Raw genomic sequence first — 63,064 nt, 5'->3', positions numbered from 1 at the left:
AGAGTAGTTACAAGAGCATGTGTCATGCGATATCCCGCACTAGCAGAAACTGCATGGGGGTATACAGACGACAATTCGCACCTCCAGATGTACAAGACTGATTTAATAAATCTGTTAACAACTTTTCAATTAGACGAACGGTGATAATAGCTTGGTCAACATTTTACTGTTCGTATCAACAAGACATGGCAATGCGAGTATTATTTGAGATACTTTTAGCAATCGTGCAACAATATCGTGCACAACAAATGCTTTCAAATCAGACACTAAAATAATAATACCCACTTTAGGTAAATGGTAGAGACGCTGATCCATATGTACATTAATATAAACGAAACTAAAACCAGATGCAATTTGTGGCGAGGTAAAGTATTTCAAGTGTGAAACATTGGGTAATCATTTTTTACAGATTTGTCATGTAAAAATATTTGGTTTGTGCTCTAGGATTCAGGTGGTTGATTGGCGGGCCAAGCCACGAACATCCTGGATTCCCCACAATACAAGCCACAGTCGCCCTGTCTGCACAACCACAAGACATTCCACGGGGAGTTATCACACTGGGGCCCACTTGCACAAAACACTCTTCAAGTGGTGTAGCCGTTCCGTGACAGATATGGGGTCAATTGTGCACATTGCGATAAAAGCATGAAATTTGGCACAGTTGTAGGTAATGACATTCCTAATATTTTCAGATATTGGGCCTCTCAAAACAATCCAATAAGGCCGCCATGGTGGAATGAAATTCCAGTATATCTCACGTGAACAATACATTACCCACAAACACAAAGTGGTGTACCAATCAAATGTAGCACAACACAGCCACACCTTGCTCTTCACCCTCTCTCATACTTATAACTACATCCCAGAAGCTCTTGGCAGGACTTAGAAGCTTGTGGTAGTGTAGTCCACAAAGGGTCATAGCCATGTGCTACTGATATTACCCATCCTCTCTCAGTTGGTGTGGGAAGGTCTGTTTCGGTCTCCAGATCAGTTGATCTACCTTTCTTAGTGAAAAGGTCTGTTCGTGCCCCATCAACTCTTATACAAATACTGGCCCAATCATACATTAAGACCACAAAACGCTGAATGACTGGCATCGTGTTCTTCACATCCTGTTCGGTTTGTACATCATGAATGACATTGAAAGCCTCTGTTGCTTCATTATACACATTCCATGTTTCCCACTTTTTGCTTTTCCCTCCAGAAAGGAGGGTCACAGCCATTAATTACAAGGAAAGCTCGAAGTGAACAGGCTTTCTTTGATCCATGGAATCCGGCTAGGACATGAACAGCCAAGTATCTGAATTGTATGCCTGTTCAAAAAGCTATCCAGAGGTGAGACACATCTATTCTGTCAAACAATGCAATGTTCAGGACAATGACATCAGTATCAACTGTCCGGATCAAAACCCTATCATGACCTTGTCTGGCAGCATTAGACATGTGCAAATGACAGTTTCTTCATCTGAACATGAACGCAGATCATTGACAACATCTGGTCTTTTGTTGCATAAAACCTGTTTGTGGCAAGTGCTTATAATTTCTTTATCCCCACATTCTAATGAAATAACTTCTTCATACATGTGTGATTCAAGAAATTGTTACAGACGAGGTAAGTGACCTTGTGATTGAAACCAAAATGGCGGCAGACAATTGTCCCTCTACCCGGCATGCCAGAAAGGACTGATGATCGAGAGGCACTGGGAGTGTTTGTCACAGACTATTTAGACCATTGTTCGGTGTATGGATGGTATGAACTCAAGGAAGGTTGTAAGTTTGATGGGGAATGGCAGACAGCAAAAGCTCAATGGGAAAATGTATCGCTGTGCATGGCCACGCTTAGCGCCACGCTGCCTGTGAGGATGAAAAAGTTAATTAAACACACATTGAAGGTGTAAGAGGATAAACAACAGCAACCTGTGAAAGTTATTAACGCTGTCCTGAAGTACCATGCACTGTAGCAGTGTCAGTGTAGTAGCCGGGAAAACAAAGACCGAGAATGTATCAAAGCCAAGGAGAAAGCGTAAGCTCCTGGGAGTTGAGTGGGTGAGAACGGGCTGCTTACTGTGAATATGGTGAGTTCGAAGACCAGGCGACAAAGGATCGTTTCCTAGCTGGACTGACAGATGAAACACTACAGACAAAGCTTGACACTGATGGTCACAGGGATAAAGAGGGAAACATTGTGGGTATCAAGGAGGTTGTAGAAATGGGAACAAAATATGAATCATCCATGGTCATTACCAAACCTATGAGACTGACAAGAAGAGATCAAGGACAAGTAAACTGGACTAAGGGGCGAACAACAAATGAGGGTTCAGATTATATGAGAGGAAATACAAACAACAGTTACAATGGCAGAAGTAGAGGCATTCACTCCAGCAAACCAGCCAATGAAACAGCAAGGCGGGTGTATATATTGTGGGGCTTTTCCTGTTCGTTTGAGGGGCAAGTGCAAAAGTTGTTCAACTAAAATACACCAGTGGAAAGTGTGAAAAGGAAGGAAACATTGCACGGAAGTGTTTGTCTGACCAAAGAAATGTGCATGCTATGGACAGTGAACAGGATGTTTACACAAGTGAGACAGAAGTGGGTCACAAGCTATTCACAGTGGATGATCACACCATAAGTTCGATGTCAGGCAAGAAGGTAAAGAAGTTCTTTGCGGAATTAAAACTCTCTGCAGTGAGAGACAAGTTTTAGTGGATCAAGGTGCAATTAGACTCGGCATCAACGACAATCACATTTGAGTTTAGCACAGTGTCAGAATTGTGTCCGCCAGGATATACCATAAGCAAGTTAATTCAGATGTCCAATACCGTGACAGTTTTAACCAATTTCAACAAATGTGATCTCTGTGCCAATCTGTTGTGAAAACTTGAATAAACTTTGATGATCCTTGAATTAATCCTAAGTATGATCAAACAAGCACAACAAATTCTGGATAAACAATACCCCTCAGCTACCAAAAAAATGAATCCACTGAATAATCCTGAGACATGCCTCGACAGAGTATCTGAATAATCATCATACTTTTCTTGATAGTGCCAATGTTCCTTCTAAAGAGCAGATGAGAGGATGACAATTCTCAAAGACGGGTAGCAATACCGATTGTTACATGTACAATCAATCTTCTCCAGCCCATATTTACACATACCCATATTTTATACTTCAACAGTTAATTCTAATGTTGAAATTTAAATGTTAGAATGGTATACATTTCCTGATATAATGACTAATTACTTTTAAAAATGAAGTTATACGATGTCATGTTTTTGTTTAAACGATAATTAATTTTGTCTATATTTATACCTGTGGCAGTTTTGACTTTAGTGGTAGCCGTTATGACTTCATTGTGGCCGTTTTGACTTTTTTCTGGGTCCGTTTTGACCTGCTCCCAGGTAAATCACTCGATTGTCTGGTCCAGGCTTGATTACTTACAGACCGCCGTCATATACCTGGAATATTGCCGAATGTGGCGTTAAACGAACAAACAAACTAACCTTCGTATCAATTTCTATTATCATCAATCATCAAACATGAATGGTTTTTTTCACATAAAGCTCATTTCTGTAATGTTCATATTTCATCCGAAAATACGTTTATGCGGACATGTTTGCCATTTATAAATCTATCAGTTTAAGGCTGGAGCCTATTTACGACTTTATTTTATAAAAGTCACAGCTGTCTCTCGGAAACAGCTGCATCACACAATCGTCCGTTCATTTTACAACCGCTTCCATGGGATCGGTACTGTGCACGGCTGTCAGAAGGTACGATGTTAAAGTATGTCCTAATTACTACCAGAAAACCATGAGCTTAATCAGCACGATGGTACCACCATATACCGCGAAGAGAAGTCTTACATAAGTCTCCCTGGTGGTGTTGGCTCAACAGCTGTTCCACCAGCGGTCCACGTTGAGTGTTACTAGTTGAGTGCCGTCCATTCAAACATTCAGTCAACCCCAAACACACTGAGGGTGAATATCGTTGCATACACATGGGTGTGTTGTAGATCCATTAGAAATGAGACTTGAACGTTTGATTATGGGAAAGGAGACACAATGTCAGTCAGTAGTACCAAAGCGGTGCCCATATATCCTGGCTTTTCAAAAACCTAATCCACAACAAATTGCTTATGTCTTCATATTGCTGTTATCTCTTCTAAAATTTTAATTAGGCGCAATTAATTTGATTACGAAATAATAACTGGACAAAAAAAAATGTCCTTGGTTCTGAGAGGCAAAAGTATCATTCGTTACCACTCGCATTTTCCGAAACATACATGAAGGATTTGGCTTGTTCTGGAATGGGTCACAAATGGCAAAAGTATATGAATTATAAATGTATATCACGAAGAATATATTACTAAAGATAATCTGGGACAAGAAGTATACCTCTGCAGGAAATCCTGATTTTTTTTAATCATATTATTCATGACAAATGTGTCTTCCAATGCGTGTTCTTCCTCAGCTATTATATTCTCTTTAAAAAAGTTGGCGATACTCTGCAATAACTTACATTTCCAAAATTATTAGAGATTTTAGTTTCTTGTAGTAGATGTATGGTGATAACAAAGGAATTGAGAACACATAGAAACCGGCAGTGAAGTATGACAGTAGATGTTATTACTGCCAACGATCTTGAAGGACGATAAGGGTAAGATGGGAAAATTTCAAACATGACTGGTTGTTTATCAGCAGTGCAAAATACCGCCACAAATTGTCAACCATTCATTCACTCGACTAGGAATACTGCGTTTGAGTCTCCCAATGGCGATTTGAGGGAATCTGTCCCACTACACTTGCATCGTCTGGTTAATTTCAGCTAACGTGGCCGGAGGTCTTTGATGTTGATGCAAACAACTTACTTTCATGTCCCAGACGTGTTCAATGTGTGAAAGGTGTGGGCTCATTTCTGGCCATTGGATTCTATAATATTGTGCTGCTGGAGGTGACAGCATGACGATTCGTGCATGGTGAGCACAGGCCTTGTTGTCCTGAAAGACAAAATGTCGACCCACTAGCCTTGTCCCGATAATACTGACCCTTCCTTGTACAATCTGGAGTGGTGTTTGCTCAGTCATAGTGATGCCACCCCACACGATAACCAATCCACCGCCAACTCTGTCATGAGGTCTCAGGTTGACAATGGCGTGACGTTAATTTTGAAGTCCTTGAAGTCGCTAATTAAGGAAGTGCAAAGTGAATGAGGACTCATCTGAAAACATGACAGGTGACCAGCGACGATGCCCCACATTCAACCTTAGCAATGACAATTGTAAGGGGCGGCACAACACAGTATAACACGTGGGCGTTGAGCAAGGATATTCGTCATCGTCTGACCTGTTAATTCCTACTCCAATAGCCTGGTGAAAGCTTGCAGCAATCTGACTTGCCGTTTGAGCTCGGTTTCATAGAGCCTGGTTTCGGATCAATCCTGTCAATCTTGTCGTTGACCTGGGACGCCCTAGACAGGGTCAATCGTCAACATTTTGGGTTTGTTCATACCTGTACTATAGTATGCTAGTCATAGACTGTGAAACATTGAACGTATTGGCCACTGCATGCCGACTTCTACCTGATTCCAGCATGCCAATAGCCAATAAATGCTCTGCATGTTTCAGATGCCGCATCGCTACATCATACACAAACAACGAATGAAATCAAGTAATGATAAGCAGAATCAATGATTGACAGAAATAATGGTCCACAGAGATTAATCGACCGACCTTGAAAGTGTCAATGTCAGGAATGACACTACTGCGTTAGGTACATGTAAACTATAGGATGTGTTTTGGTGTTAAGTTTTACAGATATACGAGGGGCGTTCAATAAGTTTTGCAAATTCAATATAAGACCAAGTCGCAGAATATCTTTTGCACTTTTAGTTTTCAATATAATCTCCATTCACCTCAATACACTCATTCCATTTGTCCTTGAAGCTTTTAAAAACACTTTTATAGAAATCCGCAGATTGGCCCTCTAACCACGCCTCCGTGGCGGCCTTTATGTCCTCGTCATCCTGGAAGCATCTTCCACGTAGGGCAGATTTCATTTGCCGGAACAGGAAAATAGTCTGGGCTGTAGGGTGGGTTATTTAACTGTTCGAACGAAGACTTATTTCCTGTTCCGGCAAATGAAATCTGCCCTACGTGGAAGACACTTCCAGGATAAGGAGGACATAAAGGCTGCCACAGGGGCGTGGTTAGAGGGCCAATAATATATATATATACACACACAAAAAAGAGTCCAGATATTTGTGCTTGTCAAAACTCCTTTGTGCTCACAAGATCCCTGCCACTTAACGTTTCCCCAAAACGTACTTACATTTTTAATAAGCTCAGGTTTTACACCGACAGATGTTTTTACCCATCTCATAAAACATTATCAGCTGATCACCACAAGCACATAACACCGAAAATACCAGTCAGCAAATCCGAACTGAAGTACGCAATTCAATACAATTATTATACTATGTTGTTATTAAAACGTGTTAATTGTATATCTGGACTTGTGTTTGTAATATATTTTATTAATTTTATTCAAAATTTCATTTAATATTGTTTTTATTAAGTTATGTGAAATCGTGTGTGAAGAGATACAGCAACCACGGTCAGATTACCGCTTTTGACGCATTGAAACGAACTTTAGTTGCTAGAGAATGGATACATATATTAAAAATGCCATACTTTGACTCGTTAAAAGCCATATTTGTGGCAATTCTTTGAAGTTGTATCACTGGTGGAGTACATTAAATATTTTCTGGTGTTTGAACTTTGAATTGTTTTGAAGGAAAGTTGAACAACTTCAGTAATCTTGTTATATTATAAAATAATTTTGACTGTTCCAAAATCATGAAAGGTTCAATCTTTAGATGCTTTAAGTCTTGTTTTTTTTTATCATTGCGTATTGAGATACTTTTCGTATCGTGACCAGAATATCGAGATGCGTATCATATCGTGACCTTCCTGTATCGTTGCAGCCCTACTGGAAGCTTTAACCTAGTCATAGGCAACGCACAATAGCAGTATGTCCCAAATGTCCCAGCCATGTCTCACATGACACAAATACTGCTTCATTACACCTGAGGAGCCATTGAGCGGTGAAAGATCCTGTGTTCAATTCCAGTTATAAGTTATGGTACAAACAGAAGTTATTTTTCAGACTTGGTTTTTGTTAGGGTTATGCCAAAAAAGTAAAAGGCTGTGAATAACAAAACTGAAAAACATAGATGGAGGACAAAAATGGCTGGTGACAAAATATGCTTTGTCAGTTGACAAAAATGAGAAATCATTCTGCTAGAAGTCCTGCAATTGTTTATTGCACATTCAACATACTGATATACAATTATGTAAAAAATTAATAAAACTCCCAAAAATTGCTATCACCCACCACTATCTTCAATTTCATTGATGTCATTCTCAAAAAGAAGGAAATCAACCAAAATATGTGGCAGTTGTGTTTTCTTTATAGATGAGCGAATACTCCTGCCTTGAACACAGTATCCAATTCTGCGGCGAACACGTGTCCGACACAAGCACATGAGACTTGGCACAGTCTCCCGACTAGACTGCAGCCACTGCTGGAATGTCTCTTGGTCTAGTTCACTGGCCAACTTAGGCATGACACTCCCAGCACTCAGCAGTCTGTCCTTGTGGATGTTATACCCAGCTACCGTCAACATGCCCAAATACTTCTTGCCATGATTCTGAAAGTGTTTGCACTTTGCAATCAAATGTGGAAAACTGGATTTCTGAAAACACAAATGGTCAATAATTGTTTAAAAGATGTATGAAACATGGACTCACCTAGGCCTATTATCTTCCTTATATATGCAGATCACAGATCATAAGTACATAAATACATAAATCTTGAATTTAAGGTGTCTCCAAATTAATGCGGCCCCCTCCCTATTTGAATGATACATATCCTTACCGTAATCCAACTCTACCATAATTCAATCAAACAGAAAATAGCACCGCTTATTAGCGCTGAGTAGAGCACTTCCGTAAAAACAATAAACATTGTTTTCCTAATAAGACACAGTTTATATGTTTACTCTGTTGACTGGAATTAAGGAAGTTTAAAGGCAGTAAAATAATTGAACCAACAGTTCACTAATCGGTATGCGGAGAATGTGTCCACAAACTTAAAGGCAGATGACAAGACAAAGGCTGTGATCTGAGAATAAGTGTGATGAAGCCATCGGTGTGTGTTGGGTCGTGTCGGTCTTTGACGCAGTGTTGCACCGATGGCGTCTGTCTGGACTGCTGGAGTACCCAATGATGCCTCGTTTGACACAAGTGGGTCGAGTGGGTATAACTCTTGAAACCAGCAGTGATAACTCACCAAATGCCTGTTGTGTAATTTCTATTCTTTGAATTACATTGTTATATACTTGTTAGAACTTCTGCTCAATAAACCGTGTTTGTGTATATATTCAAGTTGGTATTTCCGCTATCCAAAGTGTGCAATGAGGCCGTCTTATTGTTGATAGACATTTTGGAGACATAAATACGAAGTTTAATTAATGGGAGCAAAGACCAATCACATTTTTCGCATTTAATTCAAGCTTGTGTTAATTTCAAGGTTACTTTATACCAACTGACCTTCTTAAATCACCATAATTCTACATTTTCCCATCGCTAAAGTAGTAAATTATAACAGACTACTAGAGATCATTTTCCTTGGTACAGGTCACACAGTCATCTAAGGCACTGCCATTTGTTGTGAAGAGTTGCATCTCTTAGGCAAGCCAGAAATATTCTTCCCACAACAGTCTGTCAGGATGTGATATAATTGAAACACTGTTCAAAGATGTGTTAAAACCAAACACATTAATATCCTGGGAGGATATGGTGTTAGTATCTACACCGAAACGTCATATTCATTGTAATTAAGAAGTTGTATATCCATAGAACTATCAGATATCTCCATATCATACCAACTTCTAAAAGCCACTTAAAGAAGTATTCTGGTGAGGTTGTCCTCCAATCCTCCACAAGGACAATTTAACAAAAATTCTACCATAAATTTGGAAAATACTCGATTTTGACTGGTCAATCAGAGATTATCAACATACAATAAACCCCCTCTAATTGAAACAGCTGATTTGACGGCCACATCACCCCATCACCACTGACTGGACTGATGCTGATTTATAGTGCTAGCCCACTGAGATACCATGCCATAGTTTAACATGAATACCCCACTCAGACACAGTATACTGACTCCAAGCCGACCAGTCCTTGTTTTAGCCCCTTAATGCCGAGTGCCAGACAGGGTAACAACAAGTACCATCTTTTAACGTCTTTTGGTATGACGTGGCTCGGTATCAAACCCCGGACCTTCCGCTCTTTGGGTGGACGCTCTACCACTAGACCACGGAGGCGGTCTTGCGTAGAATGAGCGATATGACGTCATTAATATTGACGTACACTGTAGAATGAAATATTTGCAAGGCTTGCTTAGTTTTCTTTAGGGGTGCCCACCTCATGTTGGCTTAGGAAGTTGCAGTGCTACATGCTTTCAGTGCCTGTCATAAGTTCCAGTGAAATTGTATGATGTAGACAAACGGCTTGAGCATATACAGCGCTATATTTTGGTTACAGGCTGTGGTTGGTGATTCCATAATTCTGATTGACAACCCAGTCAAAACACTGGACTCAACCTTCACTCAATATATTTGCTGACACCAAAGAGTTTGCGTTTTATTTAATCATAGTAAAATGGAGATAAACATACTATGTTTTCAATGTAGAGCTAGGTTACCTGTAGGTTTAACCAAGTTAAATTTAACATTTGAAAGGCTGGGCTTTTGGTTCCAAATTCAATTCAGCATAGTTAAATGTACAAGTATCCTAGCTCTACATTGAACGCACAGTATGTTTATCTTCTAAGTATCTGTGTGAATGAGTAAGTGAGTTGTTTTCATGAAAATTTGAACAGTTTTACAGTTATATCACCATAAATGTTGAGGAAAACCTCCAGTGATGTTGGGTCTTTGATACATACAACTTGGGTGAAACGCCAAAACACAGGTTGCTGACAAACCCAGATACATGATCAGGGTGAAATGGTGACTAGTGGCACCTCAAACGCCTGGGCCGCTAAGGAGACAGCCTACCTGTGAGCCCAGGTTGACATCAGCTCCCTCCACAACCAGGTACCTAGCCATCTCAAAGTGACATTGCAGCAGAGCTTCATATAGAGGAGTTTCTCCTGTCTGAAAATGAGTGTTAATATCAAAATAAATGACAGTTTACCATGCAAGTAGTGCCTACCAGACATCATTGTTTTCATTTTGAATCTATAAGAACATGACACATTGTTCTAGTCTGTATTATACTACAATAATAGAGTATACAAACCAGGTCTTGGCCAATCTGTACTACAGTATTCAATCCTGGCCTTGGCCTGTCGCATATTACTGCATAGAGAAACAGTATGATTGACTTAGCCTGTTCTGGTATGAAACAAACCTTGGCTTTATAGTTGATGGCAGCACCATGTTCAACTAGCAGTTTAGCTATTCCCATGTGGTTTAGTTTTGCAGCCCATCTCAGTGGGGTCCATCCATCCTGTAGACATGAAAGAGGAAAATATCATGAAACATGTGCCAAGAATAGCAACTCCAAAGGAGGGGGTGGGGTACCGGGTAACACTGATCAAATTATTGATGTACTGAGCTTGTTCATTGCCAAATCAAAATATACTCCTCACAAAATATCGGCAAAATATAACAGTTAATGAGCAGAGAAAATTGTGGTTCCTAACCCTCTTGAGTATTTCGGCAAATTTTGGGAGTAAACATTTCACTTTGCAAGTTGCAGCTTTGATTTATCCACAAATTAATGGATGTTGTGTCATTGTTGACATCGGTATCACACCCAACTGTCAATACTTTTGAGAGACACATTACAAAGAGAAAAATGCTGACAAATTTGAGTGCACTGATATGTTCATCCTTACAAACTTGATTGAATGACTGGTGTATCCTGACATACTTGATTGAATGACTGGTGTATCCTGACATACTTGATTGAATGACTGGTGTATCCTGACATACTTGATTGAATGACTGGTTTATCCTGACATACTTGATTGAATGACTGGTTTATCCTGACATACTTGATTGAATGACTGGTTCATCCTGACAAACTTGATTGAATGACTGGTTTATCCTGACAAACCTGATTGAATGACTTGTTTATCCTGACAAACCTGATTGAATGACTGGTTTATCCTGACATACTTGACTGAATGACTGGTGTATCCTGACAAACTTGATTGAATGACTGGTGTATCCTGACATACTTGATTGAATGACTGGTGTATCCTGACAAACTTGATTGAATGACTGGTTTATCCTGACATACTTGATTGAATGACTGGTTCATCCTGACAAACTTGATCGAATGACTGGTGTATCCTGACATACTTGATTGAATGACTGGTGTATCCTGACATACTTGATTGAATGACTTGTTTATCCTGACAAACCTGATGGCTTGACTTGTTCATCCTGACAAACCTGATAGAAAGACTTGTTCATCCTGACAAACTTGATTGAATGACTTGTTTATCCTGACAAACCTGATGGCTTGACTTGTTCATCCTGACAAACCTGATAGAAAGCCTTGTTCATCCTGACATACTTGATTGAATGAGTTGTTTATCCTGACAAACCTGATGGCTTGACTTGTTCATCCTGACAAACCTGATGGAAAGACTTGTTCATCCTGACAAACTTGATTGAATGACTTGTTTAACCTGACAAACCTGATGGAAAGACTGTTCATCCTGACAAACCTGATTGCTTGACTTGTTCATCCTGACAAACTTGATTGAATGACTTGTTCATCCTGACAAACCAGATTGAATGTTTTGTTCATCCTGACAAACCTGATTGAATGTTTTGTTTATCCTGACAAACTTGATTGAATGACTTGTTCATCCTCACAAACTTGATAGGATGACTTGTTCATCCTGACAAACCCGATTGAATGACTTGTTCATCCTGACAAACCTGATTGCTTGACTTGTTCATCCTGACAAACTTGTTGGAATGACTTGTTCATCCTGACAAACATGAGTGAATTGACTTGATTATCCTGACAATCTTGATTGAATGACGTGTTCATCCTCCCTAACATGTTAGATAATAATGAGAGTTAACTCAACACCTTATGATGCACACCACTGTAGTTAGGAAATGGCAGACATGCTTGGTTGTGACATCGAATACTGCCAGAAACATGTCCATTACTGGAAGGTGAAGGTCCTCATCATGTCAGCTTATTACAAACAGATAACCTGCCCCCAGCAGTCACACGTTCAAGACTGTCATGTGAGCTTCCAAACACAGCTCACAGCTAATATGTTGTCCACACTAACTGCTGTACAGATTATTCCAATGTGTATGTAATCACTAAATGAATAACTAAACATATCCTACTTTTTCTTACATATTTGAAAGAAAGTAGCCTCATTAGGAATCCCCTTTTAATGCTTCAGAGAGAAGGCGACAAAATATAAGATAAATATGCTATAACTTGTAGTACACCAGGTTGAAGGAAACATGCTCTGATTGTATATAGTGTATAGTGCGCATCCCTCCAGCGTGTGGCCACTGGGACTCACCTTGCTCTGTATGTTGGCCTTGGCTCCTGCTGCTAGCAGCTGCCTGACGACATCTTCGTGTTCCCGCCACACAGCCAGGTGGAGGCTGGTCTCCCCGTCCTGAAGCCACAACTGTCACTAGCAATACATGTCTCAATACTTGTAGAAAGCAGTACAGGGTCTCCAGTAGCGAATTATTTTCAAAACTGCCATATCGCTGTCTTTTTCTACTTCATTTATGATCACTTTTTTTAACAACTTATGATTTCAAAGATCTTTAATAACAGTTTCAGTCTGGATCAGTAAATTCTTTTGCTGTTATTCAATCAATAATTGACAAGCATATACTACTCAAAACATATTACAGAACACCCGCAATTGGAGGGCTGTGTGTGTTGCAATAGCCCCCACCATGACAGATTAACTAGTCATATGACAAAATCAGTTGTTCTTTAACTTCTTTTAAGTAGAGTATATACTGTATTCCTTACCAATGTGCGAGCATCTATTCTAGCTCCAGCCTTCAACAGATGAGTGACTATATCTGTTAAGCCTGCTCTTGCTGCTATATGAAGTGCTGTGCGGCCATCCTGGCAAATACTATTACATGTAAACAACAAGACACTGCATGACAGAAACAGTTCTCTCCCCTGTGCCATCTTCAAAAATGAACTGGGGTGATGAAGTTATTAACAAAAACATAATATAGTCATCAATATCAACTTGACAGAACTTTTCAAAAAGACATTAATCCCTTGATCTGTCTGGGTATCATGTCATGCAATCAACCTTGTCAAACCAATCCAATTTTGTCTCTTATTATAAGTGAGGAGGACATAACCCCAGTTCACACAGGGGCCAACACCAACGCTCAAATGCTGAAGACATTCATATGACAAGAGAAATCAACCATTTCTTTCAGGACTAATGACAAAAGAATTCTTCTGATAATGTTCCAATGCAATAGTTCTCAATAGTAATCTGACTGATAATTACTTCGAAATGGAGCAATGAATTTGTTTACCTCATTTGTGGCCTGTACCTCTGCCTTTGCTTTGATGAGAGCTTGGACAATGGAGACACAACCAACTGACACAGCTTCCAGCAGCAGTGTACTACCATACTGAAACAGATGGGGTACTTGTCATTCTCAGTTTCACATATTAACTGTGACCCTGTTGGTTTTAATTGCAGACAGCAATGTTCAATACAACTTCATCATGTCAGTAATTATGGTGTGTGATCAAACAAGCTGTTGATAGTGTGAGAAACTATTCCTTCCATGGGGATACACAATTACCTAGGTCACACACTGCCAACTATCGGATCCTCATTTGAACATGGCTCTTATGAGAAGTACTGGGGAAATTTGAATCTATTCTGCGCTCGGATCTATGTAGACTTATCAGTTTCAAAAGAGAATAAAATTTTGCAATGGGGTCTACAATATCACTGCTATGTCAAAGACGGTTGTAAAGTTAGAAGAGTGTGATGTATCATGAAAAAGTCAGAATATCCTGAACTATGATATACAGCCATTATTGGAAGACCATTAGAATTCAGCCCCACAACTTCTTATGAGGATGACCTCTGCCGTAGGTCACGTTTCACTAAGACAAGCATCCAGTAACTTTCAGTGAGAATATATCAGACTTGAAGTCATGACCAAGAAGCGAACCAACTGAGCTATGTCCACACTGTTAAACAAAGTGCAAATTTACCTAGTCATCATATCTGGTCTTGTCTAAAGGGTTACAGAAATGAACCAGGGGCAAAGTGGTGAGAGACACTTACGAAGGCTACGTGTAGCCATGGTATCATGTGACATGTATGTCAATGAACATTTTCGAATGATGCCATTTGGCAGTTCCCGTTCTGTAATCTACAAAATCTCAAGTGGTAAGGAATGAAATGAGTAAAACTGCTCTGGGTGTAAGACATTGAGTTCACGAGTATACATGAATGAGAGGGTATTCAATAATTGCTAGGGTGTTTCTGTGCCAGGTTGTGTGCGGTGAAAGGGGGTTTAACTTTGCGTCCAAGATTTTGTGACAGAAAAGCGTGGGAGGAAACACTGTAATGATAACATAGATCATAGTATGGCTGAGAAACTTGTTCTGACGTAACAAGGGTGAGTGGATGTTTTAATAACATCTTAGAGTGTGAAATGTAGGAAGACAAGATTCTTGTCATCAAGGCTCTGTGGACTATGAAACTGAGCAGCACATCACTCATCAGCTGATATTGTGAACATGAACACAATTGTATTGTCGGATGATACGATTTCGGACATCATACATTTCTGGATGGCAATTTTTGCGCTATAACAATAGGTTTTACTGTGCAAATATTTGGCAAATATATGATGGCTTGTTTGAACATAAAGTTGTCTTTCACAGGTGAGTGAGATGTTTTACTCTTGTTCATGTGATTAGCAAGAAAACTACATGTTTCTTAAGCATCTGAAAAACCATAATACAAGGGATATATGGACAATATGTATGTACTCTTTTCCACCAGAGTTCATTTGTTGTTTTAACCAATCACATCAAATTACTTTGATCTCTGTACTGACCGAAGTACCAATCTGTTGTAAACATGTATAATCTTTTATTTTAATGAGGAAACTTTGTTGTTGTTGCTTTAAGTGTCTGAAAAGTCATCTTCCACCTTAGCCTTTGACTGACCTGTCTTTGGGAGGGACCTTCCATTGCTTTTATTTCAAACTAATTCATTTTTGAGTAGTAAAACTCAGTGTCACCTTAATATTTATAAAAAATGGAGGCTTGTGTCACAAGAAGAAGAGACTTCGTGGCCAGGAGACTGTACAAGTAAGGCGTCATCACACCATCCAAGCTCATAAATATCTATGCAATGTTAATCCTTGTGATATGTACAATATATATAATACAATTAATGTGATATAATAACTGCATTTGTTGTCTCTATTTTTTTAAAGCCGTTTTGACTTAGTTGTTGAGGCCGTTATGGCTTGTTGGTGTGTTCGTTTTTACTATGGTATGAGGCTATTTTGACCTGCTCCAAAACGGTTCCAAAAACTAAGGAGCGTTAATGGGTAAATGATTGGCAAGATATGCCCAACCCCAAGGATCGTGCAGGTGTGTTTGATAGGAAAGGGGTACCTCACACCAGTGATCACAAAGTTACAGGGAATGATCGGAAAGGGGAAACAAGGACTAGGCCTAATGGTAGAGTTGTGGGGAACCTACCCAAACAACGATCAAATCGACTCGGAAGATATGTGAAGCGAGAGCCTCAATTAGCGCCATTTAGCACTATATAGGCCTGAGATGCGCCAGTTAATATGCAGGGCCAAATGTCATTGTTGCCAGGAAACGTTGTCTCCCAACAGAATATTCACGCACTGCCAACATTGTAACAGTATATCGAAAACAGAACACACGACGCAGACTCATGTAACGCGTGACCGGTAAATCAATTTAAATGAAAATAAAAGGCACCCAAAATCTCTGGTTGACATCAACACCCCCTTTAACCAGTCGCTGCACTGTCTGCAAGTCTCTACATCCTACAGCCTTCTTAAGACGCGATATCATAGCTCGATCATCGAGGCATGACATTGTGTTTGTTGTGTATATAATGTGCACATACTATGTGACACACGACTACAAACACTTAATATACACAATAACATAGTATATATTGCAACAACTTAGATGAGTTTGAAAATGAACCTGAAAACTCATTAACCAGGTTGGGGGTGGGGTCACTTTCCCAACCGAATATTTTCCCCTCAAGCAGAAAGCATATACAAACTTTCACAAGGAAAGGTAGTTTTCTACCCTCCTCTTCCACTGGCCAACATCGTATTTGCTGAGAAACCGAATTCAGAATCGATAAAAATGTAGATACATATGTTTAGATTTAATTATATCCTTATCTTTTGTCATTGATGACATGGGGCAATTGCAATTTGAAACCTTTGCAACAGAGACCATAAAATAAATTTTATGTTCTCTGATAGCAGCTACTCCGGAACTGTAAACTAATAATTGTCATTGTTTACTCTTGTAAGTTTTAGGATGCTTGTAAAGTCTTTCAAAATTCACTTTAAGCAAGCTCATATTGTATTATGTATATCAATCTTACAGTTTATAATTATCCATTTGTATGAATATTTAATATTTTGTACCAGTTCCACACCTTTCACTGATTCCAAAACCAAGACCTATAGCTGATCGACTGGGAAAATGGGCATACCTACGGACATAAATCAAGCGTAAAAGCCTTTTGCCTCACAATTTTTTGTCCCTTTCCTTTTGATTACTTAAGAAAAATGTATATGTTTGCTTGATGTCATTTAAAAAAGAAAACATGTAAACCTTGCATGCGTGTTTTACGAGTAAACGTATGTAATACGTGGCTACGAAAATACTATGCACTGCCAAACCGGTTTCGGTTTGATGATGTCCAAGTCTCGAGTTTTCTCATAACGTCTCGAACCCATCGCAACAACATGTCGGACACAGAAATGTGCGAGGCGGATACAATGCAAACAGAAGAGGAAGAAGGTGTCTATTTGACAGAAGAAGAGTTGAGTTTGGTTTTAGTCAACCCCTCTTTGAGTTAGCCAAGCTGAGAGGCCTAAGAATGTTCATTATGTTGCCATAAATACACGTTCACACACGTGTGAAAAAACGAAAGTGGAATTTTGAAGATGTTCTGGAATAGTCTAAGTAAACACTTATCATTAATTGAGTATGCAAACATAAAAGTATTGCTTCATTGAAAATCTGCTCCGACCATTTTAAAACTGTCTTAATTGTTGCCTATTTTATGCATGATTAGATGAATTCATACCAAGTAAAAGACCAACTGGATTTCCATGTGATACCCCCTATTTTGTGTGATTCTATGACTGAACTTTCTGATAACAGCAAAGCAGGAGCCGCTGACCGGACTGTCAGTGAATTGGTGTTCACAATGTTGTGAACTGGCTGATCATATGTGGTAGCCTGGTCATACCAGTGATGAGGGTATCTCTGATGGATGGATGTCGTTGCTCATGCTATTGGCACTTGGTTTGTCATGTCAACTGAGGTTAACAGGCGTCTGTTGTGTGGTGCTGTACAATGCTGTCTGCTGCATGAAACAAAATACACTGATTCATTCTTAGTTTATTTATGCTGAAACATGTTATCAACAAGTGGCGGGGCATTACATATCTGAGAGCAGTACCTTTACAATTCAGTACCACAACTTCTCGTGAGGACGATCTCTGTCGTAGGTCACATGTCTCAAAGACAAGCAACCAGTTTTTGTGAGAATCCGTAGGACGTGAACTCGCGACTTTCGGATTGTTAGCCCGACAGCTAACCGACAGAGCTACGTCCACACTGTGAAACTAAGTGCAAATTTACCTAGTCATGCCTATGACGTTACGGAACTGAACGAAAAGGGTCGAATAGGTCACGGACACGTACAAAGGTTTACGGGTAGACATGGTGTCTCGTAACTTTAGTCTTCGGACACTTATGAATGATCCTGATGACATTTGGCTCACTTATCCCATTCCATAATCTACAAGATACTGAATGGTGAGGAATGAGCCGATATGGCGCAAACTAAAAATGGCTCCAGATGTCAGACGTCGGACTCACAAGTACGCATGAGTGATACGGTATTTAATAATTCGTCAGGTGATTTTTGTGACAGAAAGGTGTGGTAGTGAACTCTGTGAGGATGATGTGGATAATAGTAAGGAACGAGGGAGGCATGAGCATGGCTACTGATGACACAACTGTGGGTTCGCTTTTGAAACAGTACTGTAAAAATGTAGCCGGTGAATGTTCCAGGACAGTTTCTGGTAATATTCTAGTTAATATTCAACACAAAACCATTTCATCCTTTTTACTCGACGTTTTTGTGTGAAGAATATTAGGAGCCGCTATCGTATCTATAATGCCAAAAAACAGGTACCTAACCCTAATGATAGTAAAGGGGGGATTTTATAGTAAAGGGGATCCAAGGGCTAAGGATAGAGTTTGGGATAACCTACCCTAACACTGGCGACATTTGGATGTGTTCAGCGCCAATATGACATCCCTAATAAACTGCATTCTTGTGCATAATAATGAAAATTAATGAACCGAAAAAATAATATATGAATATTAGTTCACATTCATAACAATTTTAGCAACTTGAATTACGAGAAAAATGACATACAAAATATATATAAAATATATATAAAATATAAGTGCTTTCATAATCTAGCGCTTGCTCTAAAATGTGCCGCCGCCGGCTATATTTAGTTAACAAATATTCAAAACTCTCAACACCGCTGGGCGTATTCAATGACATTGCGTGTTGAAATGATAGATCACTGGGAGGAGCTTATGCACACTCAATGACCCCTGACGTCACAGGGCATTGTTTCGCTGGTGTGACTGGCAACAAAATACTACAAATTACGTCATAAGGTATTGTCATGTGTTTGAAACGTTTTGTGGTACTGTACTCTAAAGGTAGGCCAATATCTGGGGACATCTTTTGAATATAGCACCACAACTTTTTGTGACCAAACTTTTGTACAGTACTCGTGACCTTTGGATTATTACCCCGACAGCTAACCGACTGAGCTATGTCCACACTTTGAGTAAATTTATCTGGTCATGCCCAAATGAATGGAAATGGTCAAAAAGGTGACAGACACTTACAAAGGCATCACCAACGAGTGATACCCATGCTATTTCGCACACTAGTCCCATTCCGTAATCTACAAGATACCGAGTGGTAAGGAACGGACCGATAAGGTGCTGTAGAAATTACACCACAAATTTTATTTGACTTCTATAAGTCCGCAGTGCAAACAACAGTCCCAACTGACAATAACATGCACACTGAGACACAATCGGCTCAGCCCTCTGTAATACGCCATCTCTCTCTCTCCACCTTTCCCCAAAACTAACTGCCCAACCACACACACAAGCACATCACAATATCATAGAAGCTATATACATGCACAACATAGTAGACCCGTGAAGATTCCGGGGTAGAATAGGTCTCCAGCAACCCATGCTTGCTGTAAAAGGCGACTATGCTTGTCGTAAAAGGCGACTAACAGGATCGTGTGGTCAGGCTCGTTGACTTGGTTGATGCATGTCATTGATCCCAATTGCGCGGATCGATGCTCATGATATTAATCACTGGATTGTCTGGTCCAGACTCAATTATTTACAGACCGCCGTCATATAGCTGGAATATTGCTGAGTGCGGCGTTAAACAACAAACAAACCAACCAACCAACCAACCACAACATAGTATGTAACAAATGCAAGGATACCAACCACACTTGAGCATCAAAAGAAACCGTAAGTGATATTGTATGTCATGCGAAGGGAGATAACTCTGTAATGGCATAACAAAATATCGTCAGAAATATAACTTTACAGCACGAACTGAAAACGGTTCCAGGCGTCGGATGTACTAGTACAGTGAACTACGGTTATAACGAACTCAAAGGGACTACTAATTTTAGTTCGTTATAACCGTAATTGGTTATAAGCATATATACAGCATAACTACAGCATATAGTGGGGACTAAAAAGTTAGTTCGTTATATCCGTTAGTTCGTTATAAGCGTGTTCGTTATAACCGTAGTTTACTGTATGTATAAATGACATTTTTGTGTGAAGAATATCATAAATGCAGCTGAAAATTTAAAAGCAATACCATACAAGTGCATTTATTTGCATGCGTTCACGCTTCGGCTCCCATCCTTTAAAATGCAGCAGAAGGCGATAAAACCCCTTTAGACCCCCTGTGCAGCTCTTACCCATTGTTTTCATTACAAAACTGGAACCTACAAACCTAACTGATTGAAAACTCTCAACATCTCTGGGGTTATTCAATGACAATGCTTGTAGAGATGATAGCTCATGTTAACCATGACTTGCAGCAGTAGAAACTAACAGGTTTGATACACTAGTCCTTATAATGATATCATATAGCAAAACCCTTAAAAGGCAAATGTCTACTAGTCCTCATGATACCTTAACTACTGGGCAGTTTGGCAAGGACTTCAGGACAAGTGCCAATTTCTAACACTGACTTGACCTGTTTCCAGTGATTTTTATTTTTTTACTGATTTTTTAACCCTTCCAAATCAATTTTCTATGTCAGCAATGTTCAAGTACATGTAAACAAAACTGTTATACAAAACTGAAAATGTAACAGCTTTTATGCTATTAAGTAGTCGTATTTATTAGATTTAAAGTAAAATATAGTTGAAATGTTGCATTAAGTGTGTTATTCGTGTTAATGTGCACTGTTCCTCAAAATTCTCAGAACATTGGAGCCAAATTATTTCTGGGGGGACTCACAACATTTCAGAATGACATGGCCTCTAGGGCTGGCGAACAGTTTATTTAGTTTTGTATTACCTGACATGTCTGCATGTCTGAGGACAGATTGGTTGTGGTGCAGATTGAAAAAAACACACATGCGTATACATAAAACAAGGAAAAGCAGCTCTATTAAAATATATGGTAGTAAACACGTCCATACTTGGTTTAATGATTTATAAATGAATTGAGAGTTCTCACAACCATGACTATACTAAGATCACCATACTTAATGTGTAATTTGTCAACAGAATAGTGGCAGAAGCAGAAAAGAAGAAAGCCGAGGGTAATACCTTCTACAAACAGCAGAAATATACAGAAGCTCTGTCCCACTACACAGAAGCAATCAGTGAGTATTGTTCTGTCAATATCACTTTCCACGGCTAGCTATGCTTTGTGGGGTGTTGATTAATCCATGGCAACCCTGTAGTCACAACTGATGAATCCAAGGACGATGTTGTTGAAATAATTCTGAAACCAAATTTTGCTGCTTAAATTTTAATCTTAATGGTTGGAAATACACACTGGACATGTCAAGTTGGAATATTAGAATTACTTGATCATATTTAATAGAGCTAGAGCTCTAGTTTATCGCTGTCACCTTGTGTATCCAATTTGATCATGATTGTTGGTTTATTGTTGCTTCCACTTTGCAAGTTGTATGGTTTAGTGTGTTTAGTGGCAGACACAAGTTTGGCCAAGAAGTCATTTGTTAACACAAGATGAACACAATAAACAAGGCTAACAGTTGCTGTGTGTGAACAATTGGTAGCACTGACACAGTTGTGAATAGTTGGTAAAACTGACTGAAATCACACAGTTGTGAACAGTTGGTAGCACTGACTGATGTCACAATGTCATAGTTGCTGTGTGTGAACAGACAGTTGGTAGCACTGACCGAAGTCACATAGTTGTGAACAGTTGGTAGCACTGACCGAAGTCACATAGTTGTGAACAGTTGGTAGCACTGACCGAAGTCACATAGTTGTGAACAGTTGGTAGCACTGACCGAAGTCACATAGTTGTGAACAGTTGGTAGCACTGACCGAAGTTACATAGTTGTGAACAGTTGGTAGCACTGACCGAAGTCACATAGTTGTGAACAGTTGGTAGCACTGACCGAAGACACATAGTTGTGAACAGTTGGTAGCACTGACCGAAGTCACATAGTTGTGAACAGTTGGTTGCACTGACCGAAGTCACATAGTTGTGAACAGTTGGTAGCACTGACCGAAGTCACATAGTTGTGAACAGTTGGTAGCACTGACCGAAGTCACATAGTTGTGAACAGTTGGTAGCACTGACTGAGGTCACACAGTTGCTGTGTGTAAACAGTTGGTAGCACTGACTGAAGTCACATAGTAACTGTTGCTGTGTGTGAACAGTTGGTAGCACTGACTGAGGTCACACAGTTGCTGTGTGTAAACAGTTGGTAGCACTGACTGAAGTCACATAGTAACTGTTGCTGTGTGTGAACAGTTGGTTGCACTGACTGAAGTCACATAGTTGCTGTGTGTGAACAGTTGGTAGCACTGACTGAAGTCACATAGTTGTGAACAGTTGGTAGCACTGACTGAGGTCACACAGTTGCTGTGTGTAAACAGTTGGTAGCACTGACTGAAGTCACATAGGAACTGTTGCTGTGTGTGAACAGTTGGTAGCACTGACTGAGGTCACACAGTTGCTGTGTGTGAACAGTTGGTAGCACTGGCTGAAGTCACACAGTTGTGAACAGTTGGTAGCACTGGCTCTGGTCACACAGTTGTGAACAGTTGGTAGCACTGACTCTGGTCACACAGTTGTGAACAGTTGGTAGCACTGACTGAAGTCACATAGTTGCTGTGTGTGAACAGTTGGTAGCACTGACTGAAGTCACATAGTTGCTGTGTGAGAACAGTTGGTAGCACTGACTCACAGACACTGTTGCTGTGTGTGAACAGTTGGTTGCACTGACTGAAGTCACATAGTTGCTGTGTGTGAACAGTTGGTAGCACTGACTGTTGCCATGTATGTCAGTATGCTAAGTGAAGTGCTGTGATGGTCACCATGGTCCCACACACACAACCTGTTTTGTTGAGATTGCAGGTAAATCTCCTGTAACCCATACTTGTTGTAAAAGGTGACTAAGTGAGCATCAGGTTGTCAGTTGGAGAACACTCGGCAATTGGACAATCCACTGGGAAGATGAACCTATTGTCAACCATGTGTGAAGTGTAAGTTAGACTAGGTGTACATGATGTGTTTCACAGTGTGTAGTCCACACACAATTTAGAGTGGACAATTTTCCAATATTTGTTGCTCCTTGCCTTCCTGATTCAATACATGTGTTTTCTTAATTCATCACCAAGTGTGGGTGCATATGCTTATTAAGAGATTAGAAAAAACTGGTAGAGGTTTCATCCCATGATTTTGTGAGAAGCCTTTTGCACACATTGACATGAATTGTTTTCTCCCAGATCTTTGTCCCTCATGTTCAGCCTACTATGGGAACCGCGCTGCTACGTACATCATGCTGAACAAGTACAAGGAGGCGCTGGAAGACTCACGGAAGGCTATACAAATTGAACCGAATTTTGTCAAGGTGAAGATTGGTATTTGATGATAGCTCAGATGAATGCTTCCTGTTTGCCCCAGAATAATGGCAATACTCACTATTTGTTTTACATACTGTGTACAGATGCAGATGTCAAGTTATCGCAATCAATTTCAAAGTGTACATGTCAACTTTACATGCTATATTGCCCGGAAACGTTTTGATTAAGTACCATTAAAACACTGAAGGTCAAGGTTCATCCTAATCAAGGTTATAACATTATCAAATCTGTTATGACCAATTGGTATGAAGTGAAACAATGAAACATTGTAAAGGTTTTCCTGTAGCTTTTTATAAAGTCGTTTTTGTTGTTGTGATCTTAAGGTCAAGGTATCAGACCTTTACTATATGAGAAGCACTTACTAAATTTAAGTAGATTTAATGTTCATTCAGTGTTTGGCATGTTCGGTACTGCTTAAGTTTTTTGCAATATTTAAATTTTGACCTTTTTATCCCTGAGCTCTTAAAATGCATTTTTGCCTGTGTAAACTTTGTCTCCTCAGAAATTGCAAAATTGAGTGAGGTAGCTCAACTTGCTTGCATGCTTGTTTCCCTTTATGATCATGGTGATTTCAAAATATTTTATTCAATTGGTTAGATTTTAGCGTTTGTGTATAAAATATATAACTTTTGTTCCGTGGGTGTCTTTGTTTTTAAACTGCTGACTACATGTCAGGTGAGCTACAGTGCAGTGGCACTGTTTTTATTTTCTGAGCATGCTGAGGGCTGAGTTCAGCATTTTGCCATTGATAGATTATGCAGATTAACTCATGGGACAAGGCTTCTTCTGTTTCTGCAGGGATGGAAACACTTTCCATTAATACTAGTGTCCCAATATTGCCTGTCAGTAGTAGAAATCAGCAAAAATCAGCATAAAACCGGACTCTCTCTCTCTCTCTCTCTCTCTCTCTCTCTCTCTCTCTCTCTCTCTCTCTCTCTCTCTCTCTCTCTCTCTCTCTCTCTCTCTCTCTCTCTCTCTCTCTCTCTCTCTCTCTCTCTCTCTCTCTCTCTCTCTCACACACACACACTGGAATATTTTCCCGCTGAGCCAGAAACATTACTCGTTTACATGTAAGTGCAGGGGCGGTCGGGTAGCCTAGTGGTTAAAGCGTTCGCTTGTCACGCCGAAGACCCGGGTTCGATTCCCGACATGGCTACATTGTGTGAAGCCCATTTCTGGTGTCCCCCGCCGTGATATTGCTGGAATATTGCTAAAAGCGGCATAAAACCATACTCACTCACTCAATTAAGTGCAATAACCTTGTACGCGATGTTAAATCCCATGTCACCTCACCACCCAGAAGTAGAAATGTTAGAATGTGAACAGTACACAGGCTTAGATCCTACTGCACGATAAGTGAAACTATCGGAGGACTAACTGTTTTCTCCCAATATCTGGTTCTTTTAACAAGCCTCTAGCCTAATTTGTGCTTCAACTATATGCCTTCTACCCTTTTTGGAATTAAATTGTAGAAATAGAATGACTTTTTTAGGTTCATTGCCAATGATATATGTTCCTAACTATGGGTGAATTGCTTGTGTGTGCTGCAGGCACATCTCCGTGAGGCCAAGTGCCACCTGGCCATGGGAGAGGCTGCTGCCGCTGTACGCAGCTATCAGGAGGTGCTGCAGAGAGAGGAAGGAAACACGGTCGCTAAAAATGAGGTTTGTACTCACTTAGCTCTCCTCAATCCCATAGATCATACCTGATTAACCAATTAATTAAACTTTACTCAAGATTGGCTGTCATGTTGTGTTAACTATCTGTGAAATTGGTCAATGTGCTGCTGTTTTCAGTGAAACAGTGAAATATCAGATGTTTTGTGTATGGGTAACAAAATAAGCCAAGTACACAAAATGTGTCAAGGGTGACCTCCCTTTGGCTTTGTTCTGCAGCTGGAACATGACATGCTTGATGAAGTGTCTAGTGAGAAACTTGATTGTTTCAGTTGCAGTCAGCACAGGGAGTGCAGGAGTATGAGGATAGAGCAGATAAAAGCTTTGAGAAAGGAGATTTTAGGACGGTATGTGATAATATTCTTGTTTGGTTTCACATTTGCCTGAGTTAAATTGTCTCTCATAACACAAGGAGACATTGAGTTTTTCATTTGCATGCTTTGCTGAAGACAATCTTTGACAGGTACGATACTGATTTGGCAAAAACAAACATGAAACAGTACCAAACATACTGCTTGAGACTGTCATACAATTTTGAAGTTCTACATTAATTGCTTCCAAGCACTAACGAGTATGACATAATGAATTTCATGATAGGTTAGATATGTTACTGAAGAGAACACAAGGTGTCATTGCGTTAAAACCTCTACTCCATGGTATGTTGAAGCACTATTAAACCATTGTGTTGCAGGCTGTGTTCTGTATGGACAGATGTATAGATACATGTCCTGCATGCTGCAAGTTTAAGATCAGGAAGGCTGAAGCCCTGGCATTGTTAGGACGTTACCAGGAGTCACAAGAACTAGCCAAGTAAGTTGACAGGAAATACATGCAGGATTCACAGACACAAGCTTTTGGTTACTAAGTACCAAGGATTCTTTTTGAAATTGGATGCACCTGTCAAAACACAGATCCACATGGTCCAGCTTGATAGCCAGTTTGGTCTTTAATTTTCTAAACATTGACTTCAACAAATAATTATGGATTTTGGACAGATTCATTTCATAGACAAGTCTCATGTTGACAGGGTATACTTGCGAACAGAAGAGGTAGAAATGTTAATTTTACCTTATCCTCACTCATACTAATTTCCTTTTCACTTTCTTCTTCCCGAAACATAGTGGAAATTCTTGTGCAGTGTACCAAGTGAACAGGAAATATCTCACACAAATGCCCTCCTCTCACACTCAAGCGCACCGTAGACACTTGACCAACCAGTCTGACTCATCACTCCCTTATTTTAGCCCCAGCTTGCTGGTGGGGAATTTTCTTTTACTCTTGTAATTCATGCCATCCTTAATCAATTTGCCATTTCCAATTAAACATTTGGCTTGGATTACCTTTTTTAAACATTCCTTAATGATATTCAATGGTTATTTTTTAAATTTAGCATAGAATTTCCCTCTTTTTTGGCTCTTAAATTTTCCTCTTGTTTTCAATATGAAAACGTGTACCACGTGTCTGCATATCTCCAATCATGATCCACACCCAATTGGTTCAACCGGTATGCCATACAACTGTACCTCAGACGATAAATGCGACTTCTGCTCCCCCTTGGCTCAAGAAGAATTTGCTGAACACATTTACGTACATTCATGCAGGCTCACTTTCAAGCAGCCTCAGATTGAGACCCTCACCCTATCTGCTCAAGCTGCGTTCCTCAGCACTGCATTGGGGAGAAGAGATGTAGTTACTGCACTCCTTTGGGAGAAACAATATCTCTTTGTGGTGCAGAGGTGGAAGATGTACTGTAAGAGGAAGGAATCGTCACGATCTGCCTCTACCTCTACCCTAGGTAGCAAAAGTGACAACATCCTTTTGAAGGGCTCTACGAAGTCGAAGAAGAAGTCTCCTGCAGTTTCCTCTGCCCCCCCAGTTCCTGCAGAAGAAGAGTTCAGACTCGGAAGAAAGATCCATTTCTACACAGCCCACCACTTCCATGCAACGGACCACCTCCATGCAGCCCCAGACAGTGGGTCTATCACTATCTACACATGTTGGCAAGCTCCTTCATGTAGCCACCAGGGAATGACTAAGGACCAGGCAGCCTACCCCATCAACATCATTCTCTGAGTTGATTTCACAGATCTCACGCCGTTTGTCTTCAGCTCCAAACCCTAGCACCTTCATGCAATCATAGACCTTCATACAGGTTCCGGCCTTCATGCAGCCAAAGGCCTTCACATAGGTCCAGACCTTCATGCAACCCCAAACCTTCATACAGGTTCCGGCCTTCATGCAGCCACAGGCCTTCACATAGGCCCAGACCTTCATGCAACCCCAAACCTTCATACAGGTTCCGGCCTTCATGCAGCCACAGGCCTTCACATAGGCCCAGACCTTCATGCAACCCCAAACCTTCATACAGGTTCCGGCCTTCATGCAGCCACAGGCCTTCACATAGGCCCAGACCTTCATGCAACCCCAAACCTTCATACAGGTTCCGGCCTTCATGCAGCCACAGGCCTTCACATAGGCCCAGACCTTCATGCAACCCCAAACCTTCATACAGGTTCCGGCCTTCATGCAGCCACAGGCCTTCACATAGGCCCAGACCTTCATGCAACCCCAAATCTTCATGCAGGTTCCAGCCTTCACATAGCCACAGACCTGTACAGAGGTTCAGGTCTTCAAGCAGCCACAGACCTTCGTGTAGCCTCAAGCCATCATGCAGCACCCTATCTGCATGCAGCCTCCAGTGTTCATGCAACTTCATGGGTTCACTCACCCTCCAACGTTCACACAGCCTGCATTCTGATAACATTCCTACTAGCTATACAGCATATCAGACGATACATGAAAAACTTCATGCAGACTACCCTTTCAACGTCAACTTCTAAAGAAAATTCTTAGTCCTCACTGTTCCTCTACAGCTCTGAACCCTAACGGCTCCCATCTATTTCAAAATGAGGATGTGTTCAAGCTTGTATTTCAAGGAGGTAATCCATGCCATTGGAAGGAATATACCTCCACCTGTGAAGAAGACCAGGGCTACCAACTTCTAGTTTCAACTCAGACTTCTTCTCTTAGTTGGAGCACTGACTTCTTACTGAAGGGTGCTACAAAATCTAAGAAAAGCAAGTCTTTACCGTCAGACCCTGGCTAAAATTTTCAAGCAGTAGTTAAGAAGATTTTTGCGTCCTCTTAAAGCCGTCTCCCTGCACGACGATGCATAGATAAACGAAGGCTCACACCTCTGCAAAGATGACGTTATCATCCACGAGTGAATCCACGAAACCTCCCTCCTCTAGGAAAGAAAACACCTGCACGCAACCCTCCACATTGCAGCATCAGCAGGTTACCAAACCTTCGACAATGTCACAGGTTCTCCCATTTTCAAATCCACAGCACAGGCCTTTCAACCACACACTCTCTGACCTTCCTGCAGACACAATCCTCCATGCAGACATGGACCTTCGCACAGACACAGTGCTTCACGCACTCGGACCTTCGCACAGACACAGTGCTTCAAGCACTCAGACCTTCGCACAGACACAGTGCTTCAAGCACTCGGACCTTCGCACAGACACAGTGCTTCATGCAGACTCGGACCTTCGCACAGACTCAGTGCTTCAAGCACTCGGACCTTCGCACAGACACAGTGCTTCACGCAGACTCGGACCTTCGCACAGCATTCTCCTTTCGCGCCACATTCTACCTTCATGCAAATTTCAACATTTGCGCAACCTGTTCCTTTTTCCAAGAGTGCTGTACACTGATCTAGTTGCTAGACCGGTGACGGGATTGTCACCAGTCTCAAGATCAATACCCTCGTCTTAACAGGGAAGATCATCACAACATTAACAATCCATTAGACATTCAACAGAGTCGTCATTTACTACCTGATACCAGGTTACAGAATCATGGTTCACAACTATTATTATTATCACCTACGGATCCAAACCCTGTTATTGTGATGCAGTCTCATCACTGCTTCAATCTATCTGTACCAAGAGACCTGGAATCGATTTGTAAAGTCCCATTCAGTCCCCCCATGTTGATATTGCTGGAATATTGCTAAAAGGGGCTTAAACGTTACCTCACTCACTCCCAATTGCATGGATTGATGCTCATGCTGCCAATCACTGGATTGTCTGGTCCAGACTCAACTATTTTACAGACCACCGTCATATAGCTGGAATATTCCTGAGTGTGGTGTTAAACACTCACTCACTCACTCACTCACTCACTCACTCACTCACTCACTCACTCACTGCTTTCCTCCTGCATCAAGCTGACATGATGTTATATAATTGGAAACTGTTGAAAGTAGCATTCGACCCAACTCCCCCACCCCCCCACCCACCCACTGAAGTAATGTGGATTAGCTGGACAAGAGGATCTGCATGCATGGGGAAGAGAATATTTGTGTACATGGTGAAATCAGACAGTAACATAGCAGTATTTATTGAACAAACGTTTAACCTGCCCTTTGCCTTGATAAAAGACTAATCACCTGTAGAAATCTCATCATCTCAGACAGGAATGGAACTATATCACACTCTTTAATGTTCAGAAAGTTAGAGGGGTTCTTGAGTATTAACATTATAGTATTTGGAACAAGGGCCCCTCAAATTTTTAATTTGTGACAGGGTTGTGACAAGGACCCCTTGACTTTCTTGCTTAATTTCAAAAACTGCTTGCACCATGCTTATTGTGGTAGTCTTCATGTGTGTGATACCTGGTCATTTTGTCACCACAGTGATCATACAGGTTTCTCTAGTCTGTATGTTTGTTTCCACAGTGACATCCTACAGCGAGGGGGTATGAACGCTGACGCCCTGTATGTGAGGGGGATGTGTCTCTACTACCAGGACAACATAGAGAAGGCCTTCCAGCACTTCCAACATGTACTTAGACTAGCGCCCGATCACCAGAAGGCCAAAGATATTTATAAGGTGAGAAATAATGCATTCTTTGGGGAAGAGGTTTACAGTGCCTCATGCCTGTCATGACGGAATTCCCCTGAGAGGGTACAGAAGCCCAAGTCATTCAAAGTATTTAATGTCTACCAGTGTTTAATTGTAGAATACTTGTTTGTTTTAATCTTTGGCCAAACCTTCTCCATAATCTCAAGTGGCTAAAGGGATGGTGTCAATCCTGCTGGGGTCCATGGAGGTAGCTAAGGTACTGTAAGTCCCCATGGTCCCAAGTATGGTGGCCTCACTTTAGTTGCTGGTGATATATATATAGCCCAATTACATTAAGTAATACGTTACCACTGTTATACCGAGGCTGTTGTCTCCCACAACTGCTGCTATAGCGAAATCTACCACAGAGATCTCAATTACCTCATGCAGCACGTGCGTAGCCACCTAGCTGCCATGTGACACCCTTCACTCTTGTCTCCTTCGTCTGCTTAGCAAGACGTGTTTTCTTCTGCTGAAGCGTTCCTTGAAGATTTGGTGATATTTATTATAGTTTATTCTCTAATAAACTGTGCTTTTATGGGGCGTTGCGGTAGCTACGCTTGGTTATAATTTTCCCGCCAAACGGAAAATTTTTCCCGCCCTTTTTTCTATATACTTGCGGGGTTCGCGTATGCACGTTGTGTTTTACGTTTCCCCTGTTCTTGTATGTTTTGGGGGTTAACATAACTTATTTCTTTAATAAAAGTTATATGTGTATGTTATATGTTCACATTGCTCGTTTATTTTCTTGTGAAAATGTTCGTTTGTGAATCATTGTGGTGCGTGCGTTGTAACCATGTTTTGTTCTTTGTTTATAGCAAACAATCAATGTCTGACATGGATATGTCCCCAGTATCCACCCCCTCTACCCCTGCTCCTCGGAGTTATGGGGTGTGCAGAAAGTTTTTGTCGTCCCGGGATCCCCACGATCGTTGCCCGCGGTGCAGGGTTCCTTGCGGGGACACCCGGTGCATCCTGTGCGAAGGTCTGGGGCCTGCGGATTTTGAGCGGTACCGGCTGTACGTACAGTCCGTCTCCACCCCTGTGGTGGCCGGTTCGTCCGGTCGGGGTCCCCGTGCGGGTACCACCTCCTCGGCTGCGGCGGATCCCCTTGCGGCCCTCGGGCTGTCTGGGGATTCCGTCGCCGCATTGTTGTCGAAATTTGTGGATTCCAAGCTGGCGGCCTTATCGCAAGATAGGCCGCTGGCTGTTCCGTCCCCGGCCTCTTCGGTGGCCGCGGGGTCGGACGCGGGGTCCACCGGTAAAGCGGCGGATCTCTTGGCGGCCCGTGTGCTGTCCGGGGATTCCGTCGCTGCATTACTTGCATAACTTGTGGACTCCAAGCTGGCGGCCTTATCTCAGGATAGGCCGCTGGCTGTTCCGTCCCCGGCCACTTCGGTGGCCGCGGGGTCGGACGCGGGGTCCACCGGTACGGCGGCGGCTCCCGTGGTCATCGGTCCTTCCCCCGAACCGTTGCTCCCGCTATCGGTTTAGGACCGCGTGGCCATGGTTTATGACCTCTTTGAGGACATGCCCCGGCCGGTACCGCGGGGAATCCACGATTGTGGGTTCCTCCGAGGTATACGATGAGTCTTCCGACACGGCTTTCCCCGCATCAACCTTGCTGCGCGGTTTCAAGCCTTCCTTGGAGAACGCCTTCGCGGCGGCCTCCGGTCGGGGTCTCCCGTTGCCTCCGATGTCGTGGAGAAAGGGTTTATTCCCGGTACATGACCTTGCCTTTCCCGAGGCTGGTCCTACCGCGGAGGCCCATGTTGAGCGGTTGGGTGTCCGTGCCCCACCGGCTGCTACGGTAACGCAAGCTACCTTGCACCAGCTGGACGCCCTCGCTCGGCACTCCATGTCTCACGGAGACACTTACTTGGCTGCAGCGGCCCGTCTGGTCGAAGGTTCTCCCACGGACCGTGACCAGCGCATTTACAACTGCCTGCTCAGTTTAAATGCTTCCCTGGAGTACGTTGCCGAGGACTCTCGGCACACACTTGCTCTTGTTGGGTCCCTGCATAGGCGCCTGGGTGCCGCTCCTAACCGGAGCGCGCCCCAGGCTGCTGCGGCCTGTAGGTCTAAGGGGTCGGGTTCTTCTTCCTCTGGGAAGTAGCCCCGCCCTGAGGGCTCCGGTATGGGCAATCAGCTGCCCTTTCGCGGGAAGACGGGGAACTGGGGGAAGCCCAAGTCGTCGACGGACGGCAAGGGCCCCTCCAGGTGACTCTCATTGGAGGGGTTCGTATGCCGACAGCGCCAACTTCGGTTGGCCCTTAGGCGAACCCGAGTCACTTGGCCCTGGACAGTTGCGCCTGTCGCAACCTGTCAGGGCCCCCTCTCCTTCCCCAGTGGGAGCCAGACTCCAGACTTACTGGGAGAATTGGGAACAAGTGTTCGACGACCCGTGGGTGGTCAACACGATTCGGTACGGCTATCGGCTTGATCTCAAAGCGAATCCGCCGCTCACCGTTGCCCCGTTGGCAGGTTTCGATTCGGAAACCGATCTTCCCATCCTCGCCGATGCCATCGGCAGGTTGGTGGAGAAGGGGCAGTACGGGAGTTAGCTCTACCAGAAATAACACCGGGGTTTTACTCCAGGATATTTCTCGTTCCCAAGTAGGACAGTGCCGAACTCAGAATGATTCACACGTCCGCTCCCTGGCTGTTCACCCGGTTAACCACCCCCATAGTGGGGTTCCTCCACAGGAGGGGTGTCCGGTACTTCGCGTACCTGGACGACTCGCTAGTAGCAAATCGAATGACGGACACCCTGTCACGCCATCTCGATTTCGCACGTCGGCTCTTGGAGCAATTTGGGTGGATTATCAATCTCCCCAAGAGCGAGTTAACCCCTTCTCAGAACTTGCTGTTCATCGGAGGTCGGTTCAACACGGTGTCCCATCGCCTCTTTGTCCCCCCAGACCGGTGGCACAAAATTCAGGCGATGATTGCCAAAGTCTTAGCGGTGCAACAGACTGTTCACTTTTGGGAACAGCTGTTAGGGCTACTTGTATCAGCCCAGGACTGCACCGCACGGGGTCGTCTCCAACTCCGCCCGCTGCAACGGTTTTTAATCCAGTTGTTAGCAACGGAGGTGAACAGTGCGACCGTCGCCCTCCCGGATCGGCTCCGACCGCATCTGGAGTGGTGGTCGGTCCCTTACATTGTCTTATCAGGAGTCTCTATGCGGCCCTACCGGGCCACGTTGACCCTGTATACAGACGCCTCTCTAGTGGGCTGGGGCGCCCATCTAAAGGGGGAGGTGAGCTCGGGGCTGTGGTGCTTAGACGAACTAGGTCTTCACATCACTTGTCTCGAGTTCAAGGCAGTGATCAACGCAGTCAATCACTGGAAGCATCGTCTCGTCGACGCCCGGCTCATGCTGGCGACCGACAACACGACGGTAGTGTCCTATGTGAACAAACTGGGGGGAACCCACAGTCACTCGCTACTCGATCTCACGTTCGAGTTTTACGCTCTGGTGGACAGTGTCCCGTGCCAGATACGCGCCCGTCACATCCCAGGTGTGCGGAACGTACTGGCCGATGCTCTATCGAGGCCTCAGGATCCGAGCCCCACAGAGTGGATGCTGAACCCAGTAGTGTTTCAGTGGCTGTGCGAACGTTTGGGTCGTCCGATGGTCGACCTGTTCGCAACGCGGTTCAACAATCAACTCCCGTTGTTTGTATCACCAGTCCCGGTCCCGAGGGCCATCGATCACGATGCTCTCGCGTTAGACTGGACGGGCTTGGTCGCTTATGCTTACCCGCCGACAGCGTTGATACCACACATTCTAAGCCGGCTCCGAGGAGTTCGCTGTCGAATGTTACTGATCGCGCCCATGTGGCCGAACAGATCGTGGTACCCCGACTTGCTGACCCAGGTCACGCAGTCGCCACTTCCACTGCCTGTGAGACCGGATCTCTTGATCCACCCTCACACCCGTCGGCTTCATCCAAACGCAGGGCAGTTCAATCTGCACGCGTGGATGTTGTCACCGAGCGTCTGAGGAGTAAAGTTTTTTCTCGCCGGGCGTCTCGGGCATACGTTAGTATGCATCGTGATTACCCAGAAGGTGTATAATGCACGTTGGGTTATTTTCACGAAGTGGTGTTGTAAACATCACATTCATTCGCCAGATAAGGTATCTGTGCAGGATATTGCTCGTTTCATGTCTCACTTGCGAGAGACCCGGAAACTCTCCGGGGGTTCCATTGCCAACTATGTCTCGTCCGTTGCTACGGTACGGGACGTTGCTATGGGTACCAGTCTCTCCAAAGAGCCGGTGATACGGGGTATTATCAAGGGTTTCAAACAGCACGATCTTAAGAAGGGCCGCCTTCGGGCACCGGCCTGGGATCTTTCCCTAGTGTTGCAATCACTTACGGAAGCTCCGTATGAACCCTTGCATAGTGCTTCGTTCCGGCATGTGACTTGGAAAACAGCATTTCTCCTCTCCTTTGCCACGGCGGCACGTGTATCCGAAATTCATGCACTCGATGTCGCCAAGGTACGATTCGATAGGGGTGACGAAGGAGCGGTCCGCCTGGGCCTGCTCATGGGCTTCGTCGCCAAGAATCAGAGAGTCGGGCAAACGGAGAGAGAATTCACTGTAAGATCACTCAAAGAAATCTTACATCCTGCTGATACTGAGGACAGAGCGCTGTGTCCGGTTAGGGCCCTTAAGTATTATCTTAAGGCTTCGAATGAACGTAGACAAGGGCGTGACCGTCTGTTCATATCGTGTAACCCTAATCGCACGGTTGACATACCTCGCAACTCGATTGCGTTGTGGCTTCGTTCTGTCATCAATCTGGCGTACCGGTCTCGGGGGTTACCGGTAGCGGGGTCAAACCCGCACGAGATCAGGGCGCTAGCGGCAACATTTGCCCTACACTCGAATATCTCTGTTCGCAGAATATTACGAGGTTGTTACTGGCGTTCTGACTCGGTTTTTGCCAATCATTACCTCAAACAGGTCGCTGATGCCGTCGTGGAGAGTGTGCACCGTCTTGGCCCGCGGATCGCGGCGCAAGCGGGCACCTAAGGGGTGTGCCCAGCGCAATTCCGAACTCCTCAGGCGTCTGACCTTGCACGGTGGTCAATCTGGGTCTACTCCAATGTTCCCACTGCCGTGGGTACAGGAGTTGGGGTCCCGCAAACCAGCGCACTCACACCACAGGTGAGGGCGGCTTTTTGTGTGCTTTGTCCTTATTTGTATTTTGACAATTATGTCTTTAATTGTCTGTCGTGTATCCCAACCTTGTGATGCATGCTTACAAATACTGGAATTAGGTCACGCGCCTAATGCATACTTTAAGTAGGCTTGCTCTGGGATATACGGTCTGAATGAAATTAATTTCCCTCTTTTCGACTGTTTAACCTGATCTAAGATTAAGCTCACGCGGATACAGTGTTCTCATCCGCTGCGGCGATGAAATACCTATCCAGTGGGGCCGTTTGGAGTCACCAATCGTTTTGGCAATGACGATTGAGCCTTACGGTATGCGCTTGACAGTGCTTTGGTATTCCTATAGGGTAACGCCTAGCTAGGTGCATGCGCATCGAGTGCTTCCGCCTTGGTGTTTACTTCCGCTGGTCGGAAGGAACGCTAGCAGTCAGGATTCGGGTTGTAGGTGCTCCCCACCGCCTACTGTGGTAGTCAGCCTCGGTATAACAGTGGTAACGTATTACTTAATGTAATTTGTAGAATTTTCCTATTCGGAATATTCTATAAGTAATACGTTACCACTGGGCTGCTGCCCGCCCGTCCGTCCCCCGAGCACTTGCTCTCGCAGGAGACAAGAGTGAAGGGTGTCACATGGCAGCTAGGTGGCTACGCACGTGCTGCATGAGGTAATTGAGATCTCTGTGGTAGATTTCGCTATAGCAGCAGTTGTGGGAGACAACAGCCTCGGTATAACAGTGGTAACGTATTACTTATAGAATATTCCGAATAGGAAAATTCTACAAATTTTATGCATTGTCTTGTTATGAATAGTCATATTTTATGGTTATATACAGTCAAGTCTCGTTAATCTGACACTCGTTAATCCGACAATCGGCTTTATTCAACAGTAATGATGGGAACCGATTAAATCAGTGCTATTTAAACCCGTTAATCCAACAGTCTCAGACTCTGACTCCGACACACCTAAGTTGCAACGAATTACAGAAGTCACTCATTAATCAGTCTCGTTTATCGGATACAGTGATCAGCGTATTCCGTGGTCATCTGCCCGCGATACACAGCCCATGTTTTGATGCGAGACGAGTCTGCTGTATCGATAAACTTGCTTAACAATAAACAATTTATGCTTTAAATAAAGAAAACAGGATTAATCACATGCTTAGATTGCCTCAATCTCAATCGCTATCGTCGAGGACATTACAGGTCACATCAGAACAACCTTTCACGACCTATGACCGACCAATGAAATGACTAACAGGAAGTCAACGTAAGCCACTTAAAGAGCAGTTTTCTTAGCTTTGCGGCACCAGTTTCAAACTTGCAACTTCCATTCCAGACTATGCTTTTTAAAGTAATTTGCATAAGTCATACAGTCCATAATAGTTGTTTTGTGTTGAGCTTGATTAGAAAACATATTCCGTTAACAATGTAACATAACAATATGAATATTTCATTTTTAAAAATTTTTTTTTACATGCTTGTATCGTTATCTATCGTGTAGTTGTCTGATTTTCGATCACAAACGTTGATACTTCTTAATTTCATTTATCCGATATTCTCGTTAATCCGACAATGATATGCAACCAACCATGTCGGATTAACGGGACTTGACTGTACAAGTTTTAAACTTACATCTGTGATAATCTAATTACATTAAGTAATACGTTACCACTGTTATACCGAGGCTGTTGTCCCCCACAACTGCTCTTATAGCGAAATCTTCCACAGAGATCTCAATCACCTCATGCAGCACGTGCGTAGCCACCTAGCTGCCATGTGACACCCTTCACTCTTGTCTCTTCGCTTGCCTTCGCAAGACGTATATATCGACTACTCTGCGTTCTACCAGCCTCCTGCTATCCTTGGTGATATTTATTACTGTTTCTTAGCCCTAAGTAAACTGTAATTTACGGGGCGTTTGTTATACGGTGCTTAGAAAATTTTCCTGCCTAAATTTTCGCGCCTTTTTTCGCTACTAACGGGGTGCGGCATCGGCACTTTGTGTTTTCCGTCCACCTTTAGTGGTATATCGTGGGGTGTTTTTTGCATCACCTATTAATATATATATGTATTTCTATAATATATGTATTTTATGTATTCGCTATTATCGTTTGTTTTTCTTCGGAAAATCTACGTTTGTGAATATGTTTGGTGTGTGTGTTGTAACCATGGTTTGCTTTTTGTTCAAAGAACAATGTCTGACATGGAGATGGATTTGTCCAGCAACCCGTCTACTCCTATTACCAGGCGCTGCGGCGCCTGTCAGAGGTTTTTGTCGTCCCGGGATCCCCACGATCGTTGCCCGCGGTGCAGTGTCCCTTGCGAGGACACCCGGTGCACCCTGTGCGAGGGTCTGGGGCCTGAGGATTTTGCGCGATACAGGCGCTACGTGCGTTCTGCTATCACTCCTGAGGTGGCCGGTTCGTCCGGTCGGGCGCCCAATTCGGGCACTACCTGCGGATCCCTTGGGCTGTCCGGGGATTCCGTCGCTGCTTTGTTGTCTAAACTGGTGGACTCCAAACTAGCGGCCTTATATCAGGATAAGGCCCTGGTTGTTCCATTCCCGGCCCCTTCGGTGGCTGCGGGTTCAGACGCGGGGGTCACCGGTCCTTCCCCCGAGCTGAAACTCCCGTTATCGACTAAGGACCGTGTGGCCTTGGTGTATGACCTCTTTAAGGACATGCCAAGGCCCCAGCCGGTACCCCGGGGAATCCACGGCTCGGTGGGTTCCTCCGAGGTTTTTGACGAGTCCGCCGACAAGGCTTTTCCCGCGTCAACTTTGTTGCGTGGGATCAAGCCGTCTTTGGAGAAAGCCTTCGCGGCGGCCTCCGGTCGGGGACTCCCGTTACCTCCTCTGTCGTGGAGAAAGGGTTCGTTCCCGGTGCATGACCTGGCCTTCCCCGAGGCAGGTCCCACCGCGGAGGCCCATGTGGAGAAGTTGGGTGTCCGTGCCCCACCTGCTGCTACAGTCACTCAAGTGACTTTACAGCAAATGGACACCCTCTCTCGGCACTCCATGCTTGCTATGTCACATGGCGACACCTACTTGGCGGCGGCGGCCAGTCTGGTCGAAAGTTCCCCCACGGACCGAGACCAGCACATTTATAACTGTTTAATCGCTTTGAATGCAACCATTGAGTACGTTGCCGGGGCTTAGGCCTTTCTTTCCGGCACGTGCCATTTCTTGAGGCGACAAGCCACCAACCAAGAGGTGTTACTTTCGCAGCCTTGGTCTGCGCAGACCCTGTTCAATAATTGGATCCCTGGTGTTCTAAAAGAACAGCAGTCTGCTTCGTCTGCTGCGGCGTCGCGGCATACGTTGGATCTGGTTGGGTCTCTGCACAGACGCCTGGATGGTGCCCCTAAACGGAGGGCCCCTCAGGATGCTGCGGCCGGGAAGTCGAAGGGGTCGGTGTCTTCTTCCTCCGGGAAGAGGTCCCGCCTTGAGGGCCCCGGTAAGGGCAACATGCCGCCCTTTCGGGGGAAGAAGGGACACTGGGGGAAGCCTAAGCCGTCTCGAGACGGTAGGGGCTCCTCCAAATGACTCTCGCTTGCAGGGTTCTTGTGCCGACAACGCCAGCTTCGGTTGGCCCGTCGGCGACCCCGAGTCATTCACCCCTCGACAGTTGCGCCTGCCGCAGCCTGTCAGGCCTCCCTTCCCTTCCCCTGTCGGGTACGGGAGTTAGCTCTACCAGAAATAACACCGGGGTTTTACTCCAGGATATTTCTCATTCCCAAGAAGGACAGTGCCGAACTCAGAATGATTCACAATCTGAAATCGTTCAACGAGTTTTACCTGCACAAGCCGCCCAAGTTAAGAATGTTGACCTTGGCGGACCTGAAAGCTCTGATCATGCTCTGATCATGATTGACATGAAGGATGCTTATCTGCATGATCCGATTCACTCGGACCATCACAAGAATCTCAGGTTTGTCTTTCACGGCAGGCACTACGAGTGGGTTGGACTCCCCTTCGGCCTTTCGTCCGCTCCCTGGCTGTTCACCCGGTTAACCACCCCCATAGTGGGGTTCCTCCACAGGAGGGGTGTCAGGTACTCCGCGTACCTGGACGACTCGCTAGTGGCCAATCGAAGGAGTCTCTATGCGGCCCTACCGGGCCACGTTGAACCTGTATACAGACGCCTATCTAGTGGGCTGGGGCGCCCATCTAGAGGGGGAGGTGAGCTCGGGGCTGTGGTGCGTAGACGAACTAGGTCTTCACATCAATTGTCTCGAGTTCAAGGCAGTGATCAATGCAGTCAATCACTGGAAGCATCGTCTCGTCGATGCCCGGCTCATGCTGACGACCGACAACACGACGGTAGTGTCCTATGTGAACAAACTGGGGGGAACCCACAGTCACTCGCTACTCGATCTCACGTTTGAGTTTTACGCTCTGGTGGACAGTGTCCCGTGCCAGGTACGCGCCCGTCACATCCCATGTGTGCGGAACATACTGGCCGATGCTCTATCGAGGCCTCGGGATCCGAGCCCAACGGATTGGATGCTAAACCCAGTAGTGTTTCAGTGGCTGTGCGAACGTTTGGGTCGTCCGATGGTCGACCTGTTCGCAACACGGTTCAACAATCAACTCCCGTTGTTTGTATCACCAGTCCCGGACCCGAGGGCCATCGATCACGATGCTCTCGCGTTAGACTGGACAGGCATGGACGCTTATGCTTACCCGCCGACGGCGTAAATACCACTCATTCTCAGCCGGCTCCAAGGAGTTCGCTGTCGAATGTTACTGATCGCGCCCATGTGGCTGAACAGATCGTGGTACCCCGACTTGCTGGCCCAGGCCATGCAGTCGCCACTTCCACTGCCTGTGAGACGGGATCTGCTGATCCACCCTCACACCTGTCAGCTTCATCCAAACGCAAGGCAGTTCAATCTGCTCGCGTGGATGTTGTCACCGAGTGTCTGAGGAGTAAAGGTTTTTCTTGTCGGGCGTCTCGGGCATACGTGATTCTACCCAGAAGGTGTATAATGCACGTTGGGCTATTTTCACGAAGTGGTGTTGTAAACATCACATTCATTCGCCAGATAAGGTATCTGTGCAGGATATTGCTCATTTTATGTCTCGCTTATGAGAGACCCGGAAACTCTTCGGGGGTTCCATTGCCAACTATGTCTCGTCCGTTGCTACGGTACGGGACATTGCTATGGGTACCAGTCTCTCAAAAAAGCACGCTCATCCACAGGTGAGTGCGGCTTTCTGTGTGTTTCTTTATTTTGAATTGACAATTATGTACTTAATTGTCTGTCGTGTATTGGAACCTTGTAATGCATGCTTTCAAATATTGAATTAAGGTCACGCGCCTATTACACACGCTTAAGTAGGCTTGTTCTTGGGATATACGGCCCCAATGAAATTAATTTCCCTCTTTTCGACTGTTTAACCTGATCTAAGATTCAGCTCACACGGATACTAAGATTCAGCTCACACGGATACTGTGTTCTCATCCGCTGCGGCGATGAAATACCTATCCAGTGGGGCCGTTTGGAGTCACCAATCGTTTGGCAATAACGATTGAGAGCCTTACGGTATGCGCTTGACAGTGCTTTGGTATCCCTATATGGTAACGCCAAGCTGGGAGCATGCGCATCGAGTTCTTCCGCCTAGTTGTATACTTCCGCTGGTCGGAAGAAAAACACGAGCAGTCAGGTTTCAGGTTGTAGGTGCTCCCCACCGCCTACTGTGGTAGTCAGCCTCGGTATAACAGTGGTAACGTATTACTTAATGTAATTTGTAGAATTTTCCTATTCAGAATATTCTATAAGTAATACGTTATCACTGGGCTGCTGCCCGCCCGCCCGTCCGTCCGTCCCCCGAGCACTTGCTCTCGCAAGAGACAAGAGTGAAGGGTGTCACATGGCAGCTAGGTGGCTACGCAAGTGCTGCATGAGGTGATTGAGATCTCTGTGGAAGATTTCACTATAAGAGCAGTTGTGGGGGACAACAGCCTTGGTATAACAGTGGTAACATATTACTTATAGAATATTCCGAATAGGAAAATTCTACAAGTTCTTTTATTATCCTTTGTCGGCAGCTTTTTTTTCAATTTGATTTAGTCACAATTTGGCTGAAATATTCCTGATGTGACTTTAAATATTAACTAACTCACTTACTCATGATGGAACTTCCACGGAACGACTTTGCTAACTGCCATACTAAAACCCCTATGTCAGCTGTAATATTGCACTGTCTTCAGTCTATCTCTGATCTTTGATGACAGCAGAAATGGGAAAATGTAATCATGTTTACTTGTCCCAGGCTAGATGGCATGTGAACTGTTTACATGTTTTTGTCTGGAGCCTAAGGTGACATGTCCAGAATTTTGTATAGACAAAACCTTTTCTCAAACCCAGGTTAAGACCAACTTGCAGATAAATATTTGAATAGCGTCTCATAGTCAGATGTATTTTGTTAAAATAACAATGTCTGTTTGCTTTTGGTTTCTTAAACTTGACAATACAAAGTTAATCTATAATTCTACCTCTCGTCCAGTCTTCCCCAGCTTGGCAACTGATTTTGCTCCTTGAATAAGGCTGGAAAAAAATAAGGTTCTCAGGCGATAGCTTTTGAAAATATCATGCAGTCAGTCGGCTTTCAAAAGACATTACTCTGAGCACTAACACCGAAAATACTATGTCAACAAATCCGTACTGAAGTACGCAAATTAATCATGTAATTACACTGTCTGGTTGTAAAAAAGTTCATTATATATTGGGACTTATGTTTGTAATCTATTTTATTAATTTTATTCAACATTTCATTCAATATTGTTTCAATTCATTTCGGCAAAATCATATGTGAAGTGATCGGAAGATCACACAACTCACCGTTATTTACAGCAACCACGGTCATATTACCGCTATTGATGCCTTGAAACAAACTTTAGTGGATAGAGAATGGATATAAATATCATAAATGCTATTCATTGAATTGCTAAAAGTCATATTTGTTGTAGTTTGACTATTATATGTCAACATAAAGTTTTTGCAATCGCAGGTGCAGGAGCATTGTCGGTGATTGATCAAATTCATCCATATAAAAATATCCAGCAATAGCGATCAACTGAACCAAAGTGCTACGCTTATGGTTATTAATTTGTATCACATATATATAGTAAAGCTGCAACTAACATGATATTGGAATAAATTATTCCTGATAAAATGATAGTTTCAGATACAATTCTTCCGCTCATTGTATCACAATTCTTTAAAGTTAAATTATTGGGTCATTTTTTATCGAATCACCAGTAGATTCCGAGAAACGTGTGTACAGCTGATTGCTACTTTCGAATTAGTTTATGAGATAAGACACACGGTAATTTTAATCTCTGCATATAAAACAATGCCAATCAGAACAGGAAATACAATTTAATCGGTAAATAATGTCTAGTGATGTTTTATCTCAAATTTGTATTTGCCAAGTTTAATTGTTATATTCTGTTTGTTTCCCATTTTTCCCCTGAAAGTATTACGATGTAATTGTTTTGGCAGAAGACAAACATGTTTTTATTGCAAATGTAGGGATTTTGTATGTGCTGGTGATGTGCATCATTCCAATCCGCTTATTTTACGAGACAAATACACATGTAATTGTAAATCATAACCCTGTGTATGAAACATTGTCCTGCATACAGTACACAAATACCATTGAATTTGTAAATCATCATGTCTAGTGATGTTTTATTGCAATTTTCAAGTTTTCATTGACCAAATTTGCAAACAGCAAAACAAGCACACAAACGCCCATTGCCACCATGACCATAACACATGAGATGCACAGTAAAGCAGTGCGCATGAAAAGGGCAGTAACTGCACTTTATATTGGATCGCATTGTTTTTAAGTATTATAGCATTTCACTGTTGGGTTTGTGTGTTCCAGACACGGAATATTTAATGATTTTATATTATTTTATTTTTTGAAGAATGGAAATAAAAACATAACATGCAGTGGACTTTGTGATGATGCGGCGGTGCCTGAGAACCAAGAATTATTATTTTTTAGCCTAAGCTGTAGGGCAGTTTGTCATATAGGCCAACTGTGTGTTCCAGAAAGCCAAGTCCCTGATGGCCAAGAAGGAGGAGGGGAACACAGCGTTCCGATCCGGGAAGTATGATGAAGCATATAACCTGTACTCGGAGGCCCTAGCTATAGACAGCAATAACAAGTTTACCAACTCCAAGCTGTACTTCAACAGAGCTACTGTGTGCTCCAAGGTGACTTAGTAGTACTGCTATTCAGGTTTATAGGAGGTGCAGAACTTGTCATGTCTTCTATGGGACATCGATGACTGTTATTTATTTAATCACAATGTTATCATATTTTGTGTTCTGAACACAGAATTGTTTGTTTGGTTATTTGATGCTGCACTCAGCAATATTCCAGCAGTCTCTAAATAATCAAGTCTGGACCAGCCACTCAACACAGAATTGAATTTGCCAGTAGCTACTTTTTAAATATGATGTGGATCCAGGATGCTTATTTTGTGTGACACAAGTATGCTGATAGAAAATCATAGTAATCAGTAGGAACCAGATATACATCATTATGTGCATCATTGCACAATAAAGAAGCATCACATCTAGAAATCTGTGTAAATTTTTGTATTTAATTCTTTCATGACCATGACTACATATGTGGTATTCGTTCTTTGTTTGTTCGTTGCACGCCGCACTCAGCAATATTACAGCGATATGCCTGCAGTCTGTAAATAATCGAGTCTGGACCAGACAGTCCAGTGATTGACATCATTAGCATCAATCTAGACAATTGAGATACGATGACATACGTCAACCAAGTCAGCGAGTCTGACTACCTGATCCTGTTAGTCGCCTCTTACGACAAGAATGGGTTGCTGAAGATCAATTATAACGCAGATCTTCCCGGGTATTATGTGGTATTCAGCGAAGCATGAACAGTATTTTTTTTATTATACATGTTATATATTATTATTCTGCTTACATTGTAGCTTATAAGTATCTAGGTACCCGCAGCCCTCCATTTGAGTGTGGAAGCAGAGGAAGTCCTCACTGTGAAGTCGACTAGATGAGAGCCTCAACCTATCCCTCGTGACAGTGCTGATAACTTATGCATAACATTATGCATCCTTAAAACAAGAAACTTTGAAAGCTTATTTTTTGGGTTTCAGCTGCATAAACTTGACCAGTCTATAGAAAACTGTTCCAAGGCAGTAGAGTTAGATGACACATATTTAAAGGCATATCTTCGCCGAGCCAAATGGTGAGTGCTTGAAAGGCTTTGTCAGTTGTCCAGTGCCATTTTATGACTGGAAGTTGAAGAACTCTCGTTCATAGACTGACTCAATTAAATTAAGCTGTATTTAGACCATTCTATGAACCACTAGTTTGACGTGTTCAGACTCTTCCCAGGAACTTTTATGCAGCTGGAACATTGCCGACTTCAGCAAGACAACAACCAACAACAGTGATATGAGTTGGTACCAACTGTAGTCATTGTAATTGCTTAAATGGCTAAGGGATTAAATTATTATGTCGTTTATGTGTGTATGTAGACATAGTAAATGGGATTGTCCTGCTGCCCAGTGTTGCTTCTGTGTGGATGTAGGTGTGTTGTGGTGTTGCAGCTATATGGAGACGGAGCAGTACCAGGAAGCTGTGTGTGATTATGAGAAGATTTTCAAAATGGACAAGACAAAAGGTAGGTTGTTCATGGCAATATAAAATCCCAATAGTTGACATGTCTGCTCACTTGACCACTCTTCCAACTATATGTATCACATGCAGTAACTCTCGTGAACATCGTAGCATGCTGTAGCTCACATAATGCTTGTCACATGTGGAGGACATGGTTGGCCCTGTCGTCTAAGGCACCACAATTCGCTGTGCTGTTTTGCGTCCCTTGGTCCAATTATGTTTCTAGGTTTGTCAACTCCATACCCGTGTTTGTGGGTTTAAAAAAAGTGTTAAAAGTCTGAGACATGCATCCCTGAAGCCTTTCCTCCCATATTAAGCTGACACCCCATAATATAACTGGAATACTGTTAAAAGTGGCATTAACCCACTCTCTCACTCACTCTTGTCACATGAAGCTAATTTGACAACTGTAAGAAGCTAATTCCCTGAATAACATGACATGATGTAGCTCACTTGACCAATGTCACCTGTTGCTCACTTGACTGTCGGGATATTGCAGAAAACAAACGACTGCTTCAGGAAGCCAAACTAGAACTGAAGAAAAGCAAAAGAAAGGATTACTACAAGATCCTTGGTATCAGTAAGAATGCTACTGAAGATGAAATCAAAAAGGCCTATCGCAAGAGAGCACTTATACACCATCCAGGTATGTGCATGTCTTATTTGGAGTGGCTCTGAATAGCTACCCGATTGCTGATGCCGTGTTAAGCCATAATTACTCTCACTCACTTATTGAGAGTTGTTGTTTGTATGTTTAAATGGTAGGACAGTCCACTTGGGCAGTGTTTTACACACTGGACCACCACATAATCAGGATCTGTTGTGTGAAGTATAATCTTGATTTTTATACCCCCGACAAAATGTCGGGGGTATATAGTTATACCAAGGTTCCGTCCGTCCGTCCGAAAACTTTGTCCACGCGATTTCTCTTAAACTATTCAGGGGATTCATCTCAAACTTAGTACATATAATCTGTGTCATATGGAGGGGTGCAGTCAAAAGAAAAAAATTGTTTGTATTAATTTTCCATATTTTTATGAATTTTTCAAACCCTAACGTCCGTCCGAAAACTTTGTCCGCGCGATTTCTCTTAAACTATTCAGTGGATTCATCTCAAACTTAGTACATATAATCTGTGTCATATGGAGGGGTGCAGTCAAAAGAAAAAAATTGTTTGTATTAATTTTCCATATTTTTATGAATTTTTCAAACCCTAACGTCCGTCCGAAAACTTTGTCCGCGCGATTTCTCTTAAACTATTCAGAGGACTCACTTCAAACTTAGTACGTATAATCTGTGTCATATGGAACGGTGCGGTCCAAAGAAAAAAATTGTTTGTATTAATTTTCCATATTTTTATGAATTTTTCAAACCCTAACGTCGGTCTGAAAACTTTGTCCGCGCGATTTCTCTTAAACTATTCAGTGGATTCATCTCAAACTTAGTACATATAATCTGTGTCATATGAAGGGGTGCAGTCCAAAGAAAAAAAATTGTTTTTATTAATTTTTCAAACCCTAACCAGGGTTTCCCCTGATGCAGGATTATTGCGTATATGACTTTCAATTAAGGAAAAATATGTCCAGAAATAAATGACTGCGTTATGACTGATGCAATTTCAAAATATCTATGTTGTTGTTTACCAGCTTTGGAATGAAAATATTACAACTACTCACCTGAACTTAATTTATAAACATTTTCCGAAGACAATATAAGCAAACGTCTTTAAATATACGTCTAGTCTTTAATTAATCGTCGTTTTTAGAAGTAACATAACTTCGCATAACACCACTGCCACGGGCTAATTTGCATAGCCTGTCACTTGACCAGACTTGTTTTAAAACAAACGCTAAAATCAGAACAGCCAGGGGCTTTACATATTGTTTTGCATAATTATATAGATATGCTACTAAAACTGTGCGACTGTGAGGTACACGACAAAATATTTTTATTCATCAACGTGAATGTTACTCTCACACTCCGTGTGGCTTCGATCACAGCACATGATGTAAACAAAGGAAAACTCCGCAAATGGACAAAGTTTTTCACGTTTCGGCATATTTTCTCACTAAAAGTTAACCATGACATATGTTTATCTAGATGTGTAGACTCGTAAAAAATGAAACAGAAGAAAATATTATCATTGTTGCGGTGAATAATGTGATTTGGCGTGGTCACAGTATGTGGTTAAGCGGAACCTATGGAACGGGGTAAACGGAAGTTGTAAGTATCGGAGGGACACATGTTTTTGCCGTAATTTAGGTAAACATTATTGAATGAAATTTTAAATAAAATTAATAAAATAGATGACAAACATAAGGTCAGATATACAGAGAACACATTTTTATTACCCGATAGTGTAACAACAGGATTAACTTGGGTAATTCAATTCAGATTTGTTATGCTATTTCCGATGACGGATCATGACAGCCTGAAATGAGACTGAAGAAAAGTCTGTGCGTATTATACACAAGAGATATTTTTTCAGGATTTAATTGCCCATAATTAGGGGTGCGTATTATACACAAATAAATATGGTATATACGAAATGTAAAGCTGTGGGCGTGTTTGTTGTTGCTAATAAACTGTATTCAACCAGAAAATATTAGGAGTGTTCACAATTAATACAAGATAACTAGATAAAAGATATAAATGAGTTAGTGGTATTAAATTATAATCTGACATGAAATGTATTTTAATATCCATCCATGATTAAAAATTATGTCTCACAATTGAGACTGATGTTATTTATTCATCCTGTATTAGTGTCACTGTAAATTGTTTCATGAGCTGTGAAGTAATTAAAGATTGTGAAAAAAACAACCCAACAAACTTTGTTTTTCATTCATATATCCTTTATTTCTCTGCAGTACAATCAGCTGAGAACATTAATTAGCACTTGTTAACTTAAACTAAAGACATATAATATTTAAAAGATACTTAACAATTCATAAATCATACAATAAAACATTTGACTCTCAAAAAATATTTTTGACTCCCAAAATTTCATAGGCTGAGTCAAGGTGACTCTCAGATATTGGAGTCTAGGGGGAACCCTGCCTAACCCTATCCTAGCTATTTAATTTGTAACTACTGACACACTAGGCGGGTCGGGGGTACTTTTGCACTTGTTTAAACTTATCCTGCATCACTCCTTAATGCATTTACTGCTTGTTCTGCAAGGTCTTGCTGAAAAAGAAGTTGTTCCAACTGGTTGTGTGGCTAATCCCATCACACATGTCACAAGTGACCATAGAAGTGATGACATAACATGTCATCACATCACATGCTGTACCGTCACCTGTTTTGAGCTCTCAGCCTTATCCATTTCAGTCCTTTGCTTGTTATTACAACACTATTGTTTTATGTGAATTATATCCTTCCTATGGTTTGTGTCTTCATATATTACTTATGACTTTTACCATTGCATTCATATTTATCACTTGATGATGGCTTTTTGTCACGATACAGGTGTATTGTTGTTCCAATTAGCCATTTAGATTTCATTTCTTGTCGTGCATTCTGTATTCTTTGTGTTTGCTTGGTACTTCTTATACATTGTCGTATCTGTGCTTCCCTGTGGTTACTGAAGTGTTTTATACGCCTTTCCTTGCGTAATCTTATCCAGGACCAACAACCCTCATGAGATCAGAGCGTTCTTTCGACACTTGATTGGCTTTCATACAACAGAGGTCCAACGTTTTTCTCAAGCCTGTGAAAGTTCCCGCCAATTCTCCCTGTCTAATCAGTGCCAAATCAATGTTGACTGAATGATTCCTCTAAGAGGGCAATAGTACGCTCGTAGAATTTCTTTCATGTGTCTTCTGGTAGACACGATCTGCACCAAAAGTTGACGATCATCACAAATTTTTGACCGATTCTACATTTGACAGAATCATCATATTCTACTGGGTACACACCTCCTGATCATCGCTCACAAGACAGGACCAGATGTCACACTTGTGATGATCAACTTGGCTCTACATCATATATTCAGCCTTATCTACTAGATACAGGATCAATTTTATTGTTCTTCCCACAACCGTCTGTCGACCTCTGATGACTCCACGCGGAGTAACAAGGAACCTCTCTTCATTGTCACCTTGATATGAGAATCAGAGTGCTTATACGACACCCAGGGGATGGAAATGATCACCTTACTTAATATGATGCGAAAGTTTTACATATATTTAGCCTTATCTACTGCCTACAGCTTCGACTTCCCACTAACCGTTACGTCGATGCCTCGGAGATCGGATGAGGAGCGGGTTTATTTCATCTACTTTAGCATTAGTGCGCTTATGAACACACGTTTCCACATATCTTCAAGGCAGGACACAATCAGACTTTTCAATTTTACACTCTTGTAGAGAGCCCAATCTAACAACTGCTACCCACTCTTCATCAGCTGCTTACACTTTGACAGTTGCAAGTGCTTCTGGGATTGGTCATGTCAGCCCAGAATGTAACAAGCTGAGGTCAGGATCCTTAGCCTATCTGTTGCTCTATCCCCCCATCTTAGGAGTCATTTCAGCTGATGGACGGTAGATTCGAACATCTTAGGAAGTTTCTCCTGAACCTCTGACATCCCACCTGATCTTAGGCTCCTCTACAGATTGAGGTACGCAGAAGACCTCAGGGCTGTGGTCCGGCGCGCAGTGCACTTGGCACATCAACAACTGGAGTTGAAGGCACTCAGGTGATATCACACTGGCAGAAGTGTCTCCGGTACACTCAACTCGCCATCTCCACCAACTACCTCACAGTGGTCTGAGGCCTGTGTCTTCAGGAGATGACTAACTCTCACTCCCTCCTTCAACAGACCTTTTGGTTCTTGCATCTGGTAGATCTGCAAGGCATACATGTTCTGTTCCAGCACATTCCAGGATGTTGGCCAAACAGGCCAAACAGGCCAAACAGGGCATCTCCCTCGGTATGGAAGCATCCTCTAGAGGTTTTCATCTTGTATGTCAGCATCTTGGTCATCCCAAAATTGCTCTCATTGTCACTTGCCAGAACTACCAGATCGCACCTTTTGGCTCCCCGATTCCATACCTGCAGGCTTGGGCGGTGGACGCATTGAGCATCCCGTAGGAAGGGCAAAGAGCGAACACTTTTCGCCACCATTACTTCTTCCCAGGGTAATGCAGAAGATCAGAGCAACCATTAGCCTTGCTTTCTTAGTGATCGTGGTTTGGTGACCCGCAAGAGGGTGGTTGGTAAACTTATAGGCTATTCAGAACGGGCGGTTATGACCATAGCTATGGCACATTGACCTTCAACCCAAGACCTTTATGATGAAAGGTGGCGATCCTACTGAACCTTTTGTAAAGTAAAAGATCAGGACCCCACCACTGTCAATTCTTGGCCGAATACCTCCCTTATCTGCGTACCAAGCGACACATGAAAGGCAGCACCATTACTACCTATTATAGTGGCTCTCATACTTCAGTGTTGCTAGTTCCAGAAGATAAAATAATGACCAAGATCCCGGAACTCCTGTCCAGAGCCAGCCTTACCCGACTCTCACAGTGTTCGCAGGCCCGACAGCTGTTTGACATAGTAAATCAGTTTCTCAATTTCTCTTGCTGCTTTTTACCGGTATGTCCTGATACTCTCGCACTGTCTAAGGACAGGATTGGTCGAAGTGGTTATAGATCTGCGCAAGTGATGTGCTCAACGACTGCCGTGAACTACTGGATAGTTCATGTCACTGAGGACTGAATCTGATGGTATTCCCTCTGCCATACCGTGCAATAAATATGCATTAAACACTAATGCAGGATAACTTTAAAACCTTTTTTTATATTTGTGTACTTATGCTGCATTACTTCACCTAAAGTGGCCCACCCGTTGCAGAGCTGCCTCCCCACGATGTCTTCAGATGTTACAATCTGGCAGTAATGTGATGATACGTGACGTCATCACTTCCATGGTCCTGTTGGAGCTGTGTGATGGGATTAGCAACAGCCAGTTGGAACAAGTTCTTCAGCAAAACCTCACACAGCTCTTCTTTTGTCAAGAACAAGCAGTAAATGCAATAACAAGTAATGCAGGATAAGTATGAAAATATAAAAATATCTCGATTTTACTAGTTGACCGAATCTGTTGTGTTAAGTGTGATCCCTTCCTGCAGGTTCTGTTAACGTTAACGTGATATTGCATATTACTAGGGCTGCAACGATACAGGAAGGTCACAATACGATGCGCATCTCGATATTCTGGTCACGATACGATACGTATCTCGATACGCAATGATACAAAAACAAGACTTAAAGCATGTCAAGATTGAACCTTTCATAATTTTGGAACAGTCAACATTATTTTATAATGACAAGACTACTGAAGTTGTTAAGCTTCAAAGTGGAACTTTCTCTAACTTTCTTCAAAACAATTCAAAGTTTAAACACCAGAAAATAATCAATGTACTTCACAAGTGATACAACTTCAAAGAATTTGTATGCAATGGTCGAAGAAATTGTATCTGAAATTATTGTTTTATCAGGAATAATATATAGAGGTTATCATGCGAGTGTGTTTGGGGATGGTAAATATCCTGCATTAGGAATAAACATTGTATTTAGCAAGCCTTGGCGCTCGTTACTATTTATTACGTCACAGGGTAAGTGATGTGTCAGTCGGACAGTGACAGTAGCTCCAACTCCAATATAGTTCCAACTGAAATCTGTTTCTTATACAGTGGCGAAGCAAATATTACGCAAAACAACAGTTGTTTTTAATTGCCTTTCGCGGCAATCCATCGGTCTGTCCGCTAGAGTAACTGCCCTTTGTCAAAGGGAAGCTACTCTAACCCTAGTCTATGAGACGTCACGGCCACGGTCAGACGTTGTTGGCAGTCAGTCTGTCCTGTTACAATGTTAAGAAGTGTCCTCAGATGTACACACAGCGACAAAACGAAACAAGGTAACAAGTCAAACATATTTCGGCAAAATCCAACTATTTTAATCTGTGGAGAAGGTTTCAAGCTGCAGAGGTCTACAAGCACAGATGTGGCTACTGATCCCGCTTGGCTAGGCCTCGTGCCCTCGCAATATTGTTTCGAAATTTATATCTCCAAAGTTTGTTTGTTTATAAACAGTGATGGTAGTCCTTCTTGACCTTTGATATTTGCATCTCTATCCGCATATGACCCCAACGGATATCGTTTTTATCCGTTGGCTTTCTCCTGCCAAGAAACCTACCTATTATATGATAAATTCCAATATCGTGTTACTTTAGTTGCAGCATTTACTCTATATGTATTTAAAATAATAAAAACCACAAGCGTAGCACTTTGGTACTGGTGATTGCTGTTGCAGGATATTTTTACGTATGGTACAATTTGACCAGTCACCGTAGGGACTTCCTCGCGACAGGTATTTAGATTGCGAAAAATGTTATGTTGAAATATATTTGCCAAATTGCCACATATATGACTTTTAACGAGTCAAAGTATGTCATTTTAAATATATGTATTCATTCTTTAGCAACTAAAGTTCGTTTCAATGCGTCAAAAGCGGTAATCTGACTGTGGTTGCTGTATCTCTTCACACACGATTTCACATAACTTAATGAAAACAATATTAAATGAAATTTTGAATAAAATTAATAAAATATGTTACAAACACATGTCCAGATATACAATGAACACGTTTTAATAACAAGATAGTATAATGATGGTATTGAATTGCGTACTTCAGTTCGGTTATGCTGACTGGTATTTCCGGTGTTATGTGCTTGCGGTGATCAGCTGATAATGTTGTTTGAGATGGGGAAAAACATCTGTCAGTGTAAAACCTGAGCTTATTAAAAATGTAAGTACGTTTTGGGGAGCCATGCGTTACCGTGCGCTATAACAAAGTTAGTGGTTTATTGAAAGGCACAATAGCAAGGAAAAGCTGTACTTGGGATTTGCATTCCGTATCGTGGCGTATCGATAAATAGGCCCACGTTTATCGTATATCGTACCGTGGGTCAAGTATCGCGATGCATCGGAATATCGGTGTATCGTTTCACCCTTACGTATTACTGCCTGCTGCAGGACATGTTGGTTTAAGTATAATTCCTTACTGCAGGATGTCATTGGAAGATATATAATTTAGCTAGTCTAACTGTAATTAAGCAATGAACTGGCACATAATCCTTACACCGATATGTCAGAATAACCATAGTGACTAATAGACATGTTTCATGGCCTGAATATGATAGAACTATGCTGACATATGAATAGTTGAACCTTATGCAGCAGTACTACTCTCCTGAAAATGTCCCACCTTTGTCTGTCTCCAGACCGACACTCCCATGACACTACTGAGAAGCAAAAGGAAGAAGAGAAGAAGTTCAAGGAGTTGGGCGAAGCATATGGTGTCCTTTCAGACCCCAAGAAGAAGATGCGCTATGACAGTGGACAGGACTTGGAGGAGATGGATGGCGGAGGGTTTGGTGGTGGGTAGATTAGGGAGGCATCTCCTTCAGTCAGCTACATGAAACACTCTCCATAGCTAAGTGAAATTGTTTTCGAACTTATTATTCAAGTTGTTTGTATTGACATATATACTTTCAATACATCCTACCAGGAAATGGTGAACTGTAGTTGTGGGTCTTCCACCTTTCAGGAGGGAATTCAATCCAAATGTGTCCTATGAAGGTCAGCTTGAACATGTTGAAGGTGCAGCTTTATAGATTGTTAAGTAGGTTGTTAAGGACTTCAATCTTAAGTTCAATCGCAGTAAAAGGGACATTAATTACACAGTGGGACTGTAGTTGAAAAGACATAAAAGTTTTCTAGATCAGTTTTTGTCAGAAGTAATGGCATTTTTTGTATGGAAAAGAAACTTGACAAACGATTTAGAGAAATTGTCACCAACAAATAGCACTCCAATACATGCTTTCAAATTGACAATGTTACAAGGTAATCTCAACAGATACAAATATTCAATTTGTACAATTCTTCTTTCAGATATTGATCCCAATCAAATCTTCCAGACATTTTTTGGTGGAGGTGCTGGCCCTGGTTTCCAACAGTTCCACTTCGGCAGTGGAGGTCACCCTGGATACACTTTCCAGTTTGGTTGACCTTCACCTCATTTTAGTCCTCTTTTTAAAAAAAAAACAACAACACTGTGACATGAATGTTCTGCTGATGGCAACTGGTGCATAACAGACATTGCCATTTGTTGCTGCAGCCTGACGGAACCTTGTCTTCAACATCTTTTTTAATAATACTACGAGTCCCTCTTCACTTCCTAGGATCCTTGTTGGGCTGTAGCCATTGAGCAGTAGGATGCATGTGGAAGTGCGGCAACAATGCATTGTACAAAAGAATGAAAGGTTATTAACAGGGAATCTAATTTGAGGTTTTAGAAACAGAATTAATTATGTCTTTGAAAAGAAAGGGACAGCAATGAAGATATGACCATCAGATGTGCACTGTGAATCCTGACTCTTGTTCCTTCGGTGTTCATTACTTGTGAGTGTGTGCCAAGGGAACCTCATCATCAGCTGGGAAGATACTTAGTTCAGCGAGTTGTATTGTGCAGCTGCTGTTGGTGTGGACGATGTATGTCAATTGGAATGGCCTCACTGTCCCATCCTGGTGTGGGCTGAAAGCAGATGGACCTTCAGCAGGCAATAGATACCCACAACAAGAAAGCAGTACATCTTCAGCAAACTGCGGACTACTTTTGTACCAGACTCTATGTTTAGATGTAGGAATCCATCGCTGTGCCCATAGGTACTGGTAATGGACTTGAACTGTGACAGCTAAGGATTCAGCCCAGTCACATGCATATAACTTCAAGGTAGTTACTCATTAGGTCCTTCAGGCACATTGTTAGTTGAAAGTTACTTAGTCTACTCACAACTTTAATGTTTGTTGCAAATTGAACACAGTGTGTATTTTAATTTAGATATTAAATCATCAATTCATTCTTACTTCAGCTGGGAAAACAAATCAAGGTGCCATTGTTCTATCTATGTGACTGGACATTTGCAAAATATATTTTCCTGAAGGTAGTAGGGTAACTGGCAATGTACAAGACCATCGTTCTTTTCCTGGAGGTTAAACTAAAGAATGTGATAGATATTAGTATGATTGCAAGCTTCAGAAACAGACACTGTAGAAACTTACACAAACATATGTTGATTTAGGAAGCAAAACTTAACTTGGCAACATCATTTCATTGTTTCAGCATTTTATGTATATCATTGGTGTTGTACTATTTTGTATATACCTGTAGAGAGAAACTACGTCATCTGAATCATGCAACAGCTTCAAAGAGGTTTGAACTTCCATCATATTGAGTTCAGTACAAAAAAGCTGTATTGAGTTATGTACATGGTTTTAGACACTATTTTTACACGTGTGTAAGTTACATAAACGATTTTTCTGTTGTAGACATATTCAGTTGGTTGTATACTTTTGTGCAAATTGTCCTCTGTAATGATAGATAATGTAATGTTATTTGCATAAAAGAATATAAAAATTATTTACACTTTTTCTGTAACTGCATGAAATACACTGGCAATCACTGAATAGTTGGTGCCGACATGATCACCCTTTTCCTTTCGTTGCCATGTCCTGGTGGAACATGATTCACTGGGGCTAACATGGTAAAGTCACTGTATGTCCTCTGGTGAGCTTGGGTTAGCTTTCACTTCACACAGGAACAAAACACAACTGCCCAGTAAGCTCTGACAGAGTAGGTCAAACTTAAACAGATAAGATGTATGATGCTGAGGATGTAAGATATGATGACTCTTTTCTTCATTGGATTATGATTACACTAGGGAAGTCATGAATTAGTCTGTATTTGCCTATGGAAATATACATGGAGAAATCCATTGTACCTTACCCTTACCTATTGTAGTGCCAAACAAAAGCAGTAATTTTGCACAACTGGTGAGAGACCAGTCATGCTTTTCAAATGTAATTTGGTTCAAACTTCAATCTCTTTGTGGTCATTTGAGATTTTGGTCAAATTAAGTTTATATGTAAACACTGGTTTCGATGGCCAAACACATCTATTCAGTTGGAAGTGGTGAAAGGTTCCTAGACCGGCCTCCGCATGGCCCCCACCAGGCCTCAGACCAGTCAACAGGAAACCGTAAGGAGACAATGACCAAGAAATTCCTGAGTTGAAATTCATTGAAGTTCTGTTAAAAAAAATACATACATGAAAACTCGACTTTCTTCAAGTTTCACAATAAGTCAGTTTTTATCACCCAGTACACAAATATACTAAGATCAGCTTTATGAATGCAAAACCAGCTGATCTCCTCCGCTTCAAAAGGATTTCTTGTTCAGTGTATGTCTAAACATTGATCGACTTTTAATTCAACATGTCTGTTTGAGTCAGAAATGGTGTTTAAGGGTGTATTGTGTCATGGTTAGGATGTGTTTGATGTGTTCAATTACAGACAAAGAGATGTCAATAGATTTCTCACCTGGACATTTGTGTTACACTAAGCAAGCTAGGCATGCCATATCGAAGATGGTTGTATGTTCAGTAATTCCTGCTGACAGAAAGGAATATTACATTTAAACAGCTTAATGAATAATTAGGGAGGGTGTATATTTTTAATATTTATTGAAGTAAATAAAAGGTCATCTGTCAAACCTGTTTGTAATTATTCAAAACAATGTTTCCACTGTCCAAATTGATACATTGTGCCTTGTCAAGGTTTGTATGAAAACATTCAGATGGAGTATACTTATCAAAAAAAGAAAACCAGAAGGGATATGTTCAGTGTTCAACGCCAAAATAGTCACTTAATTGTGCAGTCTTATGGTGTGTGGAGATCCCAGCATGTTCCCATCAAGTCAGATGAAAAAAATGTGCCAAAACGCAGTCACATGCAAATCATGGGATCAATACATGTGCGTCTTCTGCATGTGCCAAAGGAATAGCAACATTATAAAAGTGTTAGCTTTACAGTTGCCTGACCCCTGTATTGTGCCAACTAAAGAACCGCCAGGGCTATAAGTTTGTCCCCCCAAGCGTCACCATAAAAAGACTCTGGGCCAACAGTGACCGACCCAGATCGAGTAGACACTGTGTGGCCACCCCCGGGAACATGAGGCTGACAGTTGTAGGCTGTCTGTGGTTAGGCATTTCCACCAACGGCAGAACATACCAGGTCCTTGTTCAGGGACACCTAAATGCAACTGGAATGTTTTCCAATGATGCTCCTGGAAGTGACCGTTTCCAGTGTTTCGCTGAAATTCAGCTGAATCCACAATGGTAATGATCATTTGCCTAGATGGAAGTTTAAAAGGGCACATTGAGTTATCCATCTGTTTGGTGAACATATCACTCAGGACTTGATCAATGATGATATTGATGTCTCCAATGGAAATAGTACTAAAGGGATTATTGAAATAGCGGAGGCATCCATTGGAATTTTTGCAAAAGTATCAAATAAACATCCAGCTAGACCCGTGAAGATCCGTGCTACAATACGTCTTCAGCAACACATGCTTGCGTAAGAGGTGACTTACGGGATCAGGTTGTCAGGCTCGCTGACTTGGTTCACGCATGTCATCGTATCCCAATGCGTATATCGATGCTCATAATGTCAATCACTGGATTGACTGGTCCAAATTTGATTATTTACAGACTGCCGTTATACAGCTGGAATACTGCTGAGTGCGTTAAACAACAAACAAACAAATAAACAGTCACTTGTGAAATCAGGAAAGGTAAAATCCAATGGGGCAAGGGAAAGGGCTTACAATAACGTATGTCATACCTTACTCCGATGTAATTTGGCTGGAAAATATGTTCGGAGTTTCAACGCATTGCCATGAGTACTAAACGTTCACGTTGGTGTCGTTTGTCACTAAAACGAATAGTTTTACCCCCCATTAAAGCCCATTTGGCCTAGAATAAAGATGATAAATGGTACAAATAGCTGATCTCCTATTCCTGCTATGGACATAACTTGCAACAGTGACGAATTGTCACAAAGCTAACATGTTGGTAGAACAATTCAAGAATGTAAGCAGTTCTTAAAATTTTCCTCGAAAGATTTCAAGATGTTTTGGAATTAACTGGATATTTCATCGGCTATGGTTGATGTTAATTCAGATTTAAATACCCCATTTACACGTAAGCTTAAACGGGCAATTTCTAAAGCTGGCATCTCCTCACCCGGACCAGATAACTTCTGTTACGAGATGTTTAAGAATATGCCGGATTCTGCTCTTGAAGTTATAGGCGTGCTTTTGCATGTGTGCTGGCAATCTGGATCTGTTCCAAAGGGTTGTAAGACCGCCTCCGTGGTCTAGTGGTAGAGCGTCCGCCCGGAGAGCGGAAGGTCCTGGGTTCGATCCCCTACCGCGTCATACCAAAAGACGTTAAAAGATGGTACAAGTTGTTACCCTGTCTGGCGCTCGGCATTAAGGGGCTAAAACAAGGACTGGTCGGCTCGGAGTCAGTATACTGTGGCTGAGTGGGGTATTCATGTTAATACCCCACTCATGGTATCTCAGTGGGCTAGCACTATAAATCGGCATCAGTCCGGACTGGTACAAGCAGCCACACAAACACACACACGTACATGCACGTCGCTATATAAGTGCAATAATCTTGGACGCGACGTTAAACCCCATTTCACCTCACCAAAGTTTTGTAGACACGCCATAATTATACCTGTACCAAAACCAGGTTAAGACCCCTCCCTGCCATATCGCATAGGCCAATTTCCCTTACCTCTAAGTTATGTACAATTAAGGAAAGAAAAGTTACCAAATATTTGACTTTCATGTATTTTCTTGAGAAAAATTAGCTCGTATCCAGAATTTAATCAGGGTTTAGAATAAGTCGCCCATGTACTGATCAACATGGAAGACTACAGACAGAAGCTCATGCAGAAAGCAATGTGCAACCAGGAGTACATTTCTTGATAATGAAAAGGCATACCTATGATTTGGCGACAATGGTTGATTTTCAAATTGTAAAGGCTTCATGTAAAAGGTAACACATTTAGATGGACACTTCCTTCATGACTGTACTCCACAAGGACATGGAATTAGGCCGTAACGCTGCACAGTTTGCAGATGGCGGTTTGTTCTGGAGAAAAGTTGGTGGCTCTACTGGACAACTTGCCGGGAGGACACACGCTATTGACTGCTGATGACCTTCACCTTGGACCTGTGACCTGTCGTTTCAGCAACATTGATTGGCATCAACTGTGGACATACTAATCAGTTACTAACGTCATCTCACTATTATCAAAATGTGTCTTTGTGTTCCTTTTTGGATAAGAATATATGTCCCATAGTTACATGGCATATAGAGCCATAGTTACATAGAGTTTTAGTTAGCCATAGTTACATAGAGTAGCTAGCCATAGTTACATGGCGTAGATAGACACAGGTCACTTCTATGAACATTAAGCCTGAGTTAGATTAGTCATGTAAGCGAATGCAACTATTTTACGGTTTTTTCTTTTCTTTTTATAGCGATTGGTACTTAAGACGTATTTGCTTTTAAAGACATACCCAAAGAGTCCATTTATTATTCAAAATTACAATAAAACACAATTGCACCACTTTTACACCAAACCATCATGAAATACAATTGGGGAGACCAACGCGTCTCATGAATATGGAAGCCTCTCACAGCCGTAACAGTCTGAAAAAAAGCCTTGATCATGAATGGAATACCGCCACATTCCACCTATGTAGCAATGGGTGGGTCACGAGCAAAACATCAGTGGTGCATGTACATGAGCGTTCCTGGTTCCAGCCGACATCGTTTATTTATACTCAGGAATAGTAGATGTCACTCCTTTTCTCCAGGTCTACGTTTTTCCTTCATATTGCAGGTTACGCCTCCTAAACAACCCTCTTTGGGCCCCTTCCCTCCCGCTTCACCCCACCTCTTGCCAGTTTTAAATTCTTATATACTAACGGGGAAAAGTAACTGTGCATCATATACAGTTTAATAAAAATATATTTATTCTGAAATTAAATAATGCATCTTTCAATACATATGGGGACTTGAAGACTGTGACATCTCCTCGACATTAGGTTTGTGATTCACAATTAGCACGTGTATGTTCATACACGGCGCACAATGTGGATGTTTGCGTGTTTGTTTTAAATGTGAACAGATCACAATGATTGTTTAGCTATCAGGTGGTCAAGAAAACACTTGTTTTACCGTAAATAACTCTGACCTAATGCCACGACTGACAACCAACGTCTACGTATCTTGTGTACGCTACAAACAGGAATGGCGATAAACGAAGCTGCTTCCACATGACCGTCAGGCATGCCCAGACAGCAGGAAACACAAGATCAGTTGGGCGAATCCTTCCACATGACCGTCAGGCATGCCCAGACAGCAGGAAACACAAGATCAGTTTGGCGAATCCTTGGTTCACAGTTGGAACAACATCCCCCAGGCTGTTTTCAAACATCTAATATCTTCAGTGCATCGCCACTGCCTCGCCTGTATCAACGCAAGTAATGTTCACACCCGATACTGAGTTAATTGCTAGCTGAGTTGTTACACCACCCCTATATTAGGGCGTGTCGCTGTCTCCTGTTACCAGGTATGGGTTTTGTCAGTGAATTTGTTTTGATAAAACACTGATCAGGCGAATTAAAAAATATAACGCAGGTATTTTCAATTACATAACATTTACTCTACTTTATATGTAGCACTGTCATTTGTTATAATGGTAAAAAGGCAATCATAATTGATCGCCCAACTTGTGTTAACACATCCAGCCCTTTGGTGTTACCCATTTGCCCCAACGGCTGCTTGATTTGTGTATTGCATTATTCTGCCCTCGCCTTTTGGCAGTGCATGCATAATGACATCAGCAGCTTCATGTCGCTGACAATTATGTCTGGGGGATATGTCGTGGGAGATACCTGTGCCTGGTTTTAATGAAACTCCTGCTTAGAATTTGTCCTTGTCTGGCTTGAATAAGTCTACAGCTAGGGGGATATATGATGTGCCGGGGGTGACTTTGGCTTGACTTTCTTTTACACACCATAAAAATATTTGTCGTATGGCAGTGTGTTTTTGAAAATCAGCGAAACGTTTGTGCAAAGATTTATTTTCCGTACGCAGCTGAGGGTGAGAAACCCATTTGACATAACTGGTATCAAACGTGTGTGAGATCGAATTCCAGGCCGGTGATTGGCTACTCCATGGTGATGACCTGGGGCCAAATTATGACAGACTACTTTCCTGATTGTAAGTGATTCATAAGTTTCTGGTGCTTCAGTCAAATGTTCACCTACGTCATCGTGGAACGTTGTGGAATGTTTATTCCTAATACAGGATATTTACCATCCCCAACCACACTCGCGTGATAACCTCTATATACTTTTACTTTACTTTCATTTACACACCAATATCTGATATGTAAATACATGAAGATTTTGGTGTTTGCTTATTTTCATTTCTAGTTTTGAACAAGACAGCTTTAACACTACCATTCATATCCATTTGGTCGACCCTTGTGTTGAGTATACTAGCTAGGATATACTCTTCTAAAAAGTAGGGGATCATGAAATATAAATGTTAATACCAAGCATTAGAACAAAGATTGGTGTTGACGGCAAACACCCTATGCAAAAATGTTCATGTCTGTAAACTTAACCCCAAAACTCATCCTTTAGTTTGCACGTGCCTCACGCAGTAGCGACACGGACGTTCGTAGGGTGTCATTCCAGATTTTGACACTTTCAAGGACTTTCGATTAATCTTTCTGGACTATTATTTCTGTAAATATTATGCAGTTGTGATTTACTTAATTTCACGAACTAGCGATGAGGCAACGCGCGTGCAGTGGCCATGCAATACGTTCAATGATCATGTACCCACAAACCCGAAATGTTGCCGATCGACCCCGTTCAGAGCGTCCCAGGTCGACAAGCGTATAGGAACGTTCACAAGGCTACAGGTACGAGTTACGGAGCTGACGATTACGAATCGTTTACATACATTTCATCTCCATGCTCAACGGCCACGTGTTGTGCCGCTCCTTACAAAAATCGCCATATTGCCAACAGACGTCTATGGTGTACACGTCAAGTGTCATGTTTACAGATGTGTCCCGATTCGCTTTTAAGGAAGGGCCCATGGAGAGTATTATCGGGTCAACATTCTAACACCCTTTGTTGTCCCGTCTACAAGGCGCGTGGGTCGACGTATCGTCTTTCAAGAGTGAATGAATGTTTGAGGTACTAACACTACTGATCCAAAAACTTAACATTTCTTATCTGACCCCTATCGCCCTTCAAGATGGTTGGTGGTCAAACCATGTACGATCGTCACTATCATACAACTATTACTAGAAACTAATATCTCTTACAATTTTGGATACTTTAAGTTATTTCCCAGTACGTTTTTTTTAAAAGAGAATATCATTACTTTATTAAAAAAAGTTACCCACTTCCAGTGTGTGTTATAAGCTCTGTAAGTATATGAGTGACCTTGGCATCCGGCATGAGTTGAAAAATGACAAATTAAACAAATCAATAAAGGCATCTGAATATTACTGGTTTGAAAATTGTTTGTTTCTATATATATTAAGGTCTTCAACATGTGTCATGATGTTCCTTCTTGTGGCAAAGTCTACTAAATCTCAGCAGAGCAGCATCCCTTGGGCCATCCTGAATCATGTCATCATGGGTGGATTTCAAATCCTAGATTCACATGGATTATGATTCTTGGTTTCGGCACAAAAATATTTTTTTGAAATCATATATATCTTAAGAATAAACCTATTATTATGTAAGACATCTTCTCAATGTTTGTTGCATGCCTAAGGGATGTAACACTACAGCAGATCAATGCACTCGACGACTTTCCCACCTGAGTCCCCATTGCAAATACAAACTCCAGGAATGCTTTACATTGCCACTGAGACTGTCAGTTTCCAAACAGAGTTTTTTCCATAAAGTAAGAGAAATGCATGACTGTAACATGCACTGAATACGTGACAAACAACAGACAATGCAAGTAGCTGGT

General features: G+C 42.2%; 3 protein-coding genes across 9 annotated transcripts in view; 1 reads left to right on the top strand and 2 right to left on the bottom strand.

The window, feature by feature from the left end:
* Window positions 1-7,301: 7,301 nt before the first annotated feature.
* On the bottom strand, window positions 7,302-16,247 carry LOC124149526 (ankyrin repeat and SOCS box protein 16-like). 2 transcript variants are annotated; one of them, XM_046521175.2, is made up of 7 exons: window positions 16,106-16,247; window positions 13,648-13,746; window positions 13,115-13,213; window positions 12,645-12,743; window positions 10,484-10,582; window positions 10,129-10,227; window positions 7,302-7,755 (listed from the first exon to the last, which is right to left on the bottom strand). In XM_046521175.2, exons 1-7 carry the CDS (start codon window positions 16,223-16,225, stop codon window positions 7,387-7,389), a joined length of 984 nt encoding a protein of 327 aa, XP_046377131.1. In that variant the 5' UTR covers window positions 16,226-16,247; the 3' UTR covers window positions 7,302-7,386. The 2 variants fall into 2 exon arrangements, with proteins under 2 accessions (XP_046377131.1, XP_046377132.1); XM_046521176.1 differs by lacking the exon at window positions 16,106-16,247 and adding an exon at window positions 15,854-16,099.
* Window positions 16,248-17,069: 822 nt separating this feature from the next.
* On the top strand, window positions 17,070-56,685 carry LOC124149527 (dnaJ homolog subfamily C member 7-like). Its single transcript, XM_046521177.2, has 13 exons — window positions 17,070-17,198; window positions 21,259-21,356; window positions 23,464-23,588; window positions 25,152-25,265; window positions 25,550-25,624; window positions 25,969-26,087; window positions 30,022-30,175; window positions 43,446-43,610; window positions 44,543-44,634; window positions 44,999-45,072; window positions 45,568-45,714; window positions 53,358-53,513; window positions 54,028-56,685. The coding sequence occupies exons 1-13, from the start codon at window positions 17,122-17,124 to the stop codon at window positions 54,141-54,143; spliced, it is 1,512 nt and encodes a 503-aa protein (XP_046377133.1). The 5' UTR covers window positions 17,070-17,121; the 3' UTR covers window positions 54,144-56,685.
* A 6,371-nt stretch (window positions 56,686-63,056) lies between these two features.
* LOC124149529 (alpha-1,6-mannosylglycoprotein 6-beta-N-acetylglucosaminyltransferase A-like) overlaps window positions 63,057-63,064 on the bottom strand; it is an 82,195-nt gene continuing 82,187 nt past the window's right edge. For all 6 annotated transcript variants that reach the window (XM_048381717.1, XM_048381716.1, XM_048381719.1 and 3 more), the window contains one exon: window positions 63,057-63,064. This exon is cut by the window's right edge and continues 5,366 nt beyond it. The gene's annotated coding sequence lies outside the window, so the exon portion shown is untranslated.

The sequence above is a fragment of the Haliotis rufescens genome, unplaced genomic scaffold, assembly GCF_023055435.1.
Source record: "Haliotis rufescens isolate VD_foot unplaced genomic scaffold, xgHalRufe1.0.p SCAF_4, whole genome shotgun sequence".
NCBI classification, from domain to species: Eukaryota; Metazoa; Mollusca; class Gastropoda; order Lepetellida; family Haliotidae; genus Haliotis; species Haliotis rufescens.
Note: the sequence above shows the minus strand (reverse complement) of the source record. Positions and strands in the feature narration are given on the sequence as shown.

Excerpts from the sequence above, each read along its gene's own strand:
- LOC124149527 (XM_046521177.2), top strand. The coding sequence starts at position 17,122 with ATGTCGGACACAGAAATGTGCGAGGCGGATACAATGCAAACAGAAGAG. Across the intron at positions 17,199-21,258 it reads GTCTATTTGACAGAAGAAGA|AATAGTGGCAGAAGCAGAAA; the intron begins GTTGAGTTTGGT and ends ATTTGTCAACAG. Across the intron at positions 45,715-53,357 it reads AGCACTTATACACCATCCAG|ACCGACACTCCCATGACACT; the intron begins GTATGTGCATGT and ends GTCTGTCTCCAG.
- LOC124149526 (XM_046521175.2), bottom strand. The coding sequence starts at position 16,225 with ATGTCATGCCTCGATGATCGAGCTATGATATCGCGTCTTAAGAAGGCT. Across the intron at positions 13,747-16,105 it reads ATGTCAACCAGAGATTTTGG|TATGGTAGTACACTGCTGCT; the intron begins GTGCCTTTTATT and ends CATCTGTTTCAG. Across the intron at positions 7,756-10,128 it reads ATGTCAACCTGGGCTCACAG|AAATCCAGTTTTCCACATTT; the intron begins GTAGGCTGTCTC and ends TTGTGTTTTCAG.